The 72,089-nt window shown below is 47.9% G+C and overlaps 2 protein-coding genes across 2 annotated transcripts; both read right to left on the reverse strand.

Annotated features, from left to right (window-relative positions):
* Positions 1-14,518: 14,518 nt before the first annotated feature.
* Positions 14,519-14,818, reverse strand: KCNE3 (potassium voltage-gated channel subfamily E regulatory subunit 3). The gene has a single exon (XM_044284284.1). The coding sequence runs from the start codon at positions 14,816-14,818 to the stop codon at positions 14,519-14,521; it is 300 nt and encodes a 99-aa protein (XP_044140219.1).
* Positions 14,819-31,920: 17,102 nt separating this feature from the next.
* Positions 31,921-34,350, reverse strand: LIPT2 (lipoyl(octanoyl) transferase 2). Its single transcript, XM_044285344.1, has 2 exons — positions 33,830-34,350; positions 31,921-32,222 (listed from the first exon to the last, which is right to left on the reverse strand). The coding sequence occupies exons 1-2, from the start codon at positions 34,269-34,271 to the stop codon at positions 31,978-31,980; spliced, it is 687 nt and encodes a 228-aa protein (XP_044141279.1). The 5' UTR covers positions 34,272-34,350; the 3' UTR covers positions 31,921-31,977.
* Between the last annotated feature and the right edge of the window lie 37,739 nt (positions 34,351-72,089).

Here is a 72,089-nt window from a genome sequence, read left to right on the forward strand (position 1 = left end):
ATACTGCTCCTATGTACAAGAATATAAATACTATAATACTGCTCCTATGTACAAGAATATAACTACTATAATACTGCTCCTATGTACAAGAATATAACTACTATAATACTGCTCCTATGTACAAGAATATAACTACTATAATACTGCTCCTATGTACAAGAATATAACTACTATAATACTGCTCCTATGTACAAGAATATAACTACTATAATACTGCTCCTATGTACAAGAATATAACTACTATAATACTGCTCCTATGTACAAGAATATAACTACTATAATACTGCTCCTATGTACAAGAATATAACTACTATAATACTGCTCCTATGTACAAGAATATAACTACTATAATACTGCTCCTATGTACAAGAATATAAATACTATAATACTGCTCCTATGTACAAGAATATAACTACTATAATACTGCTCCTATGTACAAGAATATAACTACTATAATACTGCTCCTATGTACAAGAATATAACTACTATAATACTGCTCCTATGTACAAGAATATAACTACTATAATACTGCTCCTATGTACAAGAATATAACTACTATAATACTGCTCCTATGTACAAGAATATAACTACTATAATACTGCTCCTATGTACAAGAATATAACTACTATAATACTGCTCCTATGTACAAGAATATAACTCCTATAATACTGCTCCTATGTACAAGAATATAACTACTATAATACTGCTCCTATGTACCAGAATATAACTACTATAATACTGCTCCTATGTACAAGAATATAACTACTATAATACTGCTCCTATGTACAAGAATATAACTACTATAATACTGCTCCTATGTACAAGAATATAACTACTATAATACTGCTCCTATGTACAAGAATATAACTACTATAATACTGCTCCTATGTACAAGAATATAACTACTATAATACTGCTCCTATGTACAAGAATATAACTACTATAATACTGCTCCTATGTACAAGAATATAACTACTATAATACTGCTCCTATGTACAGAATATAACTACTATAATACTGCTCCTATGTACAAGAATATAACTACTATAATACTGCCTCCTATGTACAAGAATATAACTACTATAATACTGCTCCTATGTACAAGAATATAACTACTATAATACTGCTCCTATGTACAAGAATATAACTACTATAATACTGCTCCTATGTACAAGAATATACTACTATAATACTGCCTCCTATGTACAAGAATATAACTACTATAATACTGCTCCTATGTACAAGAATATAACTACTATAATACTGCTCCTATGTACAAGAATATAACTACTATAATACTGCTCCTATGTACAAGAATATAACTACTATAATACTGCTCCTATGTACAAGAATATAACTACTATAATACTACTCCTATGTACAAGAATATAACTACTATAATACTGCCTCCTATGACTATATTATTGTGTATATTCGGGGTAATTAAGCACTTGCGGTAATATTTCCTGCGGTATTTCTCATTATTACCTGTAGCATTCATTATCTGTGTAAATATGAGTCAGGTTTCTGCCTCCAGGACTAGAGGAACATCTTGCAGACTTCCTTTCTTCGTTGTGTCTACCATTGTTCTGTTACTTAAATTGTATTGCCTTTATAGTCTCATACAGTGCCCAGAGAGTGCCATACAGTGCCTAGATAGTCATACAGTGCCCAGATAATGCCATACAGTGCCCAGATAACGCCATACAGTGCCTAGATAGTTCCATACAGTGCCCAGAGAGTGCCATACAGTGCCTTGATAATGCCATACATTGCCCAGATAACGCCATACAGTGCCTAGATAGTACCATACAGTGCCCAGATAGTGCCATACAGTGCCAATATAGTGTCATACAGTGCCTAGATAGTCATACAGTGCCCAGATAATGCCATACAGTGCCCAGATAACGCCATACAGTGCCTAGATAGTGCCATACAGTGCCCAGATAATGCCATACAGTGCCTAGAAAGTGCCCAGATAGTCATACAGTGCCCAGATAGTTTCATACAATGCCCAGATAACGCCATACAGTGCCCAGAGAGTGCCATACAGTGCCCATATAGTGCCATACAGTGCTCAGATAGTGTCATACAGTGCCCAGATAATGCCATACAATGCCTAGATAGTCATACAGTGCCCAGATAATGCCATACAGTGCCCAGATAACGCCATACAGTGCCTAGATAGTGCCATACAGTGCCCAGATAATGCCATACAGTGCCTAGAAAGTGTCATAAAGTGCCCAGATAGTCATACAGTGCCCAGATAATGCCATACAGTGCCCAGATAGTTTCATACAGTGCCCAGATAACGCCATACAGTGCCTAGATAGTGCCATACAGTGCCCAGAGAGTGCCATACAGTGCCCATATAGTGCCATACAGTGCTCAGATAGTGTCATACAGTGCCCAGATAATGCCATACAGTGCTCAGATAATGCCATACAGTGCCTAGATAGTGCCATACAGTGCCCAGATAATACCATACAGTGCCTAGATAGTGCCATACAGTTCCCATATAGTCATACAGTGCCCATATAGTGCCATACAGTGCCCAGATAACGCCATACAGTGCCCAGATAATGCCATACAGTGCCCAGATAACGCCATACAGTGCCTAGATAGTGCCATACAGTGCCCAGAGAGTGCCATAGAGTGCCAAGATAGTGCCATACAGTGCCCAGATAGTCATACAGTGCACAGAGAGTGCCAAGAAAGTGCCATACAGTGCCCAGATAACGCCATACAGTGCCTAGATAGTGCCATACAGTGCCCAGATAATGCCATACAGTGCCTAGAAAGTGTCATAAAGTGCCCAGATAGTCATACAGTGCCCAGATAATGCCATACAGTGCCCAGATAGTTTCATACAGTGCCCAGATAACGCCATACAGTGCCTAGATAGTGCCATACAGTGCCCAGAGAGTGCCATACAGTGCCCATATAGTGCCATACAGTGCTCAGATAGTGTCATACAGTGCCCAGATAATGCCATACAGTGCCCAGATAATGCCATACAGTGCCTAGATAGTGCCATACAGTGCCCAGATAATGCCATGCAGTGCCCAGATAATGGCATACAGTGCCCAGATAATGCCATGCAGTGCCTAGATAGTGCCATACAGTGCCCAGATAATGCCATGCAGTGCCCAGATAATGCCATGCAGTGCCTAGATAGTGCCATACAGTGCCCAGATAATGCCATACAGTGCTTAGATAATGCCATACAGTGCCTAGATAGTGCCATACAGTGCCCAGATAATGCCATACAGTGCCCAGATAATGCTATACAGTGCCTAGATAGTGCCATACAGTGCCCAGATAATGCTATACAGTGCCCAGATAATGCCATACAGTGCCTAGATAGTGCCATACAGTGCCCAGATAATGCCATGCAGTGCCTAGATAATGCCATACAGTGCCCAGATAATGCCATACAGTGCCCAGATAATGCCATGCAGTGCCTAGATAGTGCCATACAGTGCCCAGATAATGCCATGCAGTGCCCAGATAATGGCATACAGTGCCTAGATAATGCTATACAGTGCCCAGATAGTCATACAGTGCCCAGATAATGCCATGCAGTGCCCAGATAATGGCATACAGTGCTTAGATAGTGCCATACAGTGCCCAGATAATGCCATACGGTGCCCAGATAATGTTATGTAAGTGCAACTGAGCCACAAATATTGTCAAAATGTCAGGATTGGGGGGTTATAAGATTGACAAATACTTCAGCCAGGGGACGAGGAGGATCGGGAGGCCCCCCCCCCCCCCCCCACACTGTGGTTGGTACACTCCATCAGTCTGTGTACTCAGGTGGATCCCTTTGTGTTTGTAATAACACGTTGGCATCTACAGCAGGAAGGTTCTTATACTGAGCAAATATTTCCTGTAACCACAATTACGTTGAAAGCCCACACCCCGGACCAGGAGCCCTCCAGCATTCCTGCAAGGGTGACATCTGTTCCTAGGAAAGCTGGATGACGACACTGAGGCCTCCGCTCACAGGCAGCTCCCACAAGGGCTGTGACCCAGCTCTTCTAGAGTCCTGCTGCTCCGCCCTGGTTTTTACGCTGTAGTGGAGAACATTCGCTGTTCTGGGCTGAAGAAAAGCTGGGTGATGCCTTCTGTCAGACTGCTGGAGAGGGGACTGAGAGCGGCCAACACACTGCCCATAATGCAAAGCACCAGGGGAAGGTCTGTGACCACCAAGCAGGGAATCCAGGGAGATTTTAGCTTTACAGCCTCCAGAATTAAGAGTACAGCTCTGGAGTATAATACCAGATATAACTCAGGATCAGTACAGGATAAGTGATGTATGTACACAGTGACTGCACCAGCAGAATAGTGAGTGCAGCTCTGGAGTATAATACAGGATGTAACTCAGGATCAGTACAGGATAAGTAATGTAATGTGTGTACACAGTGACTCCACCAGCAGAATAGTGAGTGCAGCTCTGGAGTATAATACAGGATGTAACTCAGGGTCAGTACAGGATAAGTAATGTAATGTGTGTACACAGTGACTACACCAGCAGAATAGTGAGTGCAGCTCTGGAGTATAATACAGGATGTAACTCAGGGTCAGTACAGGATAAGTAATGTAATGTGTGTACATAGTGACTGCACCAGCAGAATAGTGAGTGCAGCTCTGGAGTATAATACAGGATGTAACTCAGGATCAGTACAGGATAAGTAATGTATGTACACAGTGACTGCACCAGCAGAATAGTGAGTGCAGCTCTGGAGTATAATACAGGATGTAACTCAGGATCAGTACATGATAAGTAATGTAATGTATGTACACAGTGACTCCACCAGCAGAATATTGAGTGCAGCTCTGGAGTATAATACAGGATGTAACTCAGGATCAGTACAGGATAAGTAATGTAATGTATGTACACAGTGACTGCACCAGCAGAATAGTGAGTGCAGCTCTGGAGTATAATACAGGATGTAAGTTAGGATCAGTACAGGATAAGTAATGTAATGTATGTGCACAGTGACTGCACCAGCAGAATAGTGAGTGCAGCTTGAGTATAATACAGGATGTAACTCAGGATCAGTACAGGATAAGTAATGTATGTACACAGTGACTGCACCAGCAGAATAGTGAGTGCAGCTCTGGGGTATAATACAGGATGCAACTCAGGATCAGTACAGGATAAGTAATGTAATGTATGTACACAGTGACTGCACCAGCAGAATAGTGAGTGCAGCTCTGGAGTATAATACAGGATGCAACTCAGGATCAGTACAGGATAAGTAATGTAATGTATGTACACAGTGACTGCACCAGCAGAATAGTGAGTGCAGCTCTGGAGTATAATACAGGATGTAACTCAGGATCAGTACAGGATAAGTAATGTATGTACACAGTGACTGCACCAGCAGAATAGTGAGTGCAGCTCTGGAGTATAATACAGGATGTAACTCAGGATCAGTACAGGATAAGTAATGTATGTACACAGTGACTGCACCAGCAGAATAGTGAGTGCAGCTCTGGAGTATAATACAGGATGTAACTCAGGATCAGTACAGGATAAGTAATGTATGTACACAGTGACTCCACCAGCAGAACAGTGAGTGCAGCTCTGGAGTATAATACAGGATGTAACTTAGGATCAGTACAGGATAAGTAATGTATGTACACAGTGACTGCACCAGCAGAATAGTGAGTGCAGCTCTGGAGTATAACACAGGATGTAACTCAGGATCAGTACAGGATTAGTAATGTATGTACACAGTGACTGCACCAGCAGAATAGTGAGTGCAGCTCTGGAGTATAATACAGGATGTAACTCAGGATCAGTACAGGATAAGTAATGTATGTACACAGTGACTGCACCAGCAGAATAGTGAGTGCAGCTCTGGAGTATAATACAGGATGTAACTCAGGATCAGTACAGGATAAGTAATGTAATGTATGTACACAGAGACTGCACCAGCAGAATAGTGAGTGCAGCTCTGGAGTATAATACAGGATGTAACTCCGGATCAGTACAGGATAAGTAACTGCTCTAGTAACTGCACCAGCAGAATAGTGAGTGCAGCTCTGGGGTGTAATACAGGATGTAACTGTCACGACCATGTTCATGGTCGTGACTCCTGTACCGCATGCTGTTGCCTGCGGTCTGGTTTTGTTGTTCAATTACAGGTGAGGGCCGCTTGTATGTTGCCTCACTTGTGGTTGCTGCTGGCAACATGTTCTTATGAAGTATGTGGCAGTATAGCAGCCTGAGCTGTTGCTAGGCTACTTGCTGCTATGTGCATGCGGTTGCACCTGGCAACCTCTCTTTATAGGTGTGCCTTTTATCCGTTTGGTGTGCACGGGGTGTTATATGTGTGTGTGCACTGTGTTGTTCCGTCACTTGCGGTTGTCTGTGGCAACGTGTTCTTTGTGTACATGTGGTGGAGGTGTCTCGGCCTTCTGGTAACAGCTGCTGTGTGATAGGTGTTTGTTCTCTTCCCCTTTATGTGGTTGTTTTCTCATGCCTGGTGTAGGAAGGGTTAAATCCCTTCTGTGTGTGTGAACACTGGGTGTGTGTGTGTGTGTGTGGCCACATAGCCTCTGCTGAGAGCAGTAGTCAGAGGGGTACTTCAGCCATGGTCTGCTGGAGTCGTCCTCCTACTTTATACCATCTGCCAATGAGGGCCACCCTTGTGGTCATAGATGTTTATATGTTCAGTTGATGATGTATTCCTTTTGTTATTTAATGCAGCTATGGATCTGGGTTCCTGTGTGTGTGTGTGTGTGTATGTGTCCATTTAAGTATGGTGTGGACATCAGCGTGTCAGCACAGGGATCCAGTCAGCAAGGCTGTGGCAGGTAGGTGGAACTAGTGCAGTTCACCTGCCATATCCATAGGTCTGTTTTTGTACCCCTTCTCCGTGCCTAGGAGGAACAGGTTGTCTTACCCTGCTCCTTTGTTCCAGGGCAATCCTGAGGGCTAGCAGGGAATATTAGGTTCCGGTGTTTGAGCCCTCCCCCCATCAGGGTTGGCTCATATGGTTAGGAGTCAGGGTCAGGTTAGGCATGCGTTAGGAGGTGACCTGCTCCCTAATTCTGTCGTCCTGGCCGAGCAGCGACCAACATCATCTGGCATCGCACGGCTGAGGGTTTTCCCGATCCTCAGCTGTGACAACAGGGAGCAGTACAGGATAAGTAATGTAATGTATGTACACAGGGACTGCACCAGCAGAATAGTGAGTGCAGCTCTGGAGTATAATACAGGATGTGACTCAGGATCAGTACAGGATAAGTAATGTATGTACACAGTGACTCTACCAGCAGAATAATGAGTGCAGCTCTGGAGTATAATACAGGATGTAACTCAGGATCAGTACAGGATAAGTAATGTATGTACACAGTGACTCTACCAGCAGAATAATGAGTGCAGCTCTGGAGTATAATACAGGATGTAACTCAGGATCAGTACAGGATAAGTAATGTATGTACACAGTGACTGCACCAGCAGAATAGTGAGTGCAGCTCTGGGGTATAATACAGGATGTAACTCAGGATCAGTACAGGATAAGTAATGTATGTACACAGTGACTCCACCAGCAGAATAGTGAGTGCAGCTCTGGAGTATAATGCAGGATGTAACTCAGGATCAGTACAGGATAAGTAATGTATGTACACAGTGACTGCAGCAGCAGAATAGTGAGTGCAGCTCTGGAGTATAATACAGGATGTAACTCAGGATCAGTACAGGATAAGTAATGTACAGTCGTGGCCAAAAGTTTTGAGAATTATATAAATATTGGAAATTGGAAAAGTTGCTGCTTAAGTTTTTATAATACAATTTGCATAGACTCCAGAATGTTATGAAGAGCGATCAGATGAATTGCATAGTCCTTCTTTGCCATGAAAATTAACTTAATCCCCCAAAAACCTTTCCACTGCATTTCATTGCTGTCATTAAAGGACCTGCTGAGATCATTTCAGTAATCGTCTTGTTAACTCAGGTGAGAATGTTGACGAGCACAAGGCTGGAGATCATTATGTCAGGCTGATTGGGTTAAAATGGCAGACTTGACCTGTGAAAAGGAGGGTGATGCTTGAAATCATTGTTCTTCCATTGTTAACCATGGTGACCTGCAAAGAAACGCGTGCAGCCATCATTGCGTTGCATAAAAATGGCTTCACAGGCAAGGATATTGTGGCTACTAAGATTGCACCTCAATCAACAATTTATAGGATCATCAAGAACTTCAAGGAAAGAGGTTCAATTCTTGTTAAGAAGGCATCAGGGCGTCCAAGAAAGTCCAGCAAGCGCCAGGATCGTCTCCTAAAGAGGATTCAGCTGCGGGATCGGAGTGCCACCAGGGCAGAGCTTGCTCAGGAATGGCAGCAGGCAGGTGTGAGCGCATCTGCACGCACAGTGAGGCGAAGACTTTTGGAAGATGGCCTGATGTCAAGAAGGGCAGCAAAGAAGCCACTTCTCTTCAATAAAAACATCAGGGACAGATTGATCTTCTGCTGAAAATACGGTGAATGGACGGCTGAGGACTGGGGCAAAGTCATATTCTCCGATGAAGCCTCTTTCCGATTGTTTGGGGCATCAGGAAAAAGGCTTGTCCGGAGAAGAAAAGGTGAGCGCTACCATCAGTCCTGTGTCATGCCATCAGTAAAGCATCCTGAGACCATTCATGTGTGGGGTTGCTTCTCATCCAAGGGAGTGGACTCACTCACAATTTTGCCCAAAAACACAGCCATGAATAAAGAATGGCACCAAAACACCCTCCAACAGCATCTTCTTCCAACAATACAACAACAGTTTGGTGAAGAACAATGCATTTTCCAGCACGATGGAGCACCGTGCCATAAGGCAAAAGTGATAACTAAGTGGCTCGGGGACCAAAACGTTGACATTTTGGGTCCATGGCCTGGAAACTCCCCAGATCTTAATCCCATTGAGAACTTGTGGTCAATCCTCAAGAGGCGGGTGGACAAACAAAAACCCACTAATTCTGACAAACTCCAAGAAGTGATTATGAAAGAATGGGTTGCTATCAGTCAGGAATTGGCCCAGAAGTGGATTGAGAGCATGCCCAGTCGGATTGCAGAGGTCCTGAAAAAGAAGGGCCAACACTGCAAATACTGACTCTTTGCATAAATGTCATGTAATTGTCGAAACGTATGAAGTGCGTGTAATTATATTTCACTACATCACAGAAACAACTGAAACAAAGATCTAAAAGCAGTTTAGCAGCAAACTTTGTGAAAACTAATATTTGTGTCATTCTCAAAACTTTTGGCCACGACTGTATGTACACAGTGACTCCACCAGCAGAATAGTGAGTGCAGCTCTGGAGTATAATACAGGATGTAACTCAGGATCAGTACAGGATAAGTAATGTATGTACACAGTGACTGCACCAGCAGAATGGTGAGTGCAGCTCTGGAGTATAATACAGGATGTAACTCAGGATCAGTACAGGATAAGTAATGTATGCACACAGTGACTGCACCAGCAGAATAGTGAGTGCAGCTCTGGAGTATAATACAGGATGTGACTCAGGATCAGTACAGGATAAGTAATGTATGTACACAGTGACTGCAGCTCTGGAGTATAATGCAGGATGTGACTCAGAATATGTCATGTTTTTCTGACTGTACAGTCATGTAATGTAGAAATTACCTTCGGCCTCTCTGCATTATGGGAGATCCGCTGTTATAGACGTGTCTGACACGCTGTTTGTAATCTGTCAGAATAGACATTTCTATTGTACTTTCCTTGATCCGGAGCAGAGATGAATGTTGATGTTTCTTAGTATACAGCACATGCTCCACCAGCCCTCTCCTGTCCCAGTGACTATGCACCAGGACCTCGTTAACCCTCGTTGTGCCATTTTAACCCCGGCACTTCTCTCCATGAGCCCATTATCTCCTCAGGCTGCGGTTCTTGTACCTCGCCTCACCTCGCGGAGACGTAACTTGGCACAAGTCCGGGCTCACATAACATCTCATCTCTCAATACAGAGAAAACTCTCACCCGAGCTATTTATGGGCAAATTGCCTCCTGTGGTCTATAAACAGCAGAGCGGTCCGCGGCCGCCTGTTTACTTCACCCCGGCTTCCCTGGGCTTCCAGTAAAGGGACTTCTAAAGATCAGCAAACGATATGAAGGAACGTGACAGAAGAAATCATCACCGCAGAGATGATGAGATGGGGTCACGCACCCCAATAATAGACTCAAGGTCCCTTGGAAGTATGAGAATCAGCCTTGGAAAATCTGTGCAGGTGTTTTCTGTTCCTGGGAAAGCTGGGTGATGACAACCAATATGGCCGCCACTGCAGCTCACATAGGGGCTATCTGTGTCAACCAGCTGTCCAGAACTGTCCACATGCCATTTTACGGTGTAAGGTAACTGGTAGCAGGGCCAGAAGACGGTCCAGACCGTTCCATTAAGAACCAGTACCTGCTTCAATGCAGGGGCAGACTAGACCCTACAGGGTGACTTCCAGGTGGGCCAATGCCCTGGGGGCCATCTGAGTCCTCTTCACTGCCGCCAGCCATGGGAAATAATGATCTGATGGCTCCACTACTGACTCCTAAAGTCAACGGTATTGTCCTGAGGCAACTAGAGGAGGAGGACAGAACGTGGCAGGTGGCGCCACCACCGAGGGGCAGCTTCTGGGGAGGCATTTTGTGATGCACTGTGGTATTGGGCTCTGCTGGGGCAGTGTATTGTGCTGCACTGTGGTATTGCTGGCCCCGCCTACTTGTGATGGCTCCGCCTTCTGTCAATTTGGACCCAACTACAAAATGGGATCACTTTTAGTTTTTTTCCAGGATCACTTTAATGAGTAACTAAACTTTTATACTAACTTCTAATATGTTGCCCCTAACCCCCTAAAAATATTTTTCTAATATACTTTATTTATTAATTTTGTATGTTTACTGCACTTTTTAATCCATAAAGAGCATCATTCACGGGTGAGCTAAAACTCAGTTCTCCCTACACCGCTGGTGTATGGAGTATGGATACCCATTTTATGAATGGGACCGTAGCGCAGGGAGTATGGTCAGGAGCGCATATTGCTGTTCCTGCCCGTGCTCCCTGGACTATTACTAACTGCTGGCATAGCACATGGGTACCAGATTAGCTGAGCGGAGCGGGCTCCTGCTTCTGCCTGCTCCGCTAAGATAAGAGAACTGCATGACAGCTGCTAGCTTAGCACAGCGCCCGCCCCTTTAACAGTAACCGCAACAGCGGACGCCCCTTTATTAGTGAACTCCAGAGTACCCCCTCCACAGCGGCCCGCCCTTTATTTGTGACCTTTACAGTACCCCGTCTCGTTAACAGTGATTTCCATAATAACCTACCCCCTTAACAGTGACCTCCACGGAGCTCCAGTCCCTTAACAGTGACTTCTACAGCACCCCGCCCCTTAACACTGACCGCCACAGTAGACCGTAGCCTTAACTGTGACCTCCACCGTCCCCTGCTCCTTTAACAGAGACCTCCACAGCACCCGACCCTTTAACAGTGACCTCCACAGCACCCGCCCCTTTAACAGTGACCTCCACAGTACCCCATTTCCTTAACAGGTATTTCCACAATAACCTGCCACTTAACTGGGACCTCCTCAGCAGCCTGCCCCCTTAACTGTGACCTCCACAGCACTCTACTCCCTTAACAGTGTCATCCACAGTGCCCTCCCCCTCTAAAGGTGACCTACAGCAGTGTAGAAAAATAGCTGGGTTGTTATGGAAACCTGGTGTAAAACTGTGTGTATGTCGAAACTAAGGACCTGCGAGCCTCTATTGGCTAATAAGGGTCATGTGACCGTGTGTATGGCAGTTGGGATATGAAGAGAAAGACCTGCAGGCTTCTATTGGCTATTGCAGGTCATGTGATGTGCCATATTTGCATTTTTTGGGACCCGGTCTAAAACCTTCCCGGACACCTGATGTACCTGTGTGCCAAATTTGGTGAAGATCGGTCCAGTCGTTTGGCCGCGCATAAAGAACAGACAGACAGAAACTCTTTTATATATATCTAAATATAAAGCGCCCAACCAGAGAGATTTACTTTAAGATTAAAGGCTATGTACATCTTCAGGGGCAAATGTTTATATGAGTGCATTTTACTCATTTTGGGCTAAAAATATTCAGACGTTAGGATTAACTGTTTGTCTAGCTGTGTGACTGCTGGTACCATAACTTTCAGTTTGCGCCAGTCATCTACTAACCCTTATCTCTAAATTACTAAGAGGTCATATAAACACCTAAGCTACATCAGTAAGATAAGGATGGAGCTATAATGAGTGTTTAGGAGGTCAGAGATCAGAGATAAGGAGCCCTCAGCTGAGCAGCCTGACGGAGCAGAGAGAAACTAGACAGCAGGCTACTAGAGCAACTCAAGGCTGTGCAGAGAAAAGGGCTCCAAATTGTTAATAAAGACCAACTGAAAAAAAATTTTTACTCAAAATGAGTACAATGCAATAATAAAAAAAAACTGCCCCCAAAGGTGTAAAAAGCGTTTAAGAATAGATGATATTTAGAGCGCTCCTTTGGTGGGATTTACTTACAGTGACTTGTGGTGATTATTTCTTACACAGGTTCCAGGTCTGGTCCTAGTTCATAGCATTACTCTGCTCAGCAGCTCCAGAAATGTTCCCATCCTGATACAACCTGGACAGTGCTTGAGTCTGGAGAGGTGAGTAACCCACTGGACATCAGGTATGCAACATTACCCCTTCTATGGCCCTAGATCACCAGAAATCATGACTTTAACCCTCTTTCAGGCTTAGCCAACTATGGATACTGAAGCTAACCACTTGACTAACCGGGACAACCAGCAATCCTGAAATTAACTCCATCATTGGCTCAGATGACCAAGAATCCTTGTAATAACCTATTTACTGCCCTAAACATCCAGGGATCCTGCCATTAACCCGTTCACTTTCTTAGACCACCAAAAATCCAGAAATTTACCCCTTCACTGCCCTAAACCACCATCGATCCTGCCATTGACTCCTTCACTGTGCTGGACCACCAGGGATCTGGAAATGAATGCCTTCACTACCCTAGACTACTAGGAAACATGAAATTAACCCCTTTACTGGCCTAAACTGCCTGGGCTCCTAAAATGAATCCCCTAACTACCTTAGACTGAAATGAACCCCTTCACTACCCTAGACCACAAGGGATGAAGACACCAATCTTCCCTGCCTTTGACATGTATGTTGTTTAAGACTCTGTTCACATATTGTATGAATTGTATGCATTGTGACCATCCCGCTGTGTCTTGTGTATCATACAATGGATCCTATTGTAAATCTTATTTAACTCTGTCAGGCCGAGGGAACAGACGCCAGGTAGGTGCATAGACACTTAAGAAAAAAACTGGCTAAACCCCCAATTTTATGCATATGTTTGGTGGTGCCCCAACCTTTGAGGGGAGTCAGGAAGAATACAGTAGTTGTCAGCTATCTAAGGGGGGATTCAAAATGAGGTCCTCTCCTGGTGCCTTCACTCAATGCTGGGTCAAGGGGTTGTCCAGCTCCTATCCCAGGACACTTTGGAGATGTTGGGATGTATGAAATTTCTGATGGTATACCCCCTTCCCCAATCTACATGTTCATGGTAACCTCTGTAGTTATCTTTCTGCATATCCTCAAAGTGATCTAATAGGTTAGTTGTGAATCGTCCCATAGGAAATAGACCCTAGTGGTAAGTGACTGCTCCAAAGTCACCTCCAAATAGGCTTGTGTTCTGCTTGACCTATACTGCATCAGATCCTGGGCCCCTGAAGTCTGACCCTAAGTATCTACAAATAATAGAAAACAATGGACAGAACTCAGCCACTTCAATTATACAAATAAAACTCCACTTTTAATTCTTTTGTAAGCAAAGAGGTGAGATCTCGCCTTCCAGTACATTATAATTTATGCAATATTATTCAAGTTAGAACTTGTCCCCATATAATAGGCTATTTACTCATGGGCAGCAATGTCACGCTGGGTAAACATAGATCTGTCTTCATGTTGGTCCCTCAAGTTTTGAAAAAGTCACGGAGGAATGTTCTCCAGACATAGACGTCTTTGAGGTATGTCATCTCTGGCTCCGTTGTGCGTCCTGAGGTTTTGTAATGTCATAGCAATGGTTGCATTTAATAAACCAGCGTCTCTGCAAGTATGAGGAAGATTATGGCGATTCTCCAGTTTTAGGTCTAGTCCTCTCAAAGTGTTTACAACGAGAGGAAGTGCAGAACATATAAGGTGCAATTGGTGCCAACGAGTCATAGGATCTTGATTAAAGTACCAAAAAGTGTCATCTCGGTAGACATATAAAGGGCACAAAGTTCTACTCCTGTGCCCACTAACCCTTGTGTGTTCTAAACATTGGTGGCCCAAACAACATGGCTTCCAACCGATCAGAACCTCTTCGTCATGTCACCATAACCCTTCTACCATATAGTCATTACTTCGGACACATTTATGGTAGAACCATCAAAGACCAAACTCGTGACCTTCATGAAGCACCAGCCTCAACTCACCATCATATTACTGAAACAGGGCTGTTTTTAATGTACACGTGGTAGGGGTCAGAGCGTTTGTCCACGTTTTTAGATCTCGTATACCCAAGAATTAAACTCCCCACGGTCACAGCAAAGAGGAACATGACAAAGATGATGAAGATGTAAGCCTTGTCGTCCCGGTTGTGTTTCTCCAGTTTTAGAGTGGTCTCGTTTAACTTCAGATCAGGTTGGCAAGGGGGACTGTTCAATGTCTTGTTTATGGCTTGTAGAACAGTGTGAAGGTTTTCCAGGAGTTTTTCCATCGGTCTTTCAGTCTCCATGGTTTTGAGGTCTATACTGATGGTTGGGGATCACTTACCACATGTTAAACACAAAGAAACCTAAAACGGAAAAAAGAAAATGATTGAGAACTCACATGGAATTTATCTGATAACTATAGAGATGGGATGATGCGGCTCGAATGCGGAACCAAACAACGTTCATGTGTATAAGCCCTAATACTGCCTCCTATGTACAAGAATATACGGTAACTACTATAATACTGCCTCCTATGTACAAGAATATAACTACTATAATACTGCTCCTATGTACAAGAATATAACTACTATAATACTGCTCCTATGTACAAGAATATAACTACTATAATACTGCTCCTATGTACAAGAATATAACTACTATAATACTGTCTCCTATGTACAAGAATATAACTACTATAATACTGCTCCTATGTGCAAGAATATAACTACTATAATACTGCCTCCTATGTACGAGAATATAACTACTATAATACTGCTCCTATGTACAAGAATATAACTACTATAATACTGCTCCTATGTACAAGAATATAACTACTATAATACTGCTCCTATGCACAAGAATATAACTACTATAATACTGCCTCCTATGTACAAGAATATAACTACTATAATACTGCCTCCTATGTACAAGAATATAACTACTATAATACTGCTCCTATGTACAAGACTATAACTACTATAATACTACTCCTATGTACAAGAATATAACTACTATAATACTGCTCCTATGTACAAGAATATAACTACTATAATACTGCCTTCTATGTACAAGAATATAACTACTATAATACTGCTCCTATGTACAAGAATATAACTACTATAATACTGCTCCTGTGTACAAGAATATAACTACTATAATACTGCCTCCTATGTACAAGAATATAACTACTATAATACTGCTCCTATGTACAGGAATATAACTACTATAATACTGCTCCTATGTACAAGAATATAACTACTATACTACTGCTCCTGTGTACAGTAATATAACTACTATAATACTGCTCCTATGTACAAGAATATAACTACTATAATACTGCTCCTATGTACAAGAATATAACTACTATAATACTGCTCCTATGTACAAGAATATAACTACTATAATACTGCTCCTATATACAAGAATATAACTACTATAATACTGCCTCCTATGTACAAGAATATAACTACTATAATACTGCTCCTATGTACAAGAATATAACTACTATAATACTGCTCCTATGTACAAGAATATAACTACTATAATACTGCTCCTATGTACAAGAATATAACTGCTATAATACTGCTCCTATGTACAAGAATATAACTACTATAATACTGCTCCTATGTACAAGAATATAACTACTATAATACTGCTCCTATGTACAAGAATATAACTACTATAATACTGCCCCCTATGTACAAGAATATAACTACTATAATACTGCTCCTATGTACAAGAATATAACTACTATAATACTGCTCCTATGTACAAGAATATAACTACTATAATACTGCATCCTATGTACAAGAATATAACTACTATAATACTGCCTCCTATGTACAGGAATATAACTACTATAATACTGCTCCTATGTACAAGAATATAACTACTATAATACTGCTCCTATGTACAAGAATATAACTACTATAATACTGCTCCTATGTACAAGAATATAACTACTATAATACTACTCCTATGTACAAGAATATAACTACTATAATACTGCTCCTATGTACATGAATATAACTACTATAATACTGCTCCTATGTACAAGGATATAACTACTATAATACTGCTCCTATGTACAAGAATATAACTACTATAATACTGCTCCTATGTACATGAATATAACTACTATAATACTGCTCCTATGTACAAGAATATAACTACTATAATACTGCTCCTATGTACAAGAATATAACTACTATAATACTGCTCCTATGTACAAAAATATAACTACTATAATACTGCTCCTATGTACAATAATATAACTACTATAATACTGCTCCTATGTACAAGAATATAACTACTATAATACTGCTCCTATGTACAAGAATATAACTACTATAATACTACTCCTATGTACAAGAATATAACTACTATAATACTGCTCCTATGTACATGAATATAACTACTATAATACTGCTCCTATGTACAAGGATATAACTACTATAATACTGCTCCTATGTACAAGAATATAACTACTATAATACTGCTCCTATGTACAGGAATATAACTACTATAATACTGCTCCTATGTACAAGAATATAACTACTATAATACTGCTCCTATGTACATGAATATAACTACTATAATACTGCTCCTATGTACAAGAATATAACTACTATAATACTGCTCCTATGTACAAGAATATAACTACTATAATACTGCTCCTATGTACAGGAATATAACTACTATAATACTGCTCCTATGTACAAGAATATAACTACTATAATACTGCTCCTATGTACATGAATATAACTACTATAATACTGCTCCTATGTACAAGAATATAACTACTATAATACTGCTCCTATGTACAAGAATATAACTACTATAATACTGCTCCTATGTACAGGAATATAACTACTATAATACTGCTCCTATGTACAATAATATAACTGCTATAATACTGCTCCTGTCTTCAACTATCTGAAGAATGAGTGGCCGGTCAGTTCTTTGACTTGCGGTCACCATATAGGGTTGAATGTTAGTTATAGATGCGGGGGAGGTTATGTACGGTGTCTGCTATGAATGGCGCTGTTGTTTTTCGGTACATTACATTATTATATCAGTCATTAATATTACACATACTTTTTATGTGTCACAAGTTCTCAGAGCTGGAGGCTACTGAAGAAGAATGGCTTGTGTCACCGGCGCAGTGTCTCCATGAACCTGTGTCTCTGTGTTCCCATGGGAAAGATATAGGGGACATTAGGAGAGCCTGTCAGCAGGTTAGGCGCCACTAAGCCACCGTCATATCATTATGCATTTGTGGTTCAGGTTTCTAAAGATGTCCCGGTCACAACTGGCCTTTCTGGCATTATGTAGTAAGAGAGATAGCTATTACCTGGGATGGGTCTGGTAGCTTTTTGGCGCCTGCGCAGTGAAGGTGTGCCGTCCTTCCCCTGCACAATGTGCATACTTTAGTGAGACTGAGCTGCAATACCTAGCATGTCTGCTTTCCGATGGACGGCGCTGTGCTTGGTAACCTGCGCGGAGGCCACAGAGCTCACCAGAGCGATGCCACCTCCTCAAACAGCTAATCTGTGGGAGTCCCGGTTGTCAGACCCCCACCGATCAGATACTGATGCCCCCCTTATTGTGCCTACTGAGTATGAACACTCAGAAAACCCCTTTAAGCCTCTGGATTCCTCTCCGGTGATATAACTTACTACATGATGCAGAAAAGGTGGGTTGTGACACGGGCATCCTCGCGGTGTGAGGACAGGAGGACAATGACAAACATTGGTAATGAGCCTTCCTCAGGAGGACTCAAAGCGCAATTGTCATTGCCTGCTGTGCCTCATGTATGGTGCCTGCTGTGCCTCATGTATGGTGCCTACTGTGCCTCATGTATAGTGCCTACTGTGCCCTCATGTATTGTGCCTGCTGTGCCTCATGTATTGTGCCTGCTGTGCCTCATGTATGGTGCCTGCTGTGCCTCATGTATGGTGCCTACTGTGCCTCATGTATAGTGCCTACTGTGCCCTCATGTATTGTGCCTGCTGTGCCCTCATGTATTGTGCCTGCTGTGCCTCATGTATAGTGCCTGCTGTGCCTCATGTATAGTGCCTACTGTGCCTCATGTATAGTGCCTGCTATGCCTCATGTATTGTGCCTGCTGTGCCTCATGCATTGTGCCTGCTGTGCCTCATGTATAGTGCCTGCTGTGCCTCATGTATAGTGCCTTCTGTGCCTCATGTATAGTGCCTACTGTGCCCTCATGTATTGTGCCTGCTGTGCCCTCATGTATTGTGCCTGCTGTGCCTCATGTATAGTGCCTGCTGTGCCTCATGTATAGTGCCTGCTGTGCCTCATGTATAGTGCCTGCTGTGCCTCATGTATTGTGCCTGCTGTGCCCTCATGTATTGTGCCTGCTGTGCCTCATGTATAGTGCCTGCTGTGCCTCATGTATTGTGCCTGCTGTGCCTCATGTATTGTGCCTGCTGTGCCTCATGTATTGTGCCTGCTGTGCCTCATGTATAGTGCCTTCTGTGCCTCATGTATAGTGCCTGCTGTGCCTCATGTATGGTGCCTGCTGTGCCTCATGTATTGTGCCTGCTGTGCCTCATGTATAGTGCCTGCTGTGCCTCATGTATAGTGCCTTCTGTGCCTCATGTATAGTGCCTGCTGTGCCTCATGTATGGTGCCTGCTGTGCCTCATGTATTGTGCCTGCTGTGCCTCATGTATAGTGCCTACTGTGCCTCATGTATTGTGCCTGCTGTGCCCTCATGTATAGTGCCTGTTGTGCCTCATGTATTGTGCCTGCTGTGCCCTTATGTATAGTGTCTGCTGTGCCTCATGTATTGTGCCTGCTGTGCCTCATGTATTGTGCCTGCTGTGCCCTCATGTATAGTGCCTGCTGTGCCTCATGTATAGTGCCTGCTGTGCCTCATGTATTGTGCCTGCTGTGCCTCATGTATAGTGCCTGCTGTGCCCTCATGTATAGTGCCTGCTGTGCCCTCATGTATAGTGCCTGCTGTGCCCTCATGTATAGTGCCTGCTGTGCCTCATGTATAGTGCCTGCTGTGCCCTCATGTATAGTGCCTGCTGTGCCCTCATGTATAGTGCCTGCTGTGCCTCATGTATAGTGCCTGCTGTGCCTCATGTATGGTGCCTGCTGTGCCTCATGTATTGTGCCTGCTGTCCCCCACTTTATTGTGCCTGCTGTGCCCTCATGTATAGTGCCTTCTGTGCCCTATGTATTGTGCTTGCTGTGGCCCCATTAGACCCCATTTATTGTGCTTACTGTGCCCTCATGTATTGTGTCTGCTGTGCCTCATGTATTGTGCCTGCTGTGCCTCATGTATTGTGCCTGCTGTGCCTCATGTATCGCTGTCCCCCACTTTATTGTGCCCCATGTACTGTGCCTTCTGCTGTGTCTGATGTGTTGCACCTACTGTACCCTAATGTATTGTGCCTGCTGTGCCTTATGTATTGTGCTTGCTGTGGCCCCATTTATTGTGCTTGCTGTGGCCCCATTTATTGTGCTTGCTGTGGCCCCATTTATTGTGCTTACTGTGCCTCCATGTTTTGTGCCTACTGCACCCCCATGAACTGTGCCATCTGCTGTGCCTCATGTATTGTGCCTGCTGCACCCCATGTACTGTGGCTTCTGATGCCCCATGTATTCTGCCTGCTGCACCCCATGTACTGTGGCTTCTGATGCCCCATGTACTGTGGCTTCTGATGCCCCATGTATTGTGCCTGCTGCACCCCATGTCCTGTGCCTTCTGATGCCCCATGTATTGTGCCTGCTGCACCCCATGTACTGTGGCTTCTGATGCCCCATGTATTGTGCCTGCTGCACCCCATGTACTGTGGCTTCTGATGCCCCATGTACTGTGGCTTCTGATGCCCCATGTATTGTGCCTGCTGCACCCCATGTACTGTGGCTTCTGATGCCCCATGTATTGTGCCTGCTGCACCCCATGTACTGTGGCTTCTGATGCCCCATGTATTGTGCCTGCTGCACCCCATGTATTGTGCCTGCTGCACCCCATGTATTGTGCCTGCTGCACCCCATGTACTGTGGCTTCTGATGCCCCATGTATTGTGCCTGCTGCACCCCATGTATTGTGCCTGCTGCACCCCATGTACTGTGCCTTCTGATGCCCCATGTATTGTGCCTTCTGATGCCCCATGTATTGTGCCTTCTGATGCCCCATGTATTGTGCCTTCTGATGCCCCATGTATTGCGCCTTCTGCTGTCTCCATCGTTGTTCCAGGGCCATTCTCCTAGTGACAACCAATATGACTTCCTCCCTGACTTCCATACTGGTTATTATCCAGCTCTCCCAGACTCAGGGGTACAGGGTATTCTCACTGCCCGTATCTCGGCGCACTCTTCCTGGTGTGATGTCACAGCTGCGCAGTGCGGTCTTGGCCAATCAGATTCGGGATGAGCAAATAGTTTCCTACAAATCGATTCATTCATCCGACAAATTTTACATCTGCGAGGGAGCCTGCCTCCACTGACGAGTACCTAATGTGCCGGCAGACTAACATGGGCGCACATCTCGCACACCCATGATAGTCTTGCGCATGTGCCATTACCGCGAGTATTGGCGCATACGCAAATTATCTTGGGGAGTCAAACGAATCAGGTATTGTGCACGCGGCACTTGCAAATTTGTTGAAGTGGATCATTGGTGACGGCGCATGCGTGACATTACTGAGGCGTGTGGCAATGTTAATCTGATCTGTTAGTCGGAGCTGTGGGGACACCCCTTCATTCAGATGAGTGAATTGATTCGTACATCACGAAATCATATCCTTCTTCTCTGCAGCTCCTCCTCCTCTCTCACAGCACACAGTCTCAGAGAAAGAGAGAAGCTGCAGCTGCATCTCCCTCCTCTCCCTGTTTACTACTTACTGTGTTCCCGAAGACTCATTTTATAATGAGGAGGTTTCTGAACATTCACAGGCAGGGAAGAGGGAACTACAGGGGGCTGGAGGGGGCCACGGACCCCCAGTGACTATATTACATAGAGTCATATATCCACTGGTAATCACCCCTCTTACAGTCCTCTAGTAGATCATGTAGAAGTCATATAAGGGTCTGATATTAGGGGCTCTCATATTAGCCATCGGAGACCGATAAGGATGGATGACTCTAGGGGGCAGCAGAGGGTCATACAGCAATCATTTTGATATTCATGTTGCATAAATGGGCAGACTAGATGGGCCAAATGGTTCTTATCTGCCGATACATTCTATGTTTCTATAAATTGAATCCCCCTCCAGTCATATTATGCCCCCCCCCCCCCCCCACGTGAACAGAGGTTGTCCGCGTCAGTCATCCACTCTCATGACTCACTGAATACCATCCAGGATCTGTTTCCTTTGTAAACTTAGTTTCCTGTAAACTTTTCTTTGCTGTCAGATTTATTTCCTGTTATTTTCTTATAGTGGTGTCCTATTCTGCGGCGCAGTACACAAACCGAGGGGTGGAGGGAAATGAGCGGCAGAACGGTCATATCAGTGTGGGTCTGGGGTATGATGCTGCAGATGGTGTGAGGAGACCATGGGGCAGAGCTTTTCCTCCTAGAAACAATGGAGCGTCCCACCATCCTGACATCCCTGAAAGTTCTACATCCGAGGCAGCACCTGACGCTTCCTGGAGGAACAACCACTGCATCTATGGAGCCGCATGTCTCCTAAATCCCAGGAAGAAATGTTCTTCTTGTGGTGGTGGCATCACCAAAGCTTCTCCACTAACCATTTTCAAGATCTCGGTTTGCTTTTGGCAAATGGGAATATTTCTAGATGAAAAGTGGATATGACTGTATTCAATCTGGACAATGCTCTGCGAGCTAAACAGCCTTGACTCCAGACTGATACACTGTAACCAACTAGCAGTGAGGTTTGTGCAGGGGCTGCTGATGTGTTTAGCTCACAGAGTATTGTCTAGACGGATACATTGTTGCTGTGCACAGGTTTACTGCCTCTCTCCATGTAAATATGTCTTCTCATTCACTGACAAGCAAATATCTTTACAATGGTGAGGAACAAACATGAAAGCTATTAAGATTTATCAGAAAACTCCTTTAATTTGGCAGATCCATGGGGTTCTGAGATGTCAGGAGCTCCTGAGACTTGGGATATGTTGGATAAGGCCAGGACATATTTGCTGGGGCAAGGAGAGAAGGGAAGCTGAGAGATTTCAGAGGCTGAAAGCTTGAAGATGTTGAGCAATCTTCAAAGTGGAGAGATGGAAGAAATTGAGAGATATCAGAGAGAGAATCGGGAGATGTCAAATGGGAGCAGCAGAGATCTAGAAAATGTTTCAATAAGGTCAGAGGCATCTGGTACAGGAAAAATCTCTAGGTGGATGCTGAGAGATGTTTGGAACCATTTGTATAAGGGATAACCTGAAAATGGATGTGCTTTCACCTGGTATATGCTAGGAGCTAGGAGAGGTGAGGAGCTAGAAGATGAGAAGAGCAAAGAGAGGCTTCAGGAGCTAGGAGAGGTGAGGAGCTAGAAGATGAGAAGAGCAAAGAGAGGCTTCAGGAGCTCGGAGAGGTGAGGAGCTAGAAGATGAGAAGAGCAAAGAGAGGCTTCAGGAGCTAGGAGAGGTGAGGGAGCTAGAAGATTAGAAGAGCAAAAAGAGGCTTCAGGAGCTAGGAGAGGTGAGGGAGCTAGAAGATTAGAAGAGCAAAGAGAGGCTTCAGGAGCGAGGAGAGGTGAGGAGCTAGAAGATGAGAAGAGCAAAGAGAGGCTTCAGGAGCTAGGAGAGGTGAGGGAGCTAGAAGATTAGAAGAGCAAAGAGAGGCTTCAGGAGCTAGGAGAGGTGAGGGAGCTAGAAGATTAGAAGAGCAAAGAGAGGCTTCAGGAGCGAGGAGAGGTGAGGAGCTAGAAGATGAGAAGAGCAAAGAGAGGCTTCAGGAGCTAGGAGAGGTGAGGGAGCTAGAAGATTAGAAGAGCAAAGAGAGGCTTCAGGAGCTAGGAGAGGTGAGGGAGCTAGAAGATTAGAAGAGCAAAGAGAGGCTTCAGGAGCTAGGAGAGGTGAGGAGCTAGAAGATGAGAAGAGCAAAGAGAGGCTTCAGGAGCGAGGAGAGGTGAGGAGCTAGAAGATGAGAAGAGCAAAGAGAGGCTTCAGGAGCTAGGAGAGGTGAGGAGCTAGAAGATTAGAAGAGCAAAGAGAGGCTTCAGGAGCTAGGAGAGGTGAGAAGCTGGACATATAGAGAATCTGGAAGAGGTGAGGAGCTCAGAGAGGTAAAATGCTGGGGGAAGCGAGAGAGGTGAAGATCTGGAAGATGTGAGGAACTGGGAGAAGTGAGGAGCTTGAAGACCTGAGAGACATGAGGAGCTGGGGAATGTGAAGAGCTGCAAGAGGTGAGGAGCTTGAGGGATGTGAGATGTTAGAAGAGGTGAGGGACTGGGAGGAGGTGGATGAGGTGAAGTGTTGGGGAAAGTGAGGATCTGGAAGAGGTGAGGAGCTGGGAAATATCAGATGTTGGGACCTTGTGCTTTTCATTCTGTAGTTACTTTCAGTGGATTTAGGAGTGCTATCAGACAGGCAGGGGACATGAGGAGCTCAGTACACACAGGAGTGACATCCCACTGTAATAAGATGATATAATGTCGCTGTGACTGATCTCCTCACACTGTGATCAGCAGAAGTGACAACGACCCCCACCTTGCCTGGAGTATTAGTGCCAGGTATGAGGTTCCTCTACAAGTAACAACCAGTTGTGGGAGGGGGGGGGGGGTATCCGCTCTCCTCGCAGGCAAATACTTGTAGGATGTGGAGCTCAGGATTTCTGCTGCTGCTAATTACAAGACACCGGAGGACAAGACATTTATAGACTGAGGAGAAAGAGTGGAATACCACAACCAAATATGAGCAGATCACAGCCAGAAGTCCTAGTTCTATCAGTCCCTAAGAAAGAAGGGTAATCAACGTGTCATCAGTAAAGCTCACATGAGGGTTACCAGCCAGCTTTCCCAGAGTCCAGAATGGTGGAGGACTACATAATTAAGCCCTGGAGAAACTGGTGGGAGCTGAAACATACTGGTTGTCACCCAGCTTTCCCAGAGTCCTGAATGGTGGAGGACTATATAGCTAAGCCCTGGAGAAGGTGGTGGGAGCCGTAACATACTGGTTGTCCCCCAGCTTTCCCAGAGTCCTGAATGGTGGAGGACTATATAGCTAAGCCCAGGAGAAGGCGGTGGGAGCCGTAACATACTGGTTGTCCCCCAGCTTTCCCAGAGTCCTGAATGGTGTAGGACTATATAGCTAAGCCCTGGAGAAGGCGGTGGGAGCCGTAACATACTGGTTGTCACCCAGCTTTCCCAGAGTCCTGAATGGTGTAGGACTATATAGCTAAGCCCTGGAGAAGGTGGTGGGAGCCGTAACATACTGGTTGTCACCCAGCTTTCCCAGAGTCCTGAATGGTGGAGGACTATATAGCTAAGCCCTGGAGAAGGTGGTGGGAGCCGTAACATACTGGTTGTCCCCCGGCTTTCCCAGAGTCCTGAATGGTGGAGGACTATATAGCTAAGCCCTGGAGAAGGCGGTGGGAGCCGTAACATACTGGTTGTCCCCCGGCTTTCCCAGAGTCCTGAATGGTGGAGGACTATATAGCTAAGCCCTGGAGAAGGTAGTGGGAGCCGTAACATACTGGTTGTCACCCAGAGTCCTGAATGGTGGAGGACTATATAGCTAAGCCCTGGAGAAGGCTGTGGGAGCCGTAACATACTGGTCGTCACCCAGCTTTCCCAGAGTCCTGAATGGTGGAGGACTATATAGCTAAGCCCTGGAGAAGGCGGTGGGAGCCGTAACATACTGGTCGTCACCCAGCTTTCCCAGAGTCCTGAATGGTGGAGGACTATATAGCTAAGCCCTGGAGAAGGTGGTGGGAGCCGTAACATACTGGTTGTCCCCCGGCTTTCCCAGAGTCCTGAATGGTGGAGGACTATATAGCTAAGCCCTGGAGAAGGCGGTGGGAGCCGTAACATACTGGTTGTCCCCCGGCTTTCCCAGAGTCCTGAATGGTGGAGGACTATATAGCTAAGCCCTGGAGAAGGCGGTGGGAGCCGTAACATACTGGTTGTCCCCCGGCTTTCCCAGAGTCCTGAATGGTGGAGGACTATATAGCTAAGCCCTGGAGAAGGTAGTGGGAGCCGTAACATACTGGTCGTCACCCAGAGTCCTGAATGGTGGAGGACTATATAGCTAAGCCCTGGAGAAGGCTGTGGGAGCCGTAACATACTGGTCGTCACCCAGCTTTCCCAGAGTCCTGAATGGTGGAGGACTATATAGCTAAGCCCTGGAGAAGGCTGTGGGAGCCGTAACATACTGGTCGTCACCCAGCTTTCCCAGAGTCCTGAATGGTGGAGGACTATATAGCTAAGCCCTGGAGAAGGCGGTGGGAGCCGTAACATACTGGTCGTCACCCAGCTTTCCCAGGAACAGATATATCTAATAATACATAACAGGGATCCTACAAGTCCCATATAACCTGCGGATACACTGGTTGGGTTTGGACCCCAATGTATTAAAGTGACCCCAGAGCTGAGACCACCACCCATACAACATGCACTGCAGCCATAGGATGGGGGCCACTGGTTTTAGTGATTGGTGGGGGTCCCAGCTGTAGAAATCTCTCAGTGCCCCCTTCATGTCTTACTTTGATCCCTCGTCATCCTCAGGAAGTCTCTGGGTGGTGGGTGCAGTCCGCAGATTCTTCTCTGTTCTAGGAGCCCGATGCAGAATTCTGCACCTCCCTGAGGGTGATGTGATGCTGTGAGACAGCTCCACCTGAGTGCACGCTCCACTCCCTGCACTCTCAGCCAGTCCCTTCCCCTCTCTCAGCTGCACCTCCCCTGACTCTCGCCCACAGCGCTCTCCTCCTCTGACCGGCCCTCACTTTGAAGCCACTTCCCAATATAATAGGGACCCAATAATACTGGGGGGGGGGGGGCGCAGAATACAGGCTGCTGTAATATCAAAGTCCACACATCAGGGGTTACTTGGCTTCTCCCTATTCTTGTGTGGCCCCAACCATTACAACCAGCGTAGGGTACCTGCCATGCAACATGACTACTGTGGGGCCCCAGTAGGAAGGATGGGGCCCTCAACTGCATCCTGTGACTCTGGGGCTACATTCACACCACACGGATAAACAAACGTTTTTTTACTGCTGTCACACGACCGTTCTCACAACCAATTGAGGTTGAGGGCGCTATTCAATAGGACGTCACCGGGAGGGTATGGTGACGTCATCACACTGGGAGCGCAGGTCCTGCTGCATCAAGTGGGGAGTGACTGCCCCTGCGTGTGCGTCCCTGCAAGTGGACAAGGTGTCTTAAGCAGAACTGGGGGCCCCAATGGGGGCTTTCTTTGAGGGGCAACATTGTGTATACTGGGGGCACTGCAGGGGTTAAAATACAAAAAAAAAAAAAAAAAGAAAATTACATTTATCAATTTTTAACAGCCATGCAAAACTGACAGTGTACAGGCTCAGAGGACATGTACAGGGGGGCTATCTCAGCAAAATTTTGGTGCGGATGTGGCTTATAGCCAGAGTCCTGCCGAGAAAGGACATGTCCGTTCTTACGTAACCACAGCTTTCAGCCGTCGCTCCGTGATCCTCAGTGCAGCCGCCTTCCATTGAGACGTATGGGAGGCAGAAAGGACTTGGCTGCTGAGCCAAAATTCAGCTGAAAAAGCTGTTGTGTGACTGTCCCCCTTACTGTCCTAACAGTATAATAGAAGTAATATCGTAAAAGTATAATCTGCACGTAGTGAGCTCCCCCTAGTGGTGGCTGTATAATCTGTATGTAGTGAGCTCCCCCTAGTGGTAGCTGTATAATCTGTATGTAGTGAGCGCCCCCTAGTGGTGGCTGTATAATCTGTATGTAGTGAGATCCCTCTAGTGGTGGCTGTATAATCTGTATGTAGTGAGATCCCTCTAGTGGTGGCTGTATAATCTGTATGTAGTGAGCTCCCCCTAGTGGTGGCTGTATGACCTGTATGTAGTGAGCTCCCCCTAGTGGTGGCTGTATAATCTGTATGTAGTGAGCTCCCTCTAGTGGTGGCTGTATAATCTGTATGCAGTGAGTTCCCCCTAGTGGTGTCTGTATAATCTGTATGCAGTAAGCTCCCTTTAGTGATGGCTGTATAACCTGTATGTAGTGAGCTTCCCCTAGTGGTGGCTGTATAACCTGTATGTAGTGAGCTCCCCCTAGTGGTGGCTGTATAATCTGTATGCAGTGAGTTCCCCCTAGTGGTGGCTGTATAATCTGTATGTAGTGAGCTCACCCTAGTGGTGGCTGTATAATCTGTATGTAGTGAGCTCCACCTAGTGGTGGCTGTATTATCTGTATGTAGTGAGCTCCCTCTAGTGGTAGCTGTATAATCTGTATGTAGTGAGCTCCCTCTAGTGGTGGCTGTATAATCTGTATGTAGTGAGCTCCCTCTAGTGGTGGCTGTATAATCTGTATGTAGTGAGCTCCCTCTAGTGGTGGCTGTATAATCTGTATGTAGTGAGCTCCCTCTAGTGGTGGCTGTATAATCTGTATGTAGTGAGCTCCCTCTAGTGGTGGCTATATAATCTGTATGTAGTGAGCTCCCTCTAGTGGTGGCTGTATAATCTGTATGTAGTGAGCTCCCTCTAGTGGTGGCTGTATAATCTGTATGTAGTGAGCTCCCCCAAGTGGTGGCTGTATAATCTGTATGTAGTAATCTCCCCTAGTGGTGGCTGTATAATCTGTATGTAGTGAGCTCCCCCTAGTGGTGGCTGTATAATCTGTATGTAGTGAGCTCCCTCTAGTGGTGGCTGTATAATCTGTATGTAGTGAGCTCCCTCTAGTGGTGGCTGTATAATCTGTATGTAGTGAGCTCCCTCTAGTGGTGGCTGTATAATCTGTATGTAGTGAGCTCCCCCAAGTGGTGGCTGTATAATCTGTATGTAGTGAGCTCCCCCAAGTGGTGGCTGTATAATCTGTATGTAGTAATCTCCCCTAGTGGTGGCTGTATAATCTGTATGTAGTGCGCTCCCTCTAGTGGTGGCTGTATAATCTGTATGTAGTGAGCTCCCTCTAGTGGTGGCTGTATAATCTGTATGTAGTGAGCTCCCTCTAGTGGTGGCTGTATAATCTGTATGTAGTGAGCTCCCTCTAGTGGTGGCTGTATAATCTGTATGTAGTGAGCTCCCCCAAGTGGTGGCTGTATAATCTGTATGTAGTGAGCTCCCTCTAGTGGTGGCTGTATAATCTGTATGTAGTGAGCTCCCCCTAGTGGTGACTGTATAATCTGTATGTAGTGAGCTCCCTCTAGTGGTGGCTGTATAATCTGTATGTAGTGAGCTCCCCCAAGTGGTGGCTGTATAATCTGTATGTAGTGAGCTCCCTCTAGTGGTGGCTGTATAATCTGTATGTAGTGAGCTCCCCCAAGTGGTGGCTGTATAATCTGTATGTAGTGAGCTCCCTCTAGTGGTGGCTGTATAACCTGTGTGTAGTGAGCTCCCTCTAGTGGTGGCTGTATAATCTGTATGTAGTGAGCTCCCCCTAGTGGTGGCTGTATAATCTGTATGTAGTGACCACCACATTTGCGCTCGCTGCACTCACATTATAAGTACAGAACCGGACCCTCTGTTTTCTCAGCGTCTCGCAGTAACCTCTCATGTACGTCTCGTCCTGACCTCACACATGATCACTGGGACATGATAAACTTCACATGTTCTCGTCAGATCCCTCTAGAACTCCATGGACAGGACACAGGACTCCGACCGCGGGATGAACAGCGGAGAATACAATGTGTCCCTCTAAATCCTCCATATACAGAGCTACGGATGGCGACTGTTCCTCTATTACTCCCACTGAGGGTCTCTTCTCACTTCTCTCTTGGGTGACATACAGTAAGTCGTCCACTTCAGTACGGAGAAGATCTGCTCCAAAGTGATGTACCGTATTTTTCGCTTTATAAGACACACTCCCCCCCCCCCCCCCCCCAAAAGTGGGGGGGGGGAATGGCCGTGCGTCTTATAAAGCGAATACTTCGCTGGCCGCTATGCTGCACAGCGCGGCCAGCAAAGTATCAGTGTGGAGGGAGGAGGCGGGGACACTCATGGCGGGGCCCGGTGCAGTGACTCTACTCTAATACACCGGGCCCCGCAGCTGTTAAATACATTCAATCTGATCTATATCTAATTGTATATGCTCTGTGCAGTACTTACTGTAGTACCATAAGTATAGCATTAAAACGGCGCAGACCGGCATCTCCCTCTGTCACGCGCCGCCTGCCCCAGCTCCCTCTGTCACGCGCCGCCTGCCCCAGCTCCCTCTGTCACGCGCCGCCTGCCCCAGCTCCCTCTGTCACGCGCCGCCTGCCCCAGCTCCCTCTGTCACGCGCCGCCTGCCCCAGCTCCCTCTGTCACGCGCCGCCTGCCCCAGCTCCCTCTGTCACGCGCCGCCTGCCCCAGCTCCCTCTGTCACGCGCCGCCTGCCCCAGCTCCCTCTGTCACGCGCCGCCTGCCCCAGCTCCCTCTGTCACGCGCCGCCTGCCCCAGCTCCCTCTGTCACGCGCCGCCTGCCCCAGCTCCCTCTGTCACGCGCCGCCTGCCCCAGCTCCCTCTGTCACGCGCCGCCTGCCCCAGCTCCCTCTGTCACGCGCCGCCTGCCCCAGCTCCCTCTGTCATGCGCCGCCTGCCTGTTCATTCATAAAGTGAGATAAGCAGGCAGGCGGCGCATGACAGAGGGAGATGCCGGTCTGCGCCGTTTTAATGCTATACTTACGGTACTACAGTAAGTACTGCACAGAGCATATACAATTAGATATAGAGATCAGATTGAATGTATTTAACAGTTGCGGGGCCCGGTGTATTAGAGTAGAGTCACTGCACCGGGCCCCGCCATGAGTGTCCCCGCCTCCTCCCTCCACACTGATGCATCTGATGGGGATCTGTAGATGACACTTATGGGGATCTGTGGATGACATGAGATCCCCCATCAGTGTCATCCACAGATCCCCCCCCCATAACAGTGCGTCATCCACAGATCCCCCCATAACAGTGCGTCATCCACAGATCCCCCCATAACAGTGCGTCATCCACAGATCCCCCCATAACAGTGCGTCATCCACAGATCCTCCCATAACAGCGTCCTCCACAGATCCCCCATAACAGTGCGTCATCCACAGATCCCCCCATAACAGTGCGTCATCCACAGATCCCCCCATAACAGTGCGTCATCCACAGATCCTCCCATAACAGTGTCATCCACAGATCCACCATAACAGTGTGTCATCCACAGATCCCCCATAACAGTGCGTCATCCACAGATCCCCCCATAACAGTGCGTCATCCACAGATCCTCCCATAACAGTGCGTCATCCACAGATCCCCCATAACAGTGTCATCCACAGATCCACCATAACAGTGTGTCATCCACAGATCCCCCATAACAGTGCGTCATCCACAGATCCCCCCCATAACAGTGTGTCATCCACAGATCCCCCCATAACAGTGCGTCATCCACAGATCCCCCCATAACAGTGCGTCATCCACAGATCCCCCATCAGTGTCCTCCACAGATCCCCCCCCATAACAGTGCGTCATCCACAGATCCCCCCATAACAGTGCGTCATCCACAGATCCCCCCATAACAGTGCGTCATCCACAGATCCTCCCATAACAGCGTCCTCCACAGATCCCCCCCATAACAGTGTGTCCTCCACAGATCCCCCCCATAACAGTGCGTCATCCACAGACCACCATTAGTTCAAAACCTACCAAAAGCACACCTTTTGGTTCAAAATATTTTTTTCCTTTTTTCCTCCTCAAAAACCTAGGTGCGTCTTATCATCAGGTGCGTCTTATAAAGCGAAAAATACGGTAATCCCAGCCGTTGAACCCCTTACATGGTCTCTACATCTACACCACATAGTGACAGAATGGAGAGGTTGTCACGGCCCCGCCCCATTTACTAGCACCAATGAATGGTCCACAGACCTGATCATTTCATCAAAAATATCCTATGGAGTGCAGACTGATACATTGTAACAAACTCTCAGCACAGAGGATACATTGTAAAAAGTCCTGAGGTCACATGATAAGGGAGCAGTGACCTTATGGGACGCCCCACCTAGCTGCCAAGGGTGGGGGTATTTGTGGCCCTCGGGTTCCTCACCTCTGGACCCTTCGCTCAGAGGGTTGGAGCCCCTTCCACCTTTAGCTGGGTGGTCCTCCTACTCCTGCGATCCCCAGCACCACCTCTAGGGGAGCTGTTCTAGACCGGCAGCCCAGGCAGATGAACTGTGACCACATGTGCGGGTCAGGTAATGGTCAGCGGTCTCTGTCCCTCCTGGGGTTGTAAATCCCTCCCGTGGCTCTTCCATGCTGAGAGTTGTAGTCCCCTCCCCTAGAAATGCCAACATGGCCGACACAGAGGTGCAGAACTGAAGACCAGAGACGCCCCTTTAATGACAGAAGTCCATGCGTTATAATCCTACGTCGCCGCCGTCATGTGACCAGGGTCCGTATATTCCACGGTGCATCCGAATTCCTCCTGGAAAGCTTCCAAAAACGGGGGGATGACCTCCTCCGCGGTGACGTCCCGGCCCAGCTCCGCGCTCAGCGAGGTCACGCCCTTACCCACAATCCCACAGGGCACAATATGGCGGAACCAGGAGAGGTCGGTGTTGCAGTTGAGGGCGAGGCCGTGGTGGGTGATGTAGCGGGAGCAGTGCACGCCTGCGGGGAAACAGAGAGACGCACCGTCAGACTACAACTCCCACCATCCACAGAGACTTCCTGCATGCTGAAGGCTGTCACGTCATGCTGAGAGTTGTCGTTTCCCCAGGTTACATCCCCTGAAGGTAGGTGACTGGGAGATAAACAGTACTCCACCTCTGGATGCTGATGAGAGTTGTAGTCCCCTCTCCCCAGGGTCTGACATAATAAGAGTTGTAGTCCTCAGCCCTGCTGTGTCTATGGGGGGCCCATGGTCCTCACTAGTAGTCCCTTCAATGCACCCCCGGGCTCTGACATGATGAGACTAGTAGTCCCCTCCATGCATCCTCGGGCTCTGACATGATGAGACTAGTAGTCCCCTCCATGCATCCTCGGGCTCTGACATGATGAGACTAGTAGTCCCCTCCATGCTCTGACATGATTAGGCTAGTAGTCCCCTCCATGCTCCCCCCGGGCTTTGACATGATGAGACTAGTAGTCCCCTCCATGCTCTGACATGATGAGACTAGTAGTCCCCTCCATGCTCCCCCCGGGCTTTGACATGATGAGACTAGTAGTCCCCTCCATGCTCTGACATGATGAGACTAGTAGTCCCCTCCACGCTCTCCCCTTCCCCTGGCTGACATGATGAGAGTTGCAGTCCCCTTCCCCGGGCTCTGACATGATGAGAGTTGCAGTCCCCTTTCCCCGGGCTCTGACATGATGAGAGTTGCAGTCCCCTTTCCCCGGGCTCTGACATGGTGAGAGTTGCAGTCCCCTTCCCCGGGCTCTGACATGATGAGACTAGTAGTCCCCTCCATGCTCTCCCCTTCCCCCGGCTCTGACATGATGAGAGTTGCAGTCCCCTTCCCCCGGCTCTGACATGATGAGAGTTGCAGTCCCCTTCCCCCGGCTCTGACATGATGAGAGTTGCAGTCCCCTTTCCCCGGGCTCTGACATGATGAGAGTTGCAGTCCCCTTTCCCCGGGCTCTGACATGATGAGAGTTGCAGTCCCCTTTCCCCGGGCTCTGACATGATGAGAGTTGCAGTCCCCTTTCCCCGGGCTCTGACATGATGAGAGTTGCAGTCCCCTTTCCCCGGGCTCTGACATGATGAGAGTTGCAGTCCCCTTTCCCCGGGCTCTGACATGATGAGAGTTGCAGTCCCCTTTCCCCGGGCTCTGACATGATGAGAGTTGCAGTCCTTTTTCCCCGGGCTCTGACATGATGAGACTAGTAGTCCCCTCCATGCTCTCCCCGGCTCTGACATGATGAGAGTTGCAGTCCCCTTCCCCAGGCTCTGACATGATGAGAGTTGCAGTCCCCTTCCCCGGGCTCTGACATGATGAGACTAGTAGTCCCCTCCATGCTCTCCCCGGCTCTGACATGATGAGAGTTGCAGTCTCCTTCCCCGGGCTCTGACATGATGAGAGTTGCAGTCCCCTCCCCCCGGCTCAGACATGATGAGAGTTGCCGTCCCCTTCCCCGGGCTCTGACATGATGAGAGTTGCAGTCCCCTTCCCCGGGCTCTGACATGATGAGAGTTGCAGTCCCCTTCCCCCGGGCTCTGACATGATGAGAGTTGCAGTCCCCTCCCCTGACATGATGAGAGCAGTAGTCCTCCTCACCGATGGCGCAGATCTTGCGGTCCCGCACCCAGACTCCGGTCTCCGGGGCCCGGCCCGCCTCCAGCCCCAGCCCCCGGCACAGGCCGATGACGGCGCCCTCCAGGCCGGACACGTAGCCGCGCAGGGAGCGGCGGAGGCGGCGGAGGTCGAGCACCGGGTAACACACCAGCTGCCCGGGGCCGTGGAAGGTGATGAGGCCGCCGCGGTCCGTGCTCTGGAAGTCCGCGCCGAGGGCCCGCAGCCGCGCCGCCTCCGCCTCCTCCCCGGGGCCCCGCCGGATCCCCACCGTGTAGACGGCCGGGTGCTCGCACAGGAGCAGCGCGTCCCGGCCCGGGGCCCCCGCCGCCCGCACACAGCGCCGCTGCACCGCCAGGGCCTCGGGGAAGGAGAGCAGGCCGAGCCGGAGCACCCGCAGCACAGGCCGGCCGGCGGAGCGCGACATCCCGGCCAGCCCCTGACAGCAAGCAGAGCTCCTGATGGCCGCTGTTTAACCCCTTAGATGCCACCGGTTTTCTCACAGTCTTTTTTTTAACCTAGGGGTTCACGAAACCGCCGTGAACTTGTAACCATGGCGACGCATCAGCCCAACGGGACCTGTGCACAGAACCGCAGGAGCCTCACTTCCGGGGTTTTCCAAGATTTGTATTTTTTTAAATCGCCAGAAAACGGTATAAAATAAAAAAAAATCCAAAAACACTCTTTGCCCCTGAGAAGGGGAGGGGTTAAAAAAATAAAAATGGCCTGAATAAAGTTTTTTCAAAAAACAAATATGCAAAAAATTCCATTGGTCATATTAACCCTTCATGACCAACCCCCACCCCTCCGACCAGGCGCCTTTTCTAATTTATTTGGTACAGACGTCTTCAGCGCTCCCTTTTTTCTCCTTTTGAATATTTAAATATTTTTTTTGCCATTTATTTATATATTCTACATTTATTTATTTATTTTTTATACCCAGGAAATAATATTTTTTTAAAAAGGGGAGAAAATCGGCCGTATCACAGAATATAGAAATGTGGATTTCCTGTAAACGTCTTGAATAAAGATAATGTGCGAATTTTACAGAGACAAAAAATAAAGCTGGAATTTAATGTTTTCGTCCCCAAATATTACCGGGGTACATGCAAAATAATATTGTCTTCTTTACAGTCTCTGGTGCAATGGAAAAGCATTCCTGGTTTCGCAGAGAACACGCCCGGATATGGATCTGTGGATGGAAAAACGTGAGAAGACGGCGAGGAAAAAAATGTGAAAATGCAACAGGAAGGGGTTAAAGGTCAAGTGCCTTTTTTTCTTTCTTACATGTGGCCCCTGCTCTCTGGCATTAAAAATATATATTTTATTACACGTGGAGCATAATCGGTTGTATAAGTTTACACGCCTTTAGAGATATTTTTGTGGCGCCGTAGTGGATGTCCGTTACGTCGGAGCGCAGCGAGTCCTAATAACGGTCAGTGCGGTGACAATCCTCCGCTATCCGCCGCTCAACCAAACAACAAAAACATTTAAATAGAAATAATCCAAAAACAGAAAATGTCCGGAGAGCAGAGACGACGTCTGCAGCTGCACAGTGATCTGCCGGCAGAGGACAGAGTGACCTACCTAATGGAAGACTACTACTCCCAGCATTCAGCAACAGCATGTGTTCTACTCCAGAACTTATAGTGCACCAAACCTTATAGTGACCCCCTATAGTGCCCCTTGTTGTGCCCCAGATCTTATAGTGCCCCTTGTTGTGCCCCAGACCTTATAGTGCCCCTTGTTGTGCCCCAGATCTTATAGTGCCCCTTGTTGTGCCCCAGATCTTATAGTGCCCCTTGTTGTGCCCCAGACCTTATAGTGCCCCTTGTTGTGCCCCAGACCTTATAGTGCCCCTTGTTGTGCCCCAGATCTTATAGTGCCCCTTGTTGTGCCCCAGACCTTATAGTGCCCCTTGTTGTGCCCCAGACCTTATAGTGCCCCTTGTTGTGCCCCAGATCTTATAGTGCCCCTTGTTGTGCCCCAGATCTTATAGTGCCCCTTGTTGTTCCCCAGATCTTATAGTGCCCCTTGTTGTGCCCCAGACCTTATAGTGCCCCTTGTTGTGCCCCAGACCTTATAGTGCCCCTTGTTGTGCCCCAGATCTTATAGTGCCCCTTGTTGTGCCCCAGACCTTATAGTGCCCCTTGTTGTGCCCCAGACCTTATAGTGCCCCTTGTTGTGCCCCAGACCTTATAGTGCCCCTTGTTGTGCCCCAGATCTTATAGTGCCCCTTGTTGTGCCCCAGACCTTATAGTGCCCCTTGTTGTGCCCCAGACCTTATAGTGCCCCTTGTTGTGCCCCAGATCTTATAGTGCCCCTTGTTGTGCCCCAGACCTTATAGTGCCCCTTGTTGTGCCCCAGACCTTATAGTGCCCCTTGTTGTGCCCCAGACATTATAGTGCCCCTTGTTGTGCCCCAGATCTTATAGTGCCCCTTGTTGTGCCCCAGATCTTATAGTGCCCCTTGTTGTTCCCCAGATCTTATAGTGCCCCTTGTTGTGCCCCAGACCTTATAGTGCCCCTTGTTGTGCCCCAGACCTTATAGTGCCCCTTGTTGTGCCCCAGATCTTATAGTGCCCCTTGTTGTGCCCCAGACCTTATAGTGCCCCTTGTTGTGCCCCAGATCTTATAGTGCCCCTTGTTGTGCCCCAGATCTTATAGTGCCCCTTGTTGTGCCCCAGATCTTATAGTGCCCCAGATCTTATAGTGCCCCTCCTTTAGTGCACCGAACTAGGGATTGACTGATTATCGGAAGTACCGATATTCAGGATTTTGTACATTATCGGCATTCAACCTTGCCGATGAACCGAAAATGCGTATAAAGCGAATACTAGTGAACGCTTCCATTATGCATCGGGTGCCGGGAGCGGTGAAGAAGCGCAGCAAGTGCTTCCAATACTCACCCTCCCTGGTCTCTGATGGGGCCCGCACGGCCCTGTCCTGACTTCGTATAGCGTCAAGACGTAGTGTGCTCACTATGACCTGACTCTGCACTAGAGATGTCGCGAACATAAAAAATTTCCGTTGGCGAACGCGAATTTCCTCAAATGTTCGCGAACGGGCGAACCGCCATTGACTTCAATAGGCAGGCGAATTTTAAAACCCACAGGGACTCTTTCTGGCCACAATAGTGATGGAAAAGTTGTTTCAAGGGACTAACACCTGGACTGTGGCCGGAGGGGGATCCATGGCAAAACTCCCATGGAAAATTACATAGTTGACGCAGAGTTGGATTTTAATCCATAAAGGGCATAAATCACCTAACAATCCTATTTTTTGAACAACGTGGTTTAAAACATCCAGTGTGTGTATACGATCAGGTATGATGTTGTATCGATCAGGTAGTGTTAGGGCTATGCCCGCTTCACAGTGACAGAGCAAACTCCCCTTTTAATGCACCGCAAACAACCGCAAACTTCCCATTTGCACAAGGTCGGATACCAAGCTAGCCATGTCCCGTTGATGTCATTGAAGGTTTCTTCCTCCACCAGCCACGTACAACACCAAGGGTCCCCGAAAGGTGAATTGAATTGATTTTTCGAACGGGAAGATGGTTAAAAAAACGCTGGCTCCCTCCCCTTTGTTTGAATCCACGGTCACTGCGTCTGCGCCGTGCAATTTACTGTCACACCTGATATGAGTGGTATTTTCTGTAGTTCTCTCTTCATATCAGTTTAATCCCTGTTACGTCCCCAATCTGGGGTCCATTTATTGCAAATGCGATTATATCACAGAGAAATAATATAAATTGAATTATTTTTATCTGAGAGGTATTGTCTGTGACCCCCTGTATGAATGGTGCGCACACAGTGCTGTCTGTGACCCCCTGTATGGATGGTGCGCACACAGTGCTGTCTGTGACCCCCTGTATGAATGGTGTGCACACAGTACTGTCTGTGACCCCCTGTATGGATGGTGTGCACACAGTGCTGTCTATGACTGAGCCTGCAGCCTCTCACACACGGGCAGCCAGGCAACTGCAATATATATATAGTTAAGGCTGAAGCCTCAGCCTGGATTTGTGGGAGGGGCACGCAGTATTTAACCCCGCGCTAACCTCCCTACAGTCTGGCGTCTCTGCGGCGTGCCGTCTTGTCCGGTATCCTCAGCAGCTACCTCACTTCCGGGTCCGCCCCTTCTGCTTCCTCCTGTGGCGAGTTCAGCGTTCAGCTCTCCACCGCTCCCGGCCTCTCTAAGGATACCCCGGTACATACAGGTTCATGTTCTTCTTGTCACCTCACTACACTTTGGGTGGTTCTGCCTCCAGGTTCCTAGATTCCCAAATCCAGTATTGTCGGGTTCGCCAAGGCCTCCGTTCTAGCTTCCTTCCACGTTCAGCTCACTTCAGGTCTTCTGTCCTCTCCTACACCGCGGTTCTGGGATCTCCCGAGTTCTGCCGGCTCACAGCGTCCTCTCTACTTTACTTATCGTTGGCTCGGCCTTTCCCGGATCGCCCGGGCTCACTCTCTCTCACGGGGTTCGTTCTGTTTAGGTCTTGGATCGCCCAGGGCCGTCTCCTACCGGTTCGCCCGGTTCACGTCTTCATCTCCTGGATCGCCCAGGTCCTTTTTCCCTAGTTCGCCTAGGGTTCTTCTTTCCTCCTGGATCGCCCAGGCCCTTTTTCCCTAGTTCGCCTAGGGTTCTTCTTTCCTCCTGGATCGCCCAGGTCTGTCTTCAGCTTCCTCGGCCGCATGGTCTCTCTGAGGGTCACGGGTGCGGGTCGTCTATGCTTCTTGTTTTCCAGTCAGGTATGACTCTTGAGCCCCTAGGTCACGTTCCAGGCTCATTTTGCTCCCTGGGCCAGCAGGTTCAATTGTCAGTATGGTCCTCTTCTGTGTCTTCACCTGTCGCTGCTTCTTTTGGGAGATCGCCTCCCATTTTCTTCCCAGCTGTCGGTTAACTGGTCCTCATGTGCATTATCTTCAGATCGTAGGTTCGGTCCGTTTTTCATCTTGCGTTCGGTCAAGGGTTAAATCCTCTCTAAGGTAAGTTCAGGTTAAGCTCGGTCCCTCTGAGGGCTGTGTTCCTTTTCTTCTCTTCTGAAGGTCTGGGTCTTTTTCTCTAGCTTGCCGGTCCGCAAGTAGATTCGGATCTCCAGTTCTTCGGTCTTAGGCTTCATCTGGTAAGTATCTTAATTTGTCATTACTCTCGCTTTTCATCTTCATTCTCGGCTGTTTCTTTCGCTCACTTCTTCAGCTTCGTTCCCCCTCTCATTAGCTTTTTTCCGCAGGTCGAGAATGTCTCATGTGTCGATGTCAAGGAACCATGAACCAGACGTGCAACAGAGATAAGTGGAAATAAGAAGGCTTTATTGAAAAGCAAGCTGTAAGCAAAAGTCCAAACGGATGGCTAAACCGAAGCAGGGTCTTGCGTAGACAGAGGTCAGGAACCAGCAGGGTAGTCAGACGAAGCCAGGATCAGGAACCAGCAGGGTAGTCAGACGAAGCCAGGATCAGGAACCAACGGGGTAGTCAGACGAGGCCAGGATCAGGAACCAGAAGCAGCAGCAGTCTTAGAAGCATGTGAACACAGGAGGACCAAGCAAGGAACTGAAGCCACAGACCTCCTATATATATGAGCTGGGCATCCAGCTCCTCCCAGTGGGAAGGAGAAGCCGCAGGGTGGGAGGCTACAAGAAACCCAGAAACCAAGATGGCCGCCAGCACATGTCAAACGAAGGAGAACAGTGGAAGGTAAGACCATGACAGTCTAGATGGAAGACAATATTTCCCTTCCTGGAACATCGGCTTCTGGTCACTCCGGCAGCGCTTCCTTAAGGAACTGGATTGTACCTAGGCTGATCACCAAGCTCAACCGTAGGGAGATCCGTCGGCCCGCAAGGCGGAATTATACCGCTTATTGATGACGGCCCCGAGTTCAGTGGAAGTTCAGTCTAGCTCACCTTCCATCCAGCAAGCGCTGTCCCAGATTCAGTCCTCCATTAGCGGGCTGGCCAGTTCTATATTCGACATTCAGGCCAGGGTTGCAGCTCTCGAAGCCAGACCTTCAGCAGCTCCACCCTCTCCGGTAGTGGGACTCACCCCACCTCCGGATGTGGCAGGTAGGCCAGCTCCTGGTCCTCAAATTGCCCTGTCTCATTTCATCCCCGAGCATATTAACCACCTCCCGACCGCTGTACGCAGATATGCGTCCGGGAGGTGGTTGCTTTACTCCTCCTGGACGCATATACGCGTCATCTCGCGAGACGCGAGATTTCCTGTGAACGCGCGCACACAGGCGCGCGCGCTCACAGGAACGGAAGGTAAGCGAGTGGATCTCCAGCATGCCAGCGGCGATCGTTCGCTGGCAGGCTGGAGATCCGAATTTTTTAACCCCTAACAGGTATATTAGACGCTGTTTTCATAACAGCGTCTAATATACCTCCTACCTGGTCCTCTGGTGGTCCCTTTTGTTAGGATCGACCACCAGAGGACTCAGGTAGGTCAGTACAGTCCCACCAAACACCACACTACACTACACTACACTACACCTCCCCCCCGTCACTTATTAACCCCTTATAAACCCCTGATCACCCATGATCACCCCATATAAACTCCCTGATCACCCCCCTGTCATTGATCACCGCCCTGTCATTGATCACCCCCCTGTCAGGCTCCGTTCAGACGTCCGTATGATTTTTACGGATCCACGGATACATGGATCGGATCCGCAAAACGCATACGGACGTCTAAATGGAGCCTTACAGGGGGGTGATCAATGACAGGCGGGTGATCACCCATATACACTCCCTGATCACCCCCTGTCATTGATCACCCCCCTGTCATTGATCACCCCCCTGTAAGGCTCCATTCAGACGTCCGCATGATTTTTACGGATCCATGGATACATGGATCGGATCCGCAAAAACACATGCGGACGTCTGAATGGAGCCTTACAGGGGGGTGATCACCCATATACACTCCCTGATCACCCCCTGTCATTGATCACCCCCCTGTAAGGCTCCATTCAGACGTCCGCATGATTTTTACGGATACATGGATCGGATCCGCAAAACACATGCGGACGTCTGAATGGAGCCTTACAGGGGGGTGATCAATGACAGGGGGGTGATCAGGGAGTGTATATGGGTGATCACCCGCCTGTCATTGATCACCCCCCTGTCAGGCTCCGTTCAGACGTCCGTATGATTTTTACGGATCCACGGATACATGGATCGGATCCGCAAAACGCATACGGACTTCTAAATGGAGCCTTACAGGGGGGTGATCAATGACAGGCGGGTGATCACCCATATACACTCCCTGATCACCCCCTGTCATTGATCACCCCCCTGTAAGGCTCCATTCAGACGTCCGCATGTGTTTTGCGGATCCGATCCATGTATCCATGGATCCGTAAAAATCATGCGGACGTCTGAATGGAGCCTTACAGGGGGGTGATCAATGACAGGGGGGTGATCAATGACAGGGGGTGATCAGGGAGTGTATATGGGTGATCACCCGCCTGTCATTGATCACCCCCCTGTAAGGCTCCATTTAGACGTCCGTATGCGTTTTGCGGATCCGATCCATGTATCCGTGGATCCGTAAAAATCATACGGACGTCTGAACGGAGCCTGACAGGGGGGTGATCAATGACAGGCGGGTGATCACCCATATACACTCCCTGATCACCCCCCTGTCATTGATAACCCCCCTGTAAGGCTCCATTCAGACGTCCGCATGATTTTTGTGGATCCGATCCATGTATCCATGGATCCGTAAAAAATCATGCGGATGTCTGAATGGAGCCTTACAGGGGGGGTGATCAGTGACAGGGGGGTGATCACCCTGATTACCCTGATCACCCCCTGTCATTGATAACCCCCCTGTAAGGCTCCATTCAGACGTCCGCATGTTTTTTGTGGATCCGATCCATGTATCCATGGATCCGTAAAAAATCATGCGGATGTCTGAATGGCGCCTTACAGGGGGGGTGATCAGTGACAGGGGGGTGATCACCCTGATCACCCCCTGTCATTGATAACCCCCCTGTAAGGCTCCATTCAGACGTCCGCATGTTTTTTGTGGATCCGATCCATGTATCCATGGATCCGTAAAAAATCATGCGGATGTCTGAATGGAGCCTTACAGGGGGGGTGATCAGTGACAGGGGGGTGATCACCCTGATTACCCTGATCACCCCCTGTCATTGATAACCCCCCTGTAAGGCTCCATTCAGACGTCCGCATGTGTTTTGCGGATCCGATCCATGGATCCGTAAAAATTATACGGACGTCTGAATGGAGCCTTACCAGGGGCGTGATCAATGACAGGGGGGTTATCAATGACAGGGGGTGATCCGGGAGTCTATATGGGTGATCACCCCCCTGTCATTGATCACCCCCCCTGTCATTGATCACTCCCCCTGTCATTGATCACCCCCCTGTCATTGATCACCCCCCTGTCATTGATCACCCCCCTGTAAGGCTAAATTCAGACATTTTTTTTGGCACAAGTTAGCGGAAATTTTTTGTTTGTTTTTGTTTTTTCTTACTAAGTCTCATATTCTACTAACTTGTGTCAAAAAATAAAATCTCCCATGAACTCACCGTACCCCTCACGGAATCCAAATGCGTAAACATTTTTAGACATTTATATTCCAGACTTCTTCTCACGCTTTAGGGCCCCTAAAAAGCCAGGGCAGTATAAATACCCCACATGTGACCCCATTTCGGAAAGAAGACACCCCAAGGTATTCGCTGAGGGGCATATTGAGTCCATGAAAGATTGAAATTTTTGTCCTAAGTTAGCGGAAAGTGAGACTTTGTGAGAAAAAAAACAAAAAAATCAATTTCCGCTAACTTATGCAAAAAATAAAAAATTTCTAGGAACTCGCCAGGCCCCTCATTGAATACCTTGGGGTGTCTTCTTTCCAAAGTGGGGTCACATGTGGGGTATTTATACTGCCCTGGCTTTTTAGGGGCCCGAAAGTGTGAGAAGAAGTCTGGGATCCAAATGTCTAAAAATGCCCTCCTAAAAGGAATTTGGGCCCCTTTGCGCATCTAGGCTGCAAAAAAGTGTGACACATCTGGTATCGCCGTACTCAGGAGAAGTTGGGCAATGTGTTTTGGGGTGTCATTTTACATATACCCATGCTGGGTGAGAGAAATATCTTGGTCAAATGCCAACTTTGTATAAAAAAATAGGAAAAGTTGTCTTTTGCCAAGATATTTCTCTCACCCAGCATGGTTATATGTAAAATGGCACCCCAAAACACATTGCCCAACTTCTCCTGAGTACGGCGATACCACATGTGTGACACTTTTTTGCAGCCAAGGTGGGCAAAGGGGCACATATTCCAAAGAGCACCTTTCGGATTTCACAGGCCATTTTTTACAGATTTTGATTGCAAGGTACTTCTCACACATTTGGGCCCCTAAATTGCCAGGGCAGTATAACTACGCCACAAGTGACCCCATTTTGGAAAGAAGACACCCCAAGGTATTCCGTGAGGGGCACGGCGAGTTCCTAGAATTTTTTATTTTTTGTCACAAGTTAGCGGAAAATGATGATTTTTCTTTTTTTTTCTTTTTTCCTTACAAAGTCTCATATTCCACTAACTTGCGACCCAAAAAAAAAAATTCTAGGAACTCGCCATGCCCCTCACAGAATACCTTGGGGTGTCTTCTTTCCAAAATGGGGTCACTTGTGGCGTAGTTATACTGCCCTGGCAATTTAGGGGCCCAAATGTGTGAGAAGAACTTTGCAATCAAAATGTGTAAAAAATGACCGGTGAAATCCGAAAGGTGCACTTTGGAATATGTGCCCCTTTGCCCACCTTGGCAGCAAAAAAGTGTGACACATCTGGTATCGCCGTACTCAGGAGAAGTTGGGGAATGTGTTTTGGGGTGTCATTTTACATATACCCATGCTGGGTGAGAAAAATATCTTGGTCAAATGCCAACTTTGTATAAAAAAATGGGAAAAGTTGTCTTTTGCCAAGATATTTCTCTCACCCAGCATGGGTATATGTAAAATGACACCCCAAAACACATTCCCCAACTTCTCCTGAGTACGGCGATACCAGATGTGTTACACTTTTTTGCTGCCAAGGTGGGCAAAGAGGCACATATTCCAAAGTGCACCTTTCAGATTTTGCAGGCCATTTTACACAGATTTTGATTGCAAAGTTCTTCTCACACATTTGGGCCCCTAAATTGCCAGGGCAGTATAACTACGCCACAAGTGACCCCATTTTGGAAAGAAGACACCCCAAGGTATTCTGTGAGGGGCATGGCGAGTTCCTAGAATTTTTTTTTTTGGGTCGCAAGTTAGTGGAATATGAGACTTTGTAAGGAAAAAAGAAAAAAAAAGAAAAATCATCATTTTCCGCTAACTTGTGACAAAAAATAAAAAATTCTAGGAACTCGCCGTGCCCCTCACGGAATACCTTGGGGTGTCTTCTTTCCAAAATGGGGTCACTTGTGGCGTAGTTATACTGCCCTGGCAATTTAGGGGCCCAAATGTGTGAGAAGAACTTTGCAATCAAAATGTGTAAAAAATGACCGGTGAAATCCGAAAGGTGCACTTTGGAATATGTGCCCCTTTGCCCACCTTGGCAGCAAAAAAGTGTCACACATCTGGTATCGCCGTACTCAGGAGAAGTTGGGGAATGTGTTTTGGGGTGTCATTTTACATATACCCATGCTGGATGAGAGAAATATCTTGGCAAAAGACAACTTTTCCCATTTTTTTATACAAAGTTGGCATTTGACCAAGATATTTTTCTCACCCAGCATGGGTATATGTAAAATGACACCCCAAAACACATTCCCCAACTTCTCCTGAGTACGGCGATACCAGATGTGTGACACTTTTTTGCTGCCAAGGTGGGCAAAGGGGCACATATTCCAAAGTGCACCTTTTGGATTTCACCGGTCATTTTTTACACATTTTGATTGCAAAGTTCTTCTCACACATTTGGGCCCCTAAATTGCCAGGGCAGTATAACTACGCCACAAGTGACCCCATTTTGGAAAGAAGACACCCCAAGGTATTCCGTGAGGGGCATGGCGAGTTCCTAGAATTTTTTATTTTTTGTCGCAAGTTAGTGGAATATGAGACTTTGTAAGAAAAATAAAAAAAATAAAAATCATCATCATTTTCCGCTAACTTGTGACAAAAAATAAAAAGTTCTATGAACTCACTATGCCCATCAGCGAATACCTTAGGGTGTCTACTTTCCGAAATGGGGTCATTTGTGGGGGTTTTCTACTGTTTGGGCATTGTAGAACCTCAGGAATCATGACAGGTGCTCAGAAAGTCAGAGCTGTTTCAAAAAGCGGAAATTCACATTTTTGTACCATAGTTTGTAAATGCTATAACTTTTACCCAAACCATTTTTTTTTTGCCCAAACATTTTTTTTTTATCAAAGACATGTAGAACAATAAATTTGGCGAAAAATTTATATATGGATGTAGTTTTTTTTGCAAAATTTTACAGCTGAAAGTGAAAAATGTCATTTTTTTGCAAAAAAATCGTTACATTTTGATTAATAACAAAAAAAGTAAAAATGTCAGCAGCAATGAAATACCACCAAATGAAAGCTCCATTAGTGAGAAGAAAAGGAGGTAAAATTCATTTGGGTGGTAAGTTGCATGACCGAGCGATAAACGGTGAAAGGAGTGTAGTGCCGAAGTGTAAAAAGTGCTCTGGTCATAAAGGGGGTTTCACCTAGCGGGGCTGAAGTGGTTAAAAGGGACATCTTGGCTGGGAAGGATGTGACTTTAGCCTCCATCCTCATCGCCTCCCAGGACATCTCAGAAAATCGGATCAGTAATTGCGGGGAGGTTTCGGTAGTCTTGAAAGCCAAAGACGCCAGACTTAATCGCAAACTGTCCATTGCCGAGTTTGTCCTGGCTTTTAGCCTGTATCGGGACATTGTCTGTTCGGCCCATCCAAACAGGAGGGAGGAGCTTGATACCTACCTGTATCGGGTTTCGGACCTGGGCCACAAGTACGGTGGCTCAGCGTTCTACGATTATCACAGGTCTTTTTCCGCCAAGGCGGCAGCAGCTCTGTCATAGTTTCAGTTCCTGACTAATTGAGCCGATCTCAACATGGAGCTGTTCTGCCGTCATTTTGCCGGTCTCAGAGCTCCCTCCTGTGCCTCTTGTCAGTCTATCTTCCATTCCTCTGACTGGTGTCCCGATCAGGCTCATCCTTCCCAGCCAGGAGCTGCGCCTAGTACTTCAGGGGCCCCCAAGAGCTCGGCGACTCTAGACAAGCTAGGCAGACCAATTGTCTATTTAGGTAGCAGCCAGGTCTGCGACAACTTCAATGCGGGAGGTTGTGCCTTTAACGCCTGTCAAGCTCTTCATATCTGCTCGGCGTGCTTTCGGGCTCATCCACGTTCGGCCTGTACCAGGAAATCTTCTAAGAGCTCCTGACTAGCCGACATTGATGTAGACCTCCTGGCTGTTCTGCTTCAGGATCACCCAGACCGTCATTTTGTGGCTTTCCTTTTGGCCGGGTTCTGGGAGGGCTTCCACACAGGGCTCATCACCCTGCCTCACGGGTCATGGGAAGGTCCCAATTTGCGCTCGGCCTTCAACGACCCTGAGGCCGTGGATACCCTCCTTCGATCCGAAGTCGAAAAGGGTTTCATTATTGGTCCTTTCCTCCACATCCCGTTTCAATCCTGGCGGATCAACCCTATCGGGCTGGTTGTGAAACAATCTTCCAATAAAAAAAACGCCTTATCTACGACCTGTCAGCGCCTCATATGTTATCCACCCCAAGCCTGAATTCTCTCATCCCGTCTGATGAGTATTCCATGCAATACTCGTCAGTAGAGGAGGCAATTCAGCTCATCCTCCAGTCAGGGGTTGGGTCTTGGCTTGCCAAAGTAGATATAGCTGACACCTTCAAGCTTCTTCCAGTCCACCCGCATCTTTGGAGGTACTATGGTAACAATTGGTCGAACAGGTTTTATTTTGCAAATCGCCTAACCTTCGGGTCCAAGAGCAGCCCCTGGCTGTTCGACCAATTTGCCAGGGCACTCCATTGGATCCTGGTGCACCACGGCGGTCTTCCTATTGTAATTCATTACCTGGACGATTTTTGCTAATTGAACACCCTCACCTGGTTCCCTCAATTCCCGCCACTCTTCTGGAAATCTTCTCCCACCTCCAGGTACCTATGGCCACCGCCAAGACCGAGGGTCCAGCTACCAGGGTGACCTTCCTGGGATTCCGTTAAGATGGAGGCTAGTCTGCCACCAGAGAAGTTGGCCAAGATCCGCTCTGCCATCTCCAGGGCGGTCAGTGCTCTGTCTCTGACCAAGGCGGAGCTACAGTCCTTGCTGGGTCTGCTGAATCATGCCACGAAGATTATGCCCCAGGGCGGTCTTTTCTAGCCAGCCTGTTGCATCTTCTCTCCACAGTTCAAGACCAGGATTCTGTGGTCCATCTGGACTGCCACGACATCTCGGACCTTGCCATGTGGAACACCTTTCTTTCAGACTGGAACGGCATTTCCCTCTTCGTTCCCCGCTGGGACTCGGCTTCCCCGATTATCTTCTCGGACGCCGCCGGTTCCATTGGTTTTGCTGCAATCTTTAGGTCCCACTGGCTGGCGGTTAGGTGGCCTCCAGAAATCCGGGCGGATCCGGCTGCTATTAGTTCTTCTCCCCTCCTGGAACTGTATCCCATCGTGGCTGCCGCCTTGGTCTGGGGTAGATCCTGGTCCAACTTGCCAGTTCTGTTCGTCACGGATAGCCAGTCCCTGGTCGATATTGTCAATTCCGGCAAGTCCAGATCACATAGGGTCATGGCCCTGCTGCGAAAGCTAGTGTGGCTATCCCTCACCCACAACTTCCATGTTCGGTGTGCACACATTCCAGGGGAATCTAACACAGCCGCTGACGCCCTGTCCCGTTTCTATTTTTCTGCTTTTTTCCAGGAAATGCCCGAAGCGGATCGTGCTGGCGCTTAGGTCCCACTGCTCAGCTCATTCATCCTGGATTAGCATCCTTGGTGGTCCAGGCAGAGAGGCTGGTCGAGGGTTCATTGTCTCGCAACACAGCCAGGAATTATCGGGCTGGGTTCAAAGCGTTCAGCAAGTTTTCTCAAGAGTTTCCAAGGGGTCAGCTGGAGGAAACCTCATATGTCATGGCGTTCATTGCATTTTGCCACACCCGCCTGTCGTTGTCGCACAACACCGTCAAGCTATATTTAGCGGGGCTCTAGCATCATCGCATGATCGCCAAGCCAGATGGGGGTTCCATCCTCGCCACACAAGCCATCAAGGCAACGCTCAGGGGTCTGCAGAAAGAGGGAAGGGGTCTGCGCACCCGTAGACAGCCAGTGTCAGTCGAATTGGTCAGAGCCCTATCCTCGGCCTTAGACGGCAGTCCTTTTGGGCCCTCTCTTAGCACGGTTCTGAAGGCTGCTATTTACCTCGGGTTCTACGGCTTTCTCAGGCCTGGCGAATTCACTTCTGGCCCCGGGTGTCATAGCTTCCTCCAGAAACGTCACCTAGTCTGGAACAATGACCATTTTGTCCTCTATCTCCCGTCCTCCAAAACCAACCAGACTGGTCCACCTACGGAGATTAGGTTTTTCCCTTACCATAATCAATGGTGCCCGGTTAAGGTTCTGTGGCAGATGTCTTCCTGCTTCATGGACTCTCCGCTAGACTCCCCTCTTCTGCCTTGTGAAGGTAAGCCGCTTACCACATCAAAATTCATGTCCCTCATCTGGTCTCTGATGCAGGGTTTGGGTCACGACCCCAGATCTATTTCAGGTCATTCTTTCCGCATTGGGGCAGCGTTGGCGGCTTCTAAGCATCATGTTCCTGCACGTTATCCGCTGCATGGGGCGTTGGCGTTCGTCTTGTTTCGCCCGTTATATACCAGACCCTCAGTCAGAAATTTCTCAGGCTTTATGTACATTGGCCTTGTAATGTTCAAATAAATCTATTTTTCACCTATTCGGAGTCTTTGGCCCCTTTACTTGGCGTACCCGCGGTCGTGGCTCCCGGCACACCCCAGCCACTATGGTCAGGGTTAGGGTTCCCTCTTCCCCACTATCTCTAGCCCTGACCATAAATATATATATAAAAATAAAAAAAAAGCAGACTGATGTACCAGCCCTGAAAAGGGCTTTTTGGGGTGCTGTCTGGACGCTCTCCTTACAGCAGATGAGTCTGTGGACACAGAACACTGCCCTAGCTAACGCTTTCCCTATTGAATCAGCAGCAGCAGCACTGTCCCTCCTCTCACTGTGAATGCAGTTTCCGAATGAATCTAAAATGGATGCTGTCCAGGAGGTGGGAGGGTCTGGGAGGGAGGGTCTGCTGCTGATTGGCTGGAATGTGTCTGCTGACTGTGATGTATAGGGGGCGGACGGAACATCGCATATGTTCGCCCGCCGCGGCGAACGCGAACAAGCTATGTTCGCCGAGAACTGTTCGCCGGCAAATAGTTTGGGACATCACTACTCTGCACGCTGTCAGGTGACGGTGCAACGCGGGCCGGAAAACACAGCGGAGCGAGACACTGGACCCGGAGATGAAGAGGAGCCGCGGTGCAGGAGAGGTGAGTTTTTAATTTTATCGGTCTGATAGGGGTTAAAAAAAGGTCTGATCTGAGGTCAGGTAGGGGTTAATAAAGGTCTGATCTGAGGTCTGGTAGGGGTTAATAAAGTCAGTGAGGAGGAGGGGGGGATGGTGTGGAAATTGGCATTTGGCACTAGTATATTATAAATGTAAATTATAAATTGACTACCAACTAAGGGCTTTATTCATTTATAATTTACATTTATTATATACTAGCGCCAAATGCAATTTCCACCACCTCAGTGACCACCAACTAATATAATATATACTATGAGATATAAAATATCGGCTATCTGCCTGAAAGTTCACAGATTATCGGTATATGCGCTAAAAAAATCAATATCAGTCGATCCCTACACCAAACCTTATAGTGACCCCCCTATAGTGCCTCAGACCTTATAGTGCCCCCCATGTAGGGTCCCAGGCCTTATAGTGCCCCCCATGTAGGGTCCCAGGCCTTATAGTGCCCCCCATGTAGTGCCCCTGACCTTATAGTTTCCCCGTGTAGTGCCCCATACATTTTAATACCCCCTTTAATGACCCAGACCTTTTAAAGACCACTTGCAGTGCCCCAGACCTTATAGTGTCCCCTGTAGTGCCCACACTCTTTATAGTGCCCCCAGACCTTATGGTGGCCCCCTCTACTTATAATGCCCCCCATGCTGCCCAACATTATTTTGTCCAACAAACAAGAGAAAAAAACACAAGATGTTCATCTGACTTCCGACCCCAGTCAGTGAAGCAGCGATGAAGTCCTGGCTTCTCCATTCGATTCAATGCACCGCCTGACACCCGCCTGCACCGCCTGACACCTGCCAGCACCGCCTGACACCCGCCTGCACCGCCTGACTCCCGCCTGCACCGCCTGACACCTGCCTGCACCGCCTGACACCCGCCTGACACCCGCCTGCACCGCCTGACACCCGCCTGCACCGCCTGACACCTGCCTGCACCGCCTGACACCCGCCTGCACCGCCTGACACCCGCCTGCACCGCCTGACACCCGCCTGCACCGTACTGCTTCTCATAGGCCTCAGGCCTAGTTGCTTGCGACCTATGACAGAGAACGGCAATGCAGAGAGCAATTGGCACCCATAAACCGCTACAGTGTGTATGTCTGCAGCGGGCAGCACATCTGGGACCCAGGCTCCAAATGTTTTACCCTAGCAACGCCCCTGGCACTCACTATTCTGCTGGTGCAGTCACTGTGTACATACATTACTTATCCTGTACTGATCCTGAGTTACATCCTGTATTATACTCCAGAGCTGCACTCACTATTCTGCTGGTGCAGTCACTGTGTACATACATTACTTATCCTGTACTGATCCTGAGTTACATCCTGTATTATACTCCAGAGCTGCACTCACTATTCTGCTGGTGCAGTCACTGTGTACATACATTACTTATCCTGTACTGATCCTGAGTTACATCCTGTATTATACTCCAGAGCTGCACTCACCATTCTGCTGGTGCAGTCACTGTGTACATACATTACTTATCCTGTACTGATCCTGAGTTACCTCCTGTATTATACTCCAGAGCTGCACTCACTATTCTGCTGGTGTAGTCACTGTGTACATACATTACTCATCCTGTACTGATCCTGAGTTACATCCTGTATTATACTCCAGAGCTGCACTTACTATTCTGCTGGTGCAGTCACTGTGTACATACATTACTTATCCTGTACTGATCCTGAGTTACATCCTGTATTATACCCCAGAGCTGCACTCACTATTCTGCTGGTGCAGTCACTGTGTACATACATTACTTATCCTGTACTGATCCTGAGTTACATCCTGTATTATACCCCAGAGCTGCACTCACTATTCTGCTGGTGCAGTCACTGTGTACATACATTACTTATCCTGTACTGATCCTGAGTTACATCCTGTATTATACTCCAGAGCTGCACTCACTATTCTGCTGGTGCAGTCACTGTGTACATACATTACTTATCCTGTACTGATCCTGAGTTACATCCTGTATTATACTCCAGAGCTGCACTTACTATTCTGCTGGTGCAGTCACTGTGTACATACATTACTTATCCTGTACTGATCCTGAGTTACATCCTGTATTATACTCCAGAGCTGCACTCACTATTCTGCTGGTGCAGTCACTGTGTACATACATTACTTATCCTGTACTGATCCTGAGTTACATCCTGTATTATACCCCAGAGCTGCACTCACTATTCTGCTGGTGCAGTCACTGTGTACATACATTACTTATCCTGTACTGATCCTGAGTTACATCCTGTATTATACTCCAGAGCTGCACTCACTATTCTGCTGATGCAGTCACTGTGTACATACATTACTTATCCTGTCCTGATCCTGAGTTACATCCTGTATTATACTCCAGAGCCGAACTCACTATTCTGCTGGTACAGTCACTGTGTACATACATTACTTATCCTGTACTGATCCTGAGTTACATCCTGTATTATACTCCAGAGCCGCACTCACTATTCTGCTGATGCAGTCACTGTGTACATACATTACTTATCCTGTACTGATCCTGAGTTACATCCTGTATTATACTCCAGAGCTGCACTCACTATTCTGCTGGTGCAATCACTGTGTACATACATTACATTACTTATCCTGTACTGATCCTGAGTTACATCCTGTATTATACTCCAGAGCTGCACTCACTATTCTGCTGGTGCAGTCACTGTGTACATACATTACTTATCCTGTACTGATCCTGAGTTACATCCTGTATTATACTCCAGAGCTGCACTCACTATTCTGCTGGTGCAGTCACTGTGTACATACATTAATTATCCTGTCCTGATCCTGAGTTACATCCTGTATTATACTCCAGAGCTGCACTCACTATTCTGCTGGTGCAGTCACTGTGTACATACATTACTTATCCTGTACTGATCCTGAGTTACATCCTGTATTATACTCCAGAGCTGCACTCACTATTCTGCTGGTGCAGTCACTGTGTACATACATTACTTATCCTGTACTGATCCTGAGTTACATCCTGTATTATACTCCAGAGCTGCACTCACTATTCTGCTGGTGCAGTCACTGTGTACATACATTACTTATCCTGTACTGATCCTGAGTTACATCCTGTATTATACTCCAGAGCTGCACTCACTATTCTGCTGATGCAGTCACTGTGTACATACATTACTTATCCTGTCCTGATCCTGAGTTACATCCTGTATTATACTCCAGAGCCGAACTCACTATTCTGCTGGTACAGTCACTGTGTACATACATTACTTATCCTGTACTGATCCTGAGTTACATCCTGTATTATACTCCAGAGCCGCACTCACTATTCTGCTGATGCAGTCACTGTGTACATACATTACTTATCCTGTACTGATCCTGAGTTACATCCTGTATTATACTCCAGAGCTGCACTCACTATTCTGCTGGTGCAATCACTGTGTACATACATTACATTACTTATCCTGTACTGATCCTGAGTTACATCCTGTATTATACTCCAGAGCTGCACTCACTATTCTGCTGGTGCAGTCACTGTGTACATACATTACTTATCCTGTACTGATCCTGAGTTACATCCTGTATTATACTCCAGAGCTGCACTCACTATTCTGCTGATGCAGTCACTGTGTACATACATTACTTATCCTGTACTGATCCTGAGTCACATCCTGTATTATACTCCAGAGCTGCACTCACTATTCTGCTGGTGTAGTCACTGTGTACATACATGACTTATCCTGTACTGATCCTGAGTTACATCCTGTATTATACTCCAGAGCTGTACTCACTATTCTGCTGGTGCAGTCACTGTGTACATACATTACTTATCCCATACTGATCCTGAGCTACATCCTGTATTATACTCCAGAGCTGCACTCACTATTCTGCTGGTGTAGTCACTGTGTACATACATTACTTATCCTGTACTGATCCTGAGTTACATCCTGTATTATACTCCAGAGCTGCACTCACTATTCTGCTGATGCAGTCACTGTGTACATACATTACTTATCCTGTACTGATCCTGAGTCACATCCTGTAATATACTCCAGAGCTGCACTCACTATTCTGCTGGTGTAGTCACTGGCCCAGATTCAGGTAGATTTGCCCATTACTTACACCTGAGCCGCTCAGCTGAATTTCTCTGCGCTGGAGCAATTTTGCCAAATTGCCACCTGATTCAGGAATCGTTTGTTCATTTAATTTGCTCCTGTTTAAGGCAAAGCTGAGGGCGCAAGGCCGTGCAAGTCAAAGTGGGTGTGCCCCTATGTAAATGAGGAATTTTCGGCTCAGCAGAGGTTTGCTAGCATAATTTCAGGGCAAATCCTGCTCAGCTGCTTGCACTGAGCAAATAAATAGGAGCAGACTTGCGCAGGTTCTTTGCTGAATTTCATCCTGCTTTTTCCTACCCCCCCCTGAGCAAGGAAATTCAGCCCTTTTGCAAGACATGGCACCTCCCAAAGGGACCAAAATAAGGAAGGCCAACTTTGTGGCTGCAGAGATGGACATCCTGATTGCTGCACTCCAGCAGCATAAGGAAGTCCTATATGGTGCCCAGCGGGCAAACACCACCATTGCCCAAAGGAGGGCTATATATGAAGCCATTGCCCTGGACATCAATGCCCTGGGTAATGAAGTGCGTACCTGGGATGACATCCAGAAGAAATTAAATGATATGAGACATTTGGCCATCTTTTGCTAACTTGCCCCTGCTTTTAACAGGAGCAAGTTTGCCCAGGGAAAAAAGCTTGCACGCTTCCAGCGCAAGATGCGCATCACACGCGCATGTTTCTGAATCATCGGCAGTACCTAATTTGCATATTCGCTGAGGGAATTCCATGAAGGCGCAACTTACACCCCGCGCAAAATTGCACGAAAATTGCGCAGGAACAGCTAGGCTGCGTGCGCGGGAAAATGGCCGCATTTCAGGCTTAACTGGTTTACAGAATCAGCCGCAAATTTGCATAGGAGCAAATCAGTACTTGCGCGGCGCAAATCACACTTGTTCCCGCGCAAGTGCTTCTTGAATCTGGGCCACTGTGTACATACATGACTTATCCTGTACTGATCCTGAGTTACATCCTGTATTATACTCCAGAGCAGCACTCACTATTCTGCTGGTGCAGTCACTGTGTACATACATGACTTATCCTGTACTGATCCTGAGTTACATCCTGTATTATACTCCAGAGCTGCACTCACTATTCTGCTGGTGCAGTCACTGTGTACATACATTACTCATCCTGTACTGATCCTGAGTTACATCCTGTATTAGAGGATTAGATACACAGCACAGCAGACAGTATCACACAGGATAGGATTAGATATACAGCTCAGCAGTCAGTATCACACAGGATAGGATTAGATACACAGCTCAGCAGTCAGTATCACACAGGATAGGATTAGATACACAGCTCAGCAGACAGTATCACACAGGATAGGATTAGATACACAGCTCAGCAGACAGTATCACACAGGATAGGATTAGATACACGGCTCAGCAGACAGTATCACACAGGACAGGATTAGATACACAGCTCAGCAGACAGTATCACACAGGATAGGATTAGATACACAGCTCAGCAGGCAGTATCACACAGGACAGGATTAGATACACAGCTCAGCAGACAGTATCAAACGGGGACAGGATTAGATACACAGCTCAGCAGACAGTATCACACAGGATGGATTAGATACACAGATCAGCAGACAGTATCACACAGGATGGGATTAGATACAGCAGCTCAGCAGACAGTATCACATAGGATAGGATTAGATACACAGCTCAGCAGACAGTATCACACAGGATAGGATTAGATACACGGCTCAGCAGACAGTATCACACAGGATAGGATTAGATACACGGCTCAGCAGACAGTATCCACACAGGATAGGATTAGATACACGGCTCAGCAGACTGTATCACACAGGACAGGATTAGATACACGGCTCAGCAGACTGTATCACACAGGATAGATTAGATACACAACTCAGCAGACTGTATCACACAGGATAGGATTAGATACACACTCAGCAGACGTATCACACAGGATAGGATTAGATACACAGCTCAGCAGACAGTATCACACAGGATAGGATTAGATACACAGCTCAGCAGACAGTACCACACAGGATAGGATTAGATACACAGCTCAGCAGACAGTAATCACACAGGATAGGATCAGATCACAGCTCTCAGGCTTATCCACAGGATAGGATAGATACACAGCTCAGCAGACAGTATCACACAGGATAGGATTAGATACACAGCTCAGCAGACAGTATCACACAGGATAGGATTAGATACACAGCTCAGCAGACAGTATCACACAGGATAGGATTAGATACACAGGCTCAGCAGACAGTATCACACAGGATAGGATTAGATACACAGCTCAGCAGACAGTATCACACAGGATAGGATAGATACACAGGCTCAGCAGACAGTATCACACAGGATAGGATTAGATACACAGCTCAGCAGACAGTATCACACAGGATAGGATTAGATACACAGCTCAGCAGACAGTATCACACAGGATAGGATTAGATACACAGCTCAGCAGACAGTATCACACAGGATAGGATTAGATACACAGCTCAGCAGACAGTATCACACAGGATAGGATTAGATACACAGCTCAGCAGACAGTATCACACAGGATAGGATTAGATACACAGCTCAGCAGACAGTATCACACAGGATAGGATTAGATACACAGCTCAGCAGACAGTATCACACAGGATAGGATTAGATACACAGCTCAGCAGACAGTATCACACAGGATAGGATTAGATACACAGCTCAGCAGACAGTATCACACAGGATAGGATTAGATACACAGCTCAGCAGACAGTATCACACAGGATAGGATTAGATACACAGCTCAGCAGACAGTATCACACAGGGATAGGATTAGATACACAGCTCAGCAGACAGTATCACACAGGATAGGATTAGATACACAGCTCAGCAGACAGTATCACACAGGATAGGATTAGATACACAGCTCAGCAGACAGTATCACACAGGATAGGATTAGATACACAGCTCAGCAGACAGTATCACACAGGATAGGATTAGATACACAGCTCAGCAGACAGTATCACACAGGATAGGATTAGATACACAGCTCAGCAGACAGTATCACACAGGATAGGATTAGATACACAGCTCAGCAGACAGTATCACACAGGATAGGATTAGATACACAGCTCAGCAGACAGTATCACACAGGATAGGATTAGATACACAGCTCAGCAGACAGTATCACACAGGATAGGATTAGATACACAGCTCAGCAGACAGTATCACACAGGATAGGATTAGATACACAGCTCAGCAGACAGTATCACACAGGATAGGATTAGATACACAGCTCAGCAGACAGTATCACACAGGATAGGATTAGATACACAGCTCAGCAGACAGTATCACACAGGATAGGATTAGATACACAGCTCAGCAGACAGTATCACACAGGATAGGATTAGATACACAGCTCAGCAGACAGTATCACACAGGATAGGATTAGATACACAGCTCAGCAGACAGTATCACACAGGATAGGATTAGATACACAGCTCAGCAGACAGTATCACACAGGATAGGATTAGATACACAGCTCAGCAGACAGTATCACACAGGATAGGATTAGATACACAGCTCAGCAGACAGTATCACACAGGATAGGATTAGATACACAGCTCAGCAGACAGTATCACACAGGATAGGATTAGATACACAGCTCAGCAGACAGTATCACACAGGATAGGATTAGATACACAGCTCAGCAGACAGTATCACACAGGATAGGATTAGATACAGGAGCTCAGCAGGCAGTATCACACAGGATAGGATTAGATACACGGCTCAGCAGACAGTATCACACAGGATAGGATTAGATACACACAGACAGTATCACACAGGATAGGATTAGATACACAGCTCGGCAGACAGTATCACACAGGGTAGGATTAGATACACAGCTCAGCAGACAGTATCACACAGGACAGGATTAGATACACAGCTCAGCAGGCAGTATCACACAGGATAGGATTAGATACACAGCTCAGCGGACAGTATCACACAGGATAGGATTAGATACACAGCTCAGCAGACAGTATCACACAGGATAGGATTAGATACAGGAGCTCAGCAGGCAGTATCACACAGGATAGGATTAGATACACGGCTCAGCAGACAGTATCACACAGGATAGGATTAGATACACAGCTCAGCAGACAGTATCACACAGGATAGGATTAGATACACAGCTCAGCAGTCAGTATCACACAGGATAGGATTAGATACACTGCTCAGCAGACAGTATCACACAGGAGAGGATTAGATACACAGCTCAGCAGACAGTATCACACAGGACAGGATTAGATACACGGCTCAGCAGACAGTATCACTCGATAGGCTTAGATACGCAGGTTCAGTGGTACGGGGTCTCTGGAGATCTTGCAGACTTCCCGCTGATTTACGATGTGTTTCCTCCGCTATATATATCCCCCGTGTCCCTGTCCGGCCGCTCTCGCCTCTGACACCCGCGCTCCTCCTCGCCGCCCTGACACCTGCTGTTGTGTTCTTCTTTTTGCATTTCCTGCCATGATGCTCATCCGCCGACGCTCCTGGGAGCGTGTCCTCCGCTCAGGAATGTCAGGCTCGTCACCTTCCAGCTCCGCTCCCGCATCCGGCTTCTCAGAGAAGGAAACCCTCGGCCACGGTTTCTGCATATCCTCCTGCAGAAACCGCGGCCGTCTCTGCCTCGACATTTGGAATGGAGATAAACCGCGAGCAGGGCTGCCCGAGGTGTCCGCCTCCGGTCACGTCACCAACAATCGGTACATTCACAGGAAAAATCCTCAGTCGCAGCAGTTTCAGCACAGATTTAACAGTTTTCAACACCAAATCTGCACTAAAACCTGTGCCAAAATACTGTGTGAACATACCCCATCCGTCCAGGATAAATCGATCCCAGTATCCTTGGGACAAGAGGCCGCGTGTCCGCGGATAGTGGGAACCGCTCCCCAGACAAGATCTACCCCAGCGGCAGCTCTCTTTGGGGCAATTACCACTAAAATTCTGGATCATGATGCATTGCACCCCCTCCGATTTCCGTTATTTTTAATTGGCTTGTTATATAGATGGCAACACCAGTTCTGTGGGGATTGTATTTATTTATTACATAATGCATTTTTTATTTTATTTTTACCTTTTTTTTTTTGCTTGTTATTATAGACTCATTGGGGCCGTGAATTTGTGCGCCACTGGTCGCTCATATAATACACCAAGAACTAAGGAACCAAACCATAGGACACCAGGTACAGAGGAACCAAACCACAGGACACCAGTACAGAGGAACCAAACCACAGGACACCAGGTACAGAGTAACCAAACCACAGGACACCAGTACAGAGGAACCAAACCACAGGACACCAGGTACAGAGGAACCAAACCACAGGACACCAGGTACAGAGGAACCAAACCACAGGACACCAGGTACAGAGGAACCAAACCACAGGACACCAGGTACAGAGGAACCAAACCACAGGACACCAAGTACAGAGGAACCAAACCATAGGACACCAGGTACAGAGGAACCAAACCATAGGACACCAGGTACAGAGGAACCAAACCACAGGACACCAGGTACAGAGGAACCAAACCACAGGACACCAGGTACAGAGGAACCAAACCACAGGACACCAGGTACAGAGGAACCAAACCACAGGACACCAGGTACAGAGGAACCAAACCACAGGACACCAGGTACAGAGGAACCAAACCATAGGACACCAGGTACAGAGGAACCAAACCACAGGACACCAGGTACAGAGGAACCAAACCACAGGACACCAGGTACAGAGGAACCAAACCACAGGACACCAGGTACAGAGGAACCAAACCACAGGACACCAGGTACAGAGGAACCAAACCACAGGACACCAGTACAGAGGAACCAAACCACAGGACACCAGTACAGAGGAACCAAACCATAGGACACCAGGTACAGAGGAACCAAACCACAGGACACCAAGTACAGAGGAACCAAACCACAGGATACCAGTACAGAGGAACTAAACCACAGGACACCAGGTACAGAGGAACTAAACCACAGGACACCAGTACAGAGGAACCAAGCCACAGGACACCAAGTACAGAGGAACCAAACCACAGGACACCAAGTACAGAGGAACCAAACCACAGGACACCAGGTACAGAGGAACCAAACCACAGGACACCAAGTAGAGAGGAACCAAACCACAGGACACCAAGTACAGAGGAACCATCAACCATCAACATAGGACATGTTGGCTAATCTCTCAATTTAAAAATCAGTTTGAGGGTTTAGTAAGACCGCAGAGTGCACCTGTCTTTGCTATTATTTTGTTATATTGCTATATTGATTATCACATCCACATAATTGCTATCTTGTGTAGGATGTCCATTGTGGTTCGCTGCGGGCATCCTCCACTGTATGCATTTTTGCTGGGGGTCGTCATTAGCAACGGGCCACAAGTGCAGGATTTGCTCCCCTATATATATGCACAACTGGATGTGGGTTTGAGCACTTCCTGCTTGTTTAATACCACGCCATTTTTTTCAGTTTGTATTCACAAAGGAGCCAAACCACGAGACACCAGGGACAGAGAAACCAAACCACGAGACACCAGGAACCAAGGAACCAAACTACGAGACACCAGGTACAGAGATACCAAACCACAGGAAACCAGGTACAGAGGAACCAAACCACAGGACAATAGGTAAGAGGAACCAAAACACAAGACACCAGGAACCGAGGAACCAAACTACAGGACATTAGGGACAGAGGAGCCAAACCACGAGACACCAGGGATAGAGGAACCAAACTACAGGACACTAGGGACAGAGGAGCCAAAGCACGAGACACCAGTGAGAGAGAAACCAAATTACCAGACACCAGGAACCAAGGAACCAAACTACAAGACACCAGGTACAGAGGAAACAAACCACAAGATACCAGGAACCGAGGAACCAAACTACAGGACACTAGAGACAGAGGAGCCAAACCAGGAGACACCAGGGACAGAGGAACCAAGCCACAAGACACCAGGAACCAAACTACGAGACACCAGGTACAGAGGAAACAAACCACAAGATACCAGGAACCGAGGAACCAAACTATAGGACACTAGAGACAGAGGAGCCAAACCATGAGACACTAGGGACAGAGGAGCCAAACCAAAAGACATCGGAACAGAGGAACCAAACCAGACAGAGGGTCCAAACCACAGGACCCCAGGGACCGAGGAGCCAAACCACAGAACACCAGGGACCGAGGAGCCAAACTACAGGACACCAGAAGCCAAGGAACTAAACTGCGAGACATAAAGGACTATGACATAAGGGATTATTATGTAAGCGGTCATTAGCATGCACTGCGCTGGCTGTACTCACCTTCCCTGGTCTTCTCCTGGGCTGCGCTCTGTGTCCTGACACGTACAGCAGTCAGATTTTTAAGCTGAGAATTTTTGTACGACCCAAGACCGATGTTACAAATATCCAAATGGCCCTCAGCAGCAAAAGGTTCCCCCTTCCCTGCTGTAAGTAAATGTGTTATCCTGGGAAACCAAAAAGTCTGCTCCCCACTGGTCCAGCATGTCCTTGCGTCTCTCGGTTTCTCAAAATGCACGATTTCCATGTGTTTGGAGGTTTCTGGTATCTTATAGGATGATGTCAATGCACGATGGCCACTCTTCTCATGTCACCCCTGTGACTTTTTGAAAAACCAACTATTGCATTTGTATCTAGGTTCCGTACCGAGCACATCAAGTCTCGCCTACGTTCGGTGGTAATGTGATGGCATGGAGGCACCAAATTATGAAAGTTATTCTGTGCTGATTAATACCGGGGTGCTGTTTGCCTGATACAGAGGTCCAAATCTACTGCATAGAGAAAGTTAGAGGATACCATTCAGCCACCACCAGGTGGAGCTCCTGAGATAGATGCATACAACTTTCATTGAGTCCAGTAATTAATCCGTCTTCAGTGAGCGCCGCCTAGTGGTGGCTGCAGGCGGCCAGATTTTTTATAATAACAAACTATTGAATGCACTGTGTCCCTGTCATGTTTTACTGATTTTACAGGTTTTTGCTGCAGATCTGAATCTAATAACTAGTGGAAGTCTGCACAAACCAATGCAGTGCACTGTCCCTTTAACAGAACAGGTGCAATACACTGTCCCATAAAAAAAACGGATGCAGTGCGCTGTCCCTTAAACAGAGTGAGTGCAGTGTTCTGTTTCTTTAACAAGTACAGTGCATTATCCGTTTAATAGAACGGGTGCAGTGTGCTGTCCCTTTAATAGAACGGGTGCAGTGCGCTGTCTGTCTAACAGAACAGGTGCGGTGCACTGTAAGGATGCAGCAGTGCACTGGTTCTTTAACAAACCATATTCAGTACTTTGCCTTTAATGAGTACAGTGTGCTGTCCCTTTAATAGAACGGGTGCAGTGCACTATCCCTTTAACAAAACGGGTGTGGTGCTCTGTCCGTTTAATAGAACTGGTGCAGTGCGCTGTCCCTTTAATAGAACGGGTGCAGTGGGCTTTCCGTTTAATAGAACGGGGGCAGTGCGCTGTCCCTTTAATAGAACAGGTGCAGTGTGCTGTCCCTTTAACAGAATGGGCGCAGTGCGCTATCCCTTTAACAGAACGGGTGCGGTGCTCTTTCCGTTTATTAGAACGGGTGCAGTGCGCTGTCCCTTTTAATGGAACGGGGCAGTGTGCTGTCCCTTTAATAGAACGGGTGCAGTGCGCTGTCCCTTTAATAGAACGGGTGCAGTGCGCTGTCCCTTTAATAGACTGGGTGCAGTGCGCTGTGCCTTTAATAGAACAGGTGCAGTGCACTATCCCTTTAATAGAACGGGTGCAGTGTGCTGTCCCTTTAACAGAACGGGCGCAGTGCGCTGTCCCTTTAATAGACCGGGTGCAGTGCGCTGTCCCTTTAATAGAATGGGTGCAGTGCGCTGTCCCTTTAATAGAATGGGTGCAGTGCGGCGTGCGCTGTCCCTTTAATATACTGGGTGCAGTGCGCTGTCCCTTTAATAGAACGGGTGCAGTGCGCTGTCCCTTTAATAGACCAGGTGCAGTGCGCTATCCCTTTAACAGAACGGGTGCGGTGCTCTGTCTGTTTACTAGAACTGGTGCAGTGTGCTGTCCCTTTAATAGACCAGGTGCAGTGCGCTATCCCTTTAACAGAACGGGTGCGGTGCTCTGTCCGTTTACTAGAACTGGTGCAGTGTGCTGTCCCTTTAATAGAACGGGTGCAGTGCGCTTTCCGTTTAATAGAACGGGTGCAGTGCGCTGTTCCTATAATAGACTGGATGCAGTGCGCTGTCCCTTTAATAGACCGGGTGCAGTGCGCTATCCCTTTAACAGAACGGGTGCGGTGCTCTGTCCCTTTAATAGACCGGGTGCAGTGCGCTGTCCCTTTAATAGACCGGGTGCAGTGCGCTGTCCCTTTAACAGAACGGGTGGGTGCTCTGTCCGTTTAATAGAACTGGTGCAGTGTGCTGTCCCTTTAATAGAACGGGTGCGGTGCTCTGTCCCTTTAATAGACCGGGTGCAGTGCGCTGTCCCTTTAATATACCGGGTGCAGTGCGCTGTCCCTTTAATAGACCGGGTGCAGTGCGCTATCCCTTTAACAGAACGGGTGGGTGCTCTGTCCGTTTAATAGAACTGGTGCAGTGTGCTGTCCCTTTAATAGAACGGGTGCAGTGCGCTTTCCGTTTAATAGAACGGGTGCAGTGCGCTGTTCCTCTAATAGACCGGATGCAGTGCGCTGTCCCTTTAAAAGACCGGGTGCAGTGCGCTATCCCTTTAACAGAACGGGTGCGGTGCTCTGTCCGTTTAATAGACTGGGTGCAGTGCGCTGTCCCTTTAATAGATTGGATGCAGTGCGCTGTCCCTTTAATAGAACGGGTGCAGTGCGCTGTCCCTTTAATAAACCGGGTGCAGTGCGCTGTTCCTATAATAGACCGGATGCAGTGCGCTGTCCCTTTAATAGACTGGGTGCAGTGCGCTGTCCCTTTAATAGACCGGGTGCAGTGCGCTGTTCCTATAATAGACCGGGTGCAGTGCGCTGTTCCTATAATAGACCGGATGCAGTGTGCTGTCCCTTTAATAGACTGGGTGCAGTGCGCTGTCCCTTTAATAGAACGGGTGCAGTGCGCTGTCCCTTTAATAGAACAGGTGCAGTGTGCTGTCCCTTTAACAGAACGGGTGCAGTGTGCTGTCCCTTTAATAGAACGGTTGCAGTGCGCTGTCCCTTTAATAGACTGGGTGCAGTGCACTGTCCCTTTAATAGACTGGGTGCAGTGCGCTGTCCCTTTAATAGACTGGGTGCAGTGCGCTGTCCCTTTAATAGACCGGATGCAGTGCGCTGTCCCTTTAATAGACCGGATGCAGTGCGCTGTCCCTTTAATAGAACGGTTGCAGTGCGCTGTCCCTTTAATAGAACAGGTGCAGCGCTGTAGGCTGCAGGGGAACCAGGTAAGAGATCGGCCCCAGACATGCTATCATGCAGCAGAGGATTTGGAGCTTTGTGTCAGAAATAAAGACTGAGGTCCAGAGAAGGAGACCTGACTCTGCTCGCCGGGTGAGACTGAGCGCAGTGCAGTGACGGGACATCGCGGCTGTTTACTAACGTCCGGAAATCTGCCATTCATAACAGGAAGAGAACGTGGGAAAAAAACAAGAAGACGCTTCTCCCGTCAGATGTGAGGAGCGGAAGATAGAAAGAGGAGAAGGTAAGCGACCGGGTCCCGTGCCAAGGACAACAGGGGCGCAGGGCAGGAAGCAGCGCCGGACAATCTAAACAGCGGGAGGAAGAGGATGTGCTGCTCTGCCGCCGACAATCCCTGCGCCGCAATCCGCTTGTTTTCATCCTCAAGGAAAAGGAATCCACATCACAGCTTAAGAAACTGCGTCATGAGCCCGGCTGATCTGCAGCTGGCCCTGTCCACACACAATGCCCCGGGGTCACATACTTTCCTGTATTCACATACTAATGACAGACTGGCACGAGCCTGGCATCTTATGTCTCATGAGCTCCGAACAAACAACCCAATAATATACCCGCCCCGAGAGGACACAGAAACACAAAAAACAGACCCCCACTGATGAGTGATATAATGCTAACCTCCTGCAGCCACCACTAGAGGGAGCTCACTACATACAGATTATACAGCTACCACTAGAGGGAGCTCACTACATACAGATTATACAGCCACCACTAGAGGGAGCTCACTACATACAGATTATACAGCTACCACTAGAGGGAGCTCACTACATACAGATTATACAGCCACCACTAGAGGGATCTGTGACGACCACCCGCCAATCCCGTCGTACTATGCCACAGTTGCCATACAGGTCTCCACTAGAGACTCCTGGAGGCGAATCCACTGTGAGCACAGAAGACGTTTAAGATTGGTTGGTGGGCCCAGACCGGATGCAATCACGATTGTATGTACAATCGGTAAAAATAAAATTACTGATTTCACGCTGGAAATCAAATTAATTTGCTGCCACCACTCTTCGTATTGAATCGGGGCGAAGAGACCCCGGCTAGCTAATCCTAAAGGGATGAAACGGTTATTTGCAACCTAGCTAGTACATTAACAATTTAGAAAAATAAAACAATTTGGTAGTATGTCTTCTGAGGACAGAGCTCTTAGCATAGATCAGGTCATCAAGTAACAAGGGCAAAACTGGGACGATGAAATCGTTAGTTTTTATTCTAAAACTACACACAAAAATATATATATTAAAGCTGACAGATAAATCTACCGGCCGGTGAACAGATTGGTTTGGATAGAAATAGGTAAGAGGTGGAAGGGAATAGAATGTCTGTAAGTTCAGAATTACTGTGGTAGTGTCCAGTAATAGGCAAAGTCTTTGAAATAATAATCCAAGATGGTGGGGTGCCCGTGTCCCTGCGGGCGGTCGAGATGTTAGACGACGTCAGATGGTAGATGAAGGACCCAGGACCTGAGTGTGTCACTGTTTTTACCTCCTCTGAAGCGGGGAGTGGTTATGACACGTTCAGGTCCAGCCTTGGGTAATTGGAACAGGGGCAGTCCTTTGCCCCATAGGGAGAAAACCTGGCAGCATCTTTGCTTTGCCCATTTCTCCATATCCCGTAAGTCCAATCAAGAAATATAGTAGATATTGATAATCAGTACAATTTTACGCATCATCTGATAACAAATACGACTAGAAGATAATACAGGGTGCCCGAGAACCTTTATATCTCAGAGCGGGAATCTCTTATTTGTCCGCGGGTTTCCTAGAAGGTGGGTTAGGAGAACCAAAACCATCTCTGAAAAGATGGTTCCTTTCCCATTTCCATAACCCATAAAATATTAGGAAAATATGGGAAGAATATGAAGTTTATGGATTGGAGGTGACTTTCAGGTCATCTTTCCTCCTGTACCAACCAGCTGTGTGATAAGGATCTGTCCTTTTCTTCTGAAGCTCGCTGCCCAGGCTAAAGGTGTGAGACCCCTGCTGGTATTGGAGACACTATGGCTGCAGCAAGACCAGGTTTATGAGGTTCTGTCAAGAGAATACCAGATTGATGGGTACTTAAACCTGGCATGGGGCAGGAAGGTTCTTTGGCAAGAAGGTGCTAATTGTACCTCTGATCTGTGAGTTACTCCTTTAGTGAAAGAGAAGATTCTTAGTGAAGGCTCTTTTGTCTTTGTGATTGAGAAATATGGCGCATTTGTGATTTCCTAGTATCGCTGTGGATCGCAAAGCGTCACACCTCCCCCCTTTGGAAGATTGGGGAAGGAGTGGTCAGCAAGACTGGGACTGAAGCAATCCCAACTCCCTATTTGAGCTCGTTACAGCGGGAAAGTCCGTCAGCATTCTGATGGCGACCTCCCGGTTTGTGCTGAATCGTGAAATCGTACTGTTGGAGCGCTAAGCTCCAGCGGAGAAGTTTTCCGTTGGTACCAGAAGTACGTTTCAGCCAGCTGAGAGGGTTGTGATCTGTGATGACCATGAAGGATCGTCCGTATAGGTACGATTGAAGTTTCTGTAGGGCCCATACGATCGCTAGGCACTCTTTCTCAGTGGTGCAGTATGCGGTTTCCCGCGGAAGTAGTTTTCGGCTTAGGTAGAGGACAGGGTGCTCATTCCCGGTTGCGTCCACCTGACTAAGGACGGCTCCCAGACCGTGGTCTGAGGCGTCAGTTTGTACTAGGAACTTACGGGAGAAGTCGGGAGCTTGAAGGACAGGAGCGCTAGCTAGCGCTTCCTTCAGGGCCTGAAATGCCTGTTCTAGTTCCGAGTTCCATGTGACCGTGTTGGGTTGTTTTTTGCCCGTTGCATCGGTCAGCGGTTTAGCCAGAGTACTATAGGATGGAACAAACTTCCTATAGTACCCTGCCGTTCCCAGAAATGCCTGTATTTGTTTTTTGGTGTTAGGCCGTGGCCATGCTACAATGGCATCGACCTTCCCTATCTGAGGTTTCAGGGTCTGGCTGCCTACTCTGTGTCCTAAGTACTGAACCTCTGTCATGGCAATCTGACATTTGTTGGGCTTAATGGTCAGATTGGCAGCGGACAGTCTTCCCAATACCTGTGACAGATGATCAAGGTGATCTTCCCAGGTTGGACTATATATGGCTATATCGTCCAGATAGGCTAGGGCATAACCTTGCATTCCTTCCAACAGTTCATTCATGGCCCGCTGAAAGGTGGCGGGCGCATTCTTCATCCCAAAGGGCATACGAGTAAACTCATAGAGGCCAAAAGGGGTGATGAATGCGGATTTCGCTCTCGCCTCTGGCGCAAGCGGAATCTGCCAGTATCCACGGCTCAAGTCCATGATTGTTAGATAGCTGGCGGACGCCAGCTGATCCAGCAATTCATCAATTCGAGGCATGGGATACGCATCGGTTATGGTGATGTCATTCAGTCTCCGATAGTCGACACAGAACCGGGTTGTCTTGTCCTTTTTGGGGACTAAAACAACCGGGGCGGCCCATGGACTAGAGGATTTCTGGATGACCATTAACTGTAGCATCTCATCAATCTCTCGTTTGATCTCAGCCTGCACTTCGGGTGAGGTGCGATAGGGGCCCTGCCGTAAGGGCTTGTGGGTCCCTGTATCAACTCGGTGAGCTGCTAGGTTGGTTTGGCCAGGGATGCCTGAGAATGTGGCGCTGTGCTCACTCAGGAGAGTGGTGAGCTGAAGCTTCTGTGGGTACGAGAGGTGGGGGTTGATGTTCCAATCATCTGCCACGTCTCGTAGCTCTGCTAGCAAGTCTATCAGTGGATCTGGCTCTTCGGGTTCTAGCTGGCTACACACTGCTAATACATACTGCTCCCTTTCCTCGTGTGCTTTTAACATGTTCACGTGGAACAGTTTCTGTCGCTTACCCCCGAGACTCACTAGGTAAGTGACTGGGTTCACCTGTTTCAGAATGGTGTATGGCCCGTCCCAGGCAGCCTGCAATTTGTTCTGCCTGACAGGGAGTAGGGCGTATACCTTCTGACCTGCTGCGTATGACCGCTCTCTGGCATGCTGATCATACCAAGCCTTCTGTTTGGCCTGTGCCTTTGCAAGGTTTCCCGTCACTATGGTCATGAGGGACTCCATCTTGTCCCGAAATTTTAGGACATATTCAACCACAGAGACTTCTGAGGGGTCACCTTTTCCCTCCCAGGTCTCCCGAATCAGTTTTAAGGGCCCTCGGACGTCTCGTCCATATAGGAGTTCAAAGGGCGAGAACCCAGTGGACTCCTGTGGCACTTCTCTGTAAGCGAACAGCAAATGAGGCAGGTGCCGCTCCCAGTCCTTCCCCTGCGATTCCACGAACGTGGCCAGCATTTGCTTTAACGTTCCGTTGAAACGTTCGCAAAGGCCGTTGGTTTGCGGGTGATACGCACTGGAAGTGGTGTGCTTGATTTGCATCCTCTCACAGAGGGCTTCCATTAGCTCCGACATGAAGCAGGAGCCCTGATCAGAGATCATCTCGGCGGGGAAACCTACACGCGAGAAAATCCCGATCAAGGCGTCTGCCACCGTGGCCGACCTAAGGGAAGACAGTGCTACCGCCTCTGGGTAACGGGTGGCATAGTCCACGACCGTTAAGATGTAGCGCTTGCCAGAACTGCTAGGAATGGGAAGGGGACCAATTATATCCACTGCCACTCTCTGGAAGGGCTCTGTGATCACGGGCAGTGGCTGCAAAGGAGCTTTGCGGGGTCCTCCAGCCTTCTTAACCCTCTGGCAAGTGGTACACGATCGGCAGTACTTCGTTATGTCCGTTCCCATCGTGGGCCAGTAAAAATGGTTCTGAACACGTTTGTGGGTCTTTCTGATACCCAAATGTCCTGCAAGTGGAATGTCGTGGGCTGCTTTGAGCACCTGTGCCCGAAATTCCCTAGGGAGTACCAGCTGTCTCGTGTTCTCACCTGCGCCACCTTTTGTAGGCTGTACAGCTTCACAGTACAGTCGGTTGTTCTCCCAATAGATTTTATATGGAGTCCCCCCACCTGGAGGCTGGCCAACTCGGGCCCTAAGTGCCCCCAGACTAGGGTCACCCTTTAAGGCCTGCACGAATGCAGCGCCACCGGTCTCCTCCAGCTGACCAGTGATGTATGAGGTCCGCTGTGGAGAGTTACCTTCAATGCTGGGGTCAGAGGTGGGTGGAGGGACGGCTGGTTCTGTCCCCGCAGCCCCATCTGAGCCCAGGTTACTGGCGACACTGGAAGCGTCTACCAGCGCAGTGACACAATCATCATCATCATCACATGAAAAGGTCTTTCTCGCATTGTTATCCACCTGAGGGTCAGAATCGCCCGAGGGGGTCCCTTCGGTCGGTTCTGAGTTCAGGCGGCTGGCCATAGAACGTGTAATGGCCAGAACAGGTACAGCATCATGTATATCACCATTGCTAACACTAACACACGCATTCGGATCAGCAATGACAGGTGCAGAAGTAGGCAAATGACATTCGGTTGCTTGTACATTTAAATCTGATACCTCCCTAGGTGCGTTAGGGACAGTAGAAATAGCAGGCAAAGTGTCCCCGTCTCCCTGTTTCCCCAAAGGGCTGTACAGTACCTGGTTTTGGTCAGGGAGTCCTGCTTGGGCCTCCTGCGCGCTTGCAGGGTATTCGTAATGGGAAACAAGGGTGCCCAAATCAGTGCCAAGCACTGTGGCAACAGGAATATCATCCAGGACCCCAACAACCCGCTTTTGCCGTCCCATTCCCCAATCAATGGTGACTTGGGCTTGGGCCACATGAGTGCGAGTGCCCCCAACTCCGGTCAGAGCGAGGTACTTTCCTGGAAGGATATCCTTCTCCGTAACAAGATGTGAACGGACCAAGGTTACATCTGCACCGGTATCACGGAATCCGATGACAGTCTGGCCGTTCACAGTGACAGGCTGGTGATTCTGGGATCCGCGGTGCACCTCGGGTCCTCCGACCAGCAATACAGCAGATGAGGTAGGTGAGGAAGCGTTGGCCCCCTTAGGGCTTGGCGTCGTCGCGATGCTAGGAGGTTGGGCCGGCTTCCCTGCGTAACAGGTTTGCTTGGTGTGACCGGGCCTGCGACACAGCTCACACCAGGGCCTGGTTGTCTCACGGTTCACAGGGCCAGTGGGCCTGCCTTCTCTCCAGTTCTGGGACATGGCTCTGTCCTGGTTGGGTACTGGAGTTTTGCGGCTGTCAGGTACCAGGGGTTTGCGGATGTCTGATACCACCGGCCTGCGGATGTCCGTCATCACAGGTTTGCGAATGTCCGGTACCCGGGTTGCGACAAACATGTCTGCCAGCTCAGCAGCTTCTTTCACAGACTGGGGCTTGCGCTCCAGCACAAACTGTCTCACATCTGTAGGGCATATTGCAAGGAGTTGGTCATGGATCATCAAATCCTCAAGGGTAGCATAAGTCTTTTCTTTAAGAATTCTAGTCCATTGGCGGAATGTGGTGCATAAGCGGCTAGCCACATCCGCGTAAGAGTCTGTGGATCCTTTCAGGATGGCACGGAACTTTCTCCGGTAAACCTCAGGGGTTAACTGGAACTTAGCAATTATGGCATCCTTGATAGTCTGATAATCGCAATCTTGGTCTGTGGGTAGTTCCGCAAAAGCATCCAGCGCTTTACCAGTCAGCTGAGGCGTCAGGTGTAGAGCCCACTGACCCTCAGGGATGCAGAACTGGCGGCACGCTCTCTCAAACGAGCGTAAATATAAATCAATGTCCCCGTTTTTCTCCATAATTGGAAACCTTGCTTTGGGGACCCCGGGTAGAGGAATGCCTCCTGCAGCAGGAGTGTTAGGAGAGGCAGACCGCTCGGCCTGTCTCACTTGGGCCAGTTCTAGTGCACGCTGGTGCTGCAGCGCTTCTCTCTGAAGCTGGAACTGCTGCTGTCGCTCCTCTCTTTCGAGCTGCATCTCCAGGTAAAAACGTAAATCCGCGCCAGTCAGGCCTGGTAACAACTGCTGGCTCATAGGGCCCAAGGCAGTGAAGTTCAGTCCAGAGCTGCTTGTTCCTTGCTGAGGGTTAGCAGGGGCTGTGGACATGCTGTTATCCTGGGTACCTGCATCACCCGGAGCTGAAGTAGCAACATCAGCACTCCCATAGCTGGCGGTGCTGGGTGACGTTGAACGAAGGGGCAGCGAAGCCTCCCGCACGGGATTGGAATCCTCCATCGCTTGGCTGTCTCTCTCCGTCAGAGCTTTGATCAGCTGTGATCGATTTTTGTTCAGGATGGCAATGCCTTGCGACTCACACACGGCTTGTAAGTCGGCGACAGACCAACTTTGGTAATTTGGAACTGAATCAGACATTCAGAAAAGAAGAGGAAAAGAATAGGATATAGCAAGGAAAAGGTGGAAAATGTAAACCAATCTATTCCTATCAATGTGCACCGTTTTGCACCCGGAACACAAGTTCCGCAGGACAGGATACTAAGTAACCGCTGTCCTATTGTTATGATTGCACAAAAAGCTGCACTTGTCAGTTCTTTGTGCTCTGATCCCCCAAAAGCTGACTTCTGCCTGGTTTTGGGTTCTGCTATCCCACCGCTGCCACCAATGTGACGACCACCCGCCAATCCCGTAAGTTCAATCAAGAAATATAGTAGATATTGATAATCAGTACAATTTTACGCATCATCTGATAACAAATACGACTAGAAGATAATACAGGGTGCCCGAGAACCTTTATATCTCAGAGCGGGAATCTCTTATTTGTCCGCGGGTTTCCTAGAAGGTGGGTTAGGAGAACCAAAACCATCTCTGAAAAGATGGTTCCTTTCCCATTTCCATAACCCATAAAATATTAGGAAAATATGGGAAGAATATGAAGTTTATGGATTGGAGGTGACTTTCAGGTCATCTTTCCTCCTGTACCAACCAGCTGTGTGATAAGGATCTGTCCTTTTCTTCTGAAGCTCGCTGCCCAGGCTAAAGGTGTGAGACCCCTGCTGGTATTGGAGACACTATGGCTGCAGCAAGACCAGGTTTATGAGGTTCTGTCAAGAGAATACCAGATTGATGGGTACTTAAACCTGGCATGGGGCAGGAAGGTTCTTTGGCAAGAAGGTGCTAATTGTACCTCTGATCTGTGAGTTACTCCTTTAGTGAAAGAGAAGATTCTTAGTGAAGGCTCTTTTGTCT

This window comes from Bufo gargarizans, chromosome 3, assembly GCF_014858855.1.
Source record: "Bufo gargarizans isolate SCDJY-AF-19 chromosome 3, ASM1485885v1, whole genome shotgun sequence".
Classification (NCBI taxonomy): Eukaryota; Metazoa; Chordata; class Amphibia; order Anura; family Bufonidae; genus Bufo; species Bufo gargarizans.

Bases quoted from the DNA above. Each gene is read 5' to 3' on its own strand.
- LIPT2 (XM_044285344.1), bottom strand. From the start codon at position 34,271: ATGTCGCGCTCCGCCGGCCGGCCTGTGCTGCGGGTGCTCCGGCTCGGC. The intron at 32,223-33,829 runs GTGAGGAGGACT...GTTTCCCCGCAG, and splicing joins CCGCAAGATCTGCGCCATCG to GCGTGCACTGCTCCCGCTAC.
- KCNE3 (XM_044284284.1), bottom strand. From the start codon at position 14,818: ATGGAGACTGAAAGACCGATGGAAAAACTCCTGGAAAACCTTCACACT.